The 72089-nt window shown below is 44.8% G+C and overlaps 1 protein-coding gene and 1 pseudogene across 1 annotated transcript; one reads left to right on the top strand and one right to left on the bottom strand.

Annotated features, from left to right (window-relative positions):
* The first annotated feature begins 42913 nt into the window (after window positions 1-42913).
* On the top strand, window positions 42914-43495 carry ANXA2R (annexin A2 receptor). The gene has a single exon (XM_045787135.2). The coding sequence runs from the start codon at window positions 42914-42916 to the stop codon at window positions 43493-43495; it is 582 nt and encodes a 193-aa protein (XP_045643091.2).
* An 11202-nt stretch (window positions 43496-54697) lies between these two features.
* LOC123785419 (tax1-binding protein 1 homolog) lies at window positions 54698-56853 on the bottom strand (annotated as a pseudogene).
* Window positions 56854-72089: the final 15236 nt, after the last annotated feature.

The following is a 72089-nucleotide window of genomic DNA, read 5'->3' as shown; positions in this document are numbered from 1 at the left end:
AGGTAGCCACCAATGACGAATAAATACCAAAAAAGAGTGTTTTAGTGTGCTCTTGCTGTGAAAGGATAATTTGGACTCTGTAAACCAAAACACACCTTGACATTTCTGTACAATTCTTATAGTCAATTCCTGAGCCTCTGTTTTCAAAACATTGGTGGAAACACATACAGTTTTCCTCTATTTAGAATATAGATTGATCATGCCTTTGTTTCTATGCTTAATGGACTAGTTCTGTCCATTAAACAACTAACTCTGTCCATTAAACACAGTCTAATTCAATTAACAGACATTGAGAGTCTGCTTTGTGCTAGGCTCTTGCCTGAATGCTGGGCACACAGAAGATGAATGGATCAGGCCCAGCTCCCAGACTCCTTACACCGTTAGCCGAGTTGGAGAGCCAGACAAGAAACAACAGGACACCCTAAGGTTGACTTGAGTACCAGAAAGATCATGCTGAATGCTCCTAATATCTTCTATAATAGGTCACATTTTATGATGGTGCACTGAGGTGAAATACATAAAGACAATGTCTTAAACCCAAGAATTTAGAAAACAGAGGGAATCAGAGAAGGCAGGTTAGACCTCACAAAATGGCAGCGGCTAGAAGCTTAGGCAACAGGAAGCAGATGGTGGACACTGAGGGACGCATGAACCACAGGCCAGTCACACTGCTGAGTAGAGGCTGAGGATGACAGATTTACACTTGCACAGTTCTGGGCTGGGAGGGGGTCAGGGAGACCCACACACAGAACAATGCAGCCCTAATGACACAGCTACAGACACCCTCTCTCCTGGGTGGGTGTGGGTATGAAAGGACAGGACACATCCCAGTGCTGGTATATTCCTCATCTGAATTCAAGGGAATCAGAAGGGATGACTGTAAACAGGGCAAGGTGACAGCCAATGGTTCAAAGAATACAGAAGAGGAACAAGAAGAGAGAAGATGATGAAGGAGGAGCTTAGAGGGGTCGGCCATTCATGAAAAAGGGAAGACAGGCTCCACCTGGGGGGAAGCATGCCCAGCCCCATCTCTAGCTAGTTCCCAGCTGCCTGCAGACCTTTTCCCTTTTGCCCAGTGTTTATCAAACCTAGCAGAGGTACAGATCACTTCAGGATCTCATTAAAATGCCCATTGTAATTCAGTAGATCTGGGGCTAAAGACTCTGTATTTGGAATGAGCTCCGGTTATGCTGATGCTATTTGTCCTCAACTTTGGCTACACATTAGAACCCGCCGTGGAGCTCTGGAGACACCAGTGCTCAGGCATCACACCAACCAGTGACTGAATCTGTAGGCACGGTGCTCGGGCATCAGTGTTTCTAGAAGCTCCCTCAGAGGACGGTAGCTCCAGCAAGGGCTGAGAACCACCACTCTAGGGAAATATGATTCCCCAAGTCTCGTTATTTCCTGTGTAAATGCTCTGCAACCTCCTTTTTCTTTCTCTGCCACTGCTTTCTCTGCTAGTTCTCCCTGAAGCCCCTCCAACTTCCCTGCGAGATTAGCTTCTCTCCCTCTATTCTCAAGCAATCTAAGATTGGAGATGGCTGGGAGCCAAGACAACACCAGTTCCTTATTGCTTCCCCCACTCCAGCCCCATCCAACTTACCTGGGCTTAATTTAGCCTCCCCTTCCCCCCCCCCCACCTGTCAGGATGACCAGGGATGAGTAACCAGTACTGATCCCAGCTCTCAACTTGCTCTTCCTTCTCAGCTCACTCTCCCACCTGCTCGATGGTGGACAATAAGCCGTCACAGATAAGTTCCTAATCACTTGAACTGCAGACCTAACAACCTAATCTCATTCCAGTTCCTTATGAATTCCTAGGTTCCTTCCAGGACTTGACTTGGTGCTCAAAGAATACAATAATGAGGGATCAGCCAAGTGGCATAGTGTACACCGAGAATCCATAGAACATCATCTTCTGCTATCAATGGAGCCACCAGAAAAAATACATTGAAAAAGCATCCTGGTCTCTCTCCAGAGTCAGATGAATTACAGGGGGTGGTGGTTGACAATTATAGAACCGTATCTGTGTTGTTCTCCACTGTTTCCCACTACATAGCACAGTGCCTGGTATATCATGTGTAAGTATGTGTGTACGAATGGATATATTCATGGATAGAGAACTGAATTTTTAATTTCTGACCCTCAGTTGATTGACAAACAGTAGACAAGTGATGGTGAACATTTGTTTTTGACTTGTTAGCAGAAGTTGTCAGATACAAATGAAGATAATACATATATGAGCTTAGAAAGAGAAATGCCTTGCTTGAGTGGCTTGAGTGGAAAATACACAAAAATAAACTGTATCCCTTCAGTGCTAATATTCACTGGACATGCTGTAGAAATATTACGGTCAGCAGTGAATAAAGTGCTTTCACAAGCATAGAGCAAATTTTGCTAGTTTTCCAAAAGACCCTCTAAACTGTCCTCTCCATTTCTCTACCTCTTCTGCCCACCAGAGTCCTCCAATGCCATCTTTGTGGGATGATGTGGCTTCTGGCCAGCACAGGACACAGTGTGAGGATTGCAGGGAAGAAATTGACTGGGGGTTGCTGGAGAGGGCGGAGGGCTGGGGGTTCCAAAGTGAAGGGCTGGGCTAATTCTCCGTAGAAGGGCGCTATTGGGGAAGGAAGGAAAGCTTTTTTTTTTGTTTTGTTTTTTAATTCTTTAAGATGTTCCTCTAGAGCTTAAGGACAATAGGAAACCAGTCTCCGAAAGCAACAATTGTACCATTTCACTCCTCCAAGACTCCACCACCTTTTTCTGCGTGACTCACTAGATTAACTCTCTGCCTGTTCTGGGGCTCTCCCACTTGCAGTGCCGGGAACTGGAGACCTCCAGACCTTTATCCTTGGTCAGAGCTCTGATTTATCCCTTTCCTGGGGTGCCTCCTAACCCCATCCCCGGACTCCTAGCTGTGGGCAAACAGTATCTGTACTGTGGTGGGAATCTCCTTTTGAAATTCAACCTATTAATGCTTGTTTATGTTATTGACTATTCTTTGGTTGTTAAGAAATTGAGTTGGGGGTGCCTGGGTGGCTCAGTCAGTTGGGAGTTTGCCATCGGCTCCAGTTAAGAGTCTGCTTTCAGCTCAGATCAAGATCTCCGGGTCCTGGGATCCAGCCAGTAGCTCCCTGCTCAGTGGGGAGTCGGCTTCTCCCTCTGCCCCTCCCCCTGTTCCTGTGCTCGCTGAAGCACTCACTTTCTTCCTCCCTCTTTCTCTCTCTCCCTCCCTTGCTCTCAAATAAATAAATAAAATCTTTAAAAAAGAAGAAGAAGAGGAAGAAGAAGAAGAAGAAATTGCATTGAGAAAAGGAGTCACCTGGTAAAGGGTAGACAGAAGATGTACTAGAGGGGTAAATACAGGACCAAGGAAGAGGAATGAGAAAGAGGGAGGAAATGTTCTAGTGAAACTGTGGCCCGACTTTATCTGAGTTCAGGGGAAATGTTTCAAATTTGTCTTGATTATTGCAACACCTCTTGTAGGGCTGACTCTCTCAGCACTGGGAGCCATAAGAGGTGTGGCAGGAGAGCTAAGTGTTAACTGGACTACTGGCCAGCAGTAAAGTCTCTTAAAATTACGAATTCCAGTATTTTTTAAACGCTTCTGTGGTCTAAAGTGACATAATGGTTTGCACTCAGTGATAGTGAGTGACCACAGAAAGCATGACTGGATTGTAAGCATGCATTCATCCTTGCAGACATTCCATTGTTTCATAAAAATGGAAATGGATGAGGCTTTAAACTATCAAAGATTTGTTTTCCTAAGTCAGATAAGTGACAACTATAGGAGCAGTTTTGAAAAATATGGAATATAAATATAGTTTGTAACTAAGTTGTACTATAATTTCACACAACACTTGTCAATGTTTTCATATCCTGGCATAAAAAATGAAAATATTTGACACGTAGGATAAAGTGAAGAGGACTGGGGAGAGGTTTATGGGGCTTGGTTTTAAAAACCTTTACTTTTTAATATTATGATTATGATAAAAACACAGACTATTCAGGAAAACAGTAAATATTTAATTATATAAAATTTTCAGGTACAATACTTTCAAAGTTTTATGATAAATATGAGTTTGTTTCTTTATATCAGTAAAATTACATGGTGATTCATTCTATTTTTTTTAAGACTGTCTATATTTACTTGAGAGAGAGAGAGAGCACAAGCAGGGGGAGCAGCAGAGGCAGAGGGAGAAGCAGACTTCCCACTGAGCAGGGAGCCTGACTGACGTGGGCCTCTATCCCAGGACCCCAAGATCATGACCTGAGCCAAAGGCTGCCACTTAACCAACTGAGCCACCCAGGTGCCCCACAATGTGACTCCTTCTTGTTGGTAGGAAAAAAAACAAAGCTGGAGTTCACTGAAAAAAATAATTTGAATTCACTGTGCAATGATTCTATTCAAGTCACAAAGTATATTACAGGACTATGGTTTTTGATATCTCTTCACAGTATAGATTTAGCCATGTTGACACTCATGGTTCAGAATGTATCCAGCCTTACCATGGCAAGATCTGGGACTGGAGTCTGACCAAATTTTGTTGTTTACCAGGATTGATTGCCTTCATCATTGTCCCTCTAGGAAGCCAGCTTTTTAAAGGAAGAAATAAGGGCGCCTAGGTGGCTCAGTCGGTTAGGTAGCTGCCTTCAGCTCAGGTCATGATCTCAGGGTCAGGAGATCACGCCCCACATCAGGCTCCCTGCTCAGTGGGAAGTCTGCTTCTCCCTCTCCCTTTGCTGCTCCCTCTGCCTGTGGTCTCTCAAATAAATAAATAAAGTCCTAAAAATAAAATAAAGGAAGAAATAACTCTACACTTGCACAAACTTCCAGAGAGTGGAGAAAGGGAATATTCCCAACTCATTTTGTGAGGCCATAATAACTTTGATACAAAACCTGAAAAGGATATTGTAAAAAAGGAAAACCTCTGGCTAATCTGTTATGATCAGTAATACAAATATTCTAAAGAAAATATTAGTGATACAGGCTGTCTGGGTCTAAGGACCAGAGGGGGTCCCACAGGACTAGCCAAGAGGGTCCTTGGCTTCGCACAGGATTGAAATCAAACTCAAGCCAGCAGGAGGTGAGAGCAGAGTTTGTTGAAGGTATAGAGAGAGCGCAGGTACGGACACTCTGAGGAGACTCAGAAAGGAAAGGAGAGAGAGTCCCTCTTTGCTTGGGGTCTGGGTATTTACTGAGGATTATGGACTGGTGTACGTGTCCTATCAGGCATCCAGGAATTAGTGAGAACAAGGACAAGGGTCCAGGTGTCCTCCATAAGTCACTTATTCCTTGGAGCCAGGGGAGCTTGGTTCCAAGATGTCTAGCGCTGGTCGTCTGGAATATGCACGTTGGCTTCATCCAGTCATTCTCACCTGGTCCTTCCTTAGATATTATCTATTGCATTGGAAGGCTCTAAAGAAAACATTAACTTTCCTCCTTACAAAGAGGACATACATGTTTGTATGATAAGACATGTGTAAGATGGGGGTGCCTGTCCTAGCAAGAATACAAGCAGGAAAAGGAGCAAAAAGCAGATTTTTATGGAGTCCCTTCAGCTTCCCTTTCCCTTTAGGAATTTGAAATCAGCAATATGTATAAAGAAAGAAATATACTGAGACAAACTTGGGTGTATCCAAGGGATAGATTGATGAATGCAACTCCATGCATTGAAAGAATAAAAGAAGAAAATTTTATCACCTCAACAGATATAGAAAAATCATTTAATGAAAATTCAATATTCATTCATACTAAAAAGACGTTTTACCCACTCATAAGGATCTTGCCATATGCCTCTGGATTCAACCTCTAGTTCAGTCGGCCCAATGAGAATCAAACAGTTTTAATATGTGTATAAAGTACCGTGGACTAGCAGTCCCACAATAACTCCCAAATAACAGAAAGCAGTCCCACAATAACTCCCAATAACTGTCCTCACATTTATTTTTTTATTTTTTTTTATTTGAGAGAGAGCAAGCAAGAGCACAAGCAGGGTGAAGGGCAGAGGGAGAAGCAGACTCCCTGCTGAGCAAGGAGCCCAATATCGGACTCGATCCCACGACCCCAGGATCAGGACCTGAGCCCAAGGCAGATGCTTAACCGACTGAGCCACCCAGGTGCCCTGTCCTCAGCTTAGAGGGTGGAGGGGAAGGAAGAGGGGGAGGAGGAGAGAGAGGTACTGCGGTCCTTCAGCTGCCTGGGGGTTACCTCCTAGAGATTACCAAGAGGGGATTCTGGCTTTGTCTGGCTTGGAATCACAGGGCCCGGTTGTCAGCTGTTTTGCAGGCGGGAGCCTGACCTCTCCTGGGAACAGTGGTTCTGGGCTGAGCAGCAAGTGTGCCACGTGTGTTCCAAAGCCTGTGACCAAGGATCTGACGACCACATCGGGCCTCTGTGTCCCTCAGACCTCTTACAAGGAGCTGGTTCCCAAACTCCCAGAACCCGATCTCACAGTGTTTCTCAGTTCGAAGGTGAACACCAATCACCTGGCCCCGATGAGATTCAGATTCAGTCGGTCTGGGGTGAAGCCTGGGATACTGCATTTCTAACAAGCTCCCAGGTGATGCTTGCGCTGTCTGCCGACCACACATGCAGCAAGTTAGACTATAAATTCTAGCTCACTTCGGGCCGCGCTGGGAGGGAAGGGTGGGGGAGAGAGTCTTTTCTGCTTTCCATGAGCAATTCAAACCCTCTGGTGGGCGATTACAGCAGCACCAACTTGCCAGCGCAAAGGACAGTAGGAAAGGTCTTTGCTAGGGGAGGTATGAAAATGTGCTGGGAGCCTGGCGGGTTGGGCACGGGGAGGTGGGTGATATCTGAGTGTAAGCAAAGCTCCGCACGGGTTGCTACTGGGAATCAGTCAGAAACACTTGTCCTCAGGACAGTAGTGCGGAGACAGCCGTCAGACAGCAGTCTGAAATTTCTCCATGCACTCCAAGGTTTTAATGATGTTGGAGAATAAGGAGGGGCTTTTTAGGTTGTGAAAACTATTTTTAAATCTCAGTAAAGACCTTGTAGGTTCAGGGGCGCCTGGGTAGCACAGTCGTTAAGCGTCTGCCTTTGGCTCAGGGCATGATCCCAGCGTTCTGGGATCGAGTCCCACATCGAGCTCCTCCGCTGGGAGCCTGCTTCTTCCTCTCCCACTCTGCTGTGTTCCCTCTCTCGCTGGCTGTCTCTCTGTCACATAAATAAATAAAATCTTTTTTTAAAAAAAGACCTTGTAGGTTCAATCATCTGTAAAGTGATTATTAATAAACTATGAATCATCACTACCTTCCACTCTAGCCAGGTTTAAATATTTTTCCCTATTTTCTAAAACATCTTTTCACAAACCTCAAAATAAGGGATGAGATCAAGAGAGTCTTTATCTTTTCAGCTCAAATGGTAGGAAATCGGGAAAGTAGAATCCACTTATCCAAATGCTTTCAATTATTAATCAAGGTTACGTTCCTTCATTCTTGAATGGGAATCCCTTTTCTCCTGTTCCACCCTCTGCCCTCACCCCTCTAATTTTCTCATTCTAAATCAGGAAGACTGGTGGAAGGGAGAAATCTCCATTTTCTATCACAAATTATGTCCTTTACCAACAAGAAAATGTAATGAGAACTTCCTTATGGAATCCTGTAAGATGGGGGAAGGATTGCAGCCAAGGGAGAAGCTGGTGCTGGAAATATACTAAGTGAAGAGAAACAAGGAAATGAATATCGTCAATCTCTCTCTCTCTGTGGATTTGGTTTGGGAAAATTGAATACTTTAAAATTTTGTTTTGATTATATAAAATAATTCTTTTTTAAATTTCATTTATTTTTTTGAGAGAGAGAGAGAGCACAAGCCAGGGGAGGCAGAGGGAGAAGCAGATGCCCCACTGAGTAAGAAGCCCAAGGTGGGGCTGGATCCCAGGACCCCGGATCTTGACCTGGGCCGAAGGCAGTTAACCAACTGAGCCACCCAGGTGCCCCTATATAAAATAATTCTGAAGAATTGAAACCAAAATGAACAACAAAGGTCCTTAATGTGGAACAGATTTCTGTCGTGACCACGCCAGGAGGAACTCTTTCAAGCGACTTTAAAAAAAACAGTGATTTTACTATTTCTCTCTAGTGGAATAGACCAAAGACTTTTAAGTGCCCCCAAATTGTGATTTCTGGTCATCGCATTCTTGGTTTTGGAACTGTTATTCTGATATGGCTGTGGGCGCATTGTGGGGTAATAGATATATTAGCTGTGTTGCTGTAAAGTACTGGGCGATAGGAAGAGAGAGAACAGGGTGGAAACTTGTTTCATCTGGAGGAAGCTTCTCTCTCTGGTTCAAACTTCCTTCTTTTTTTTTTTAAGTTTTTTGAGATGTACAATAGAAGGATTTAATATACTGTGTACAATGCGAAATAACTACCACAATCAAGTTAATTAACATACCCATCACGTCACTTCGTTTCCCGTGCTGAAAACGCTTCGGATCCCCTCTGTTTGTGCTCCCCGTTATTGTGTTTAACTTTGTGTTTTAAGCTTTGTTCTAAATGCCTAGTAGCTGCCTGCTGGTTCTTAATGTGAATGTTTTTTGTTTCTTTTCATTAGCTAATGATGCTCCGTCCTTGAGCCAGTAGGCTTATTTTAAGCAAATTAGATTTGAAACACATGCTAATGATTTTCAAAAACGTGTCAGGGCTTAAGCTGGAGGATAAGAGGCGGGTGCGAAGGACTTGCATTTTCCCGTTCATCTGAAGGGTTTTTTGTTGTGGTAGTGGTGGGTTTTTTTTTTTTTTTTTTTTTTCTCTCTCTCTCGTGCTTCACAGCTGAACGAATAAATTCGTGAAATGACTGCTACTTTAGGCGCCGGGGATTAAAATTTCCTTGAAAAACATTCCCTCGAAATCTCTAAACCCCGTAGAGACAAATCCTGTTACGTTATTATGGACCAAAAGCAGAAAACTTCTTAAATGCGTAGAAAACGAAGGGCACGGAAAGGAAACGGGCTCCGCGCCGAGGCCCTCGGATGGCTGCGCACGCCAGGCTCGGGGGCCCCGCGCTGCGCCCAGCTCCCCACCCACCAGAAGAGAGCTGGGAGCGCAGAGGCCTGCAGCGGGGCGAGGGCGGGCAGTGTGTGTGCTGGGAGCAGGGGGGATGGGTGTCGGAGATAGCAGAAGCTCGAGCAGCCTGAGGAAATCCCTCTGGGTGCACGACCAGCCCCCCCTGCAGGGCCCTACATTCCGCTGGCCGGCCGAGGTGGACCAGGACTTCCCCGGGGCTGCTTCGGGCTCTCGGACTGACGACCGGGGCTTGGGCCCCAACTGGCCTGGCAAAGATCAGGCTTCGTGTCCAGACCTTGCCAGGGTCTTTAACAGTGGGGCCAAGCAGTCCACAGGGAGGCTGGCTGGGGTTCCTGCCTGCTCAGTGCTTTTCAGAGGGCGGTTCCCCAGAGTAAGCTCAAGTTCTGGGGCTGCAAAATCTTGCACCTGCTTCAGGCAGGAGAGGTGAAATGGGCCTTCACTGTCTCAGTATATGTAGCTCCTTTCACAACACCTGGCAAAGGGCAGGCTGTCAATACATGCCCGTTAACTGAATGATTATGCAATGTTGATGACATTGAAGAGGAAACTGATCGTGCAAAATGCTGAACAGAGAATAGGTATGCTGGCTATAATTTTACTGTGGATCCAATACAAGAATGTAAAAATCTACTTAAATAAGAGACATTTCTTAAAAGCCACGTTTTCCATTTGTTCTTCGTCTGGAAAAACAACCATAATAGGGAGTAGGGGACACCTGGGTGGCTCAGTCGGTTAAGCATGGGACTCTTGATTTCAGCTCAGGTCATGATCTCAGGAACATGGGAATCGAGCCCCGCCTGAGCTCAGCATTTAGGGGAGTCTGCTTCTCTCCCTCTCCCCTCCCCCGTGCTCGCTCACACATGCGCTCTCTCTCTCAAATAAATACATCTTAAAAAAGAAAAAAAGCACCATGATAGAACCATGGGCTTTTACCATAATAGCATTAATCTAATAAGAATGATTATACCTTTACAAAGGTTTTTAATTATATTGTGTGTCAAGAACTGTCCCCTCACCTATATTATTTTTTTAACTATTTCAATCCAATTAGTTGACATATAATGTATTATCTGTTTCAGAGGTAAGGGTCTGTGATTCATCAGTTTTATATAATACCCAGTGCTCATTACATCATATGCCCTCCTTAATGTCCATCACCAAGTATTCCCATTCCTCTACCCCCTTCCCCTCCAGCAACCCTCAGTTTGTTTCCTATGATTAAGAGTCTCTTATGGTTTGTCTCCCTCTCTGGTTTCATCTTGTTTTATTTTTTCTTCTCTTCCCCAATGATCCTCTGTTTTGTTTCTTACCTATATGATTTTATTAAATCCTCACAGCTGCTTTTTGAAATTAGTATTTTTTGTCCTCCCTTCACAGATTAAAAAAAAAGAAACTGGCTTAGAGAGTTTAAGTAATAATTACATATATTTAGGAAAAGTTGAAATAAGAATTGCAATCCAAAATATGTAACTTTCTGATATCTAAACCTCCTTTGTCTCTCTTCTCTCAGTTGTAGTTTAGGAGTTCCAAGTAGAGGACCAAAGCAGGAAGTTGAGAGTTCAAGTCAAGACTGAAGAATTGATCAATTACTTTGGTCTCCACCGCCTCTCCAAACCCTCCCCTCTACAGAAGTCTCTCTGGAGACCCAGGTTTTCATCTCGGCTCTAGCAGCCTGTGCTTTGATTTCAGGTGATGAGAACATCAGACATCACACACATAAAGGACACAGAATGCATCTGGTTTTTCACAACCAATAACCCCGTTTGTGGTCTTTCTTGTTTTCAACCTTAATCCAGTTAATCACTGATACCAGTTTAATTTCATAAACTGAGATCAATATGATTACATTTCGACTTAACATCATCGGACTCAGCCTTCTGAAGCAATTTGTCTCAAAAAGTAGTGTCACCACCTCACTTAATGCACTGTAATTTGGGACTGCACAAGAGAGCAAACAGTATAAATTCCCATGCTAAGCTCAGTCCTTTGCCTCTTCTCTCCATCCAGGCACTCCATTTCTCCAGATCTAAGGCGGAAGTCATGGACCAGCCCTTTTGCCACTGTGTGAAACAGGCTTGGGATTCTGCCACCGAGGTGGTGCTGGAACCGCAGCTGCCTTTGTCTCTGAGCTCAAAAGATTTGGGGCCCTGGCCACTCCCTTTCTACCCTAAGCTGGGGGAGCCATGGTGGGACAGTCTATATTTCAACGGTGAACTGCTTTCCAGTCTGTGTGGGCCACTGAGCCAGGCCTGCCCTCAACACAGACACCCGCCTAGAGCCCAGAACACTTTGAAACCAGACTTAGACCTGTCTGCCTAGGAGTCATCACCCATGAGCCAGAAGGAGTCAGTCAGCTCCCCCCACCCACCACCACCCCCCCCTCCTCCCAGAACAGGGCACTGCAGAACACTGGGACAGCTACCTGCCCTGGCTTGCTCTTAGCCAGATCCATCCAACTCCAGACTCACCCCTGGAGACTGAGATCTATGGCAGTGAGGACTTCAGAATGATGCTGTCCTCTCCCGCTCCGGATACCTGCTACTTTTGAACAGTGAGCTGTGACCATGGCATTAGGAAAGCTGAAGGGTCAGGCTGCAAATTTGTATTTTGCTCATCTTCTTCTAGAGAGACTTTTCAGTTATAAATCTCTCTTCCTTTAGTCACTAATAAGACAATAAATGTTGTTTTTATAGGCCTTCATAAAAGTTTTGTGTTCTTTCTCAACAGTAGACAGAATTATAAAAGGGAAGAGAAAAGAGGGAGGGTACCTATGTGAGGAAGTACCTTTTCTCTCCCTTTAGTACTCTGAATAAAAGTATTGAGCTGGAGAAGGGCGAAGGGTAGGGGACAAAGCTCTGATCCTGAGCTACCCTTGGGACCGGCAGGCAATAGGCACTTAGAGTTCTCTCCTTTGGTCCTGGACAGGAGGGTAAAAAGTGTTCAACGAGGCCAGTGGCAAAGAAGTGCCAATTCTAGCCTCACAAAGTCAGCCTTAAAATCTGGGCAAGTCTGGGAGTGGATATACAATGATGCAGGAATCTGGGAATCCGCTTAAGTAGGATATATTTCTGCTTGAACAATTCTTCTGAGTTTAGCCAAAGAAACTTCCTACATCTTCATTTTCTCTGCCCTCTCTACCCCCCAGCCATAGAGTCAGGCCCCAGTGGATCAGCAGACACCCCACCAGGATCAGAGGAGGTCCTGGGAAGCAGCCCTCCTGGCTCCTGCCCCAAGATCCCTGTGTTAATGAAATTAACACATCCAGAAAGGATAAAAATATCTTTATTTAAATAATTTAATTCTTGATGGAAGGGCTTATAAAGAAAGGAAAAGCGTAAAATTTCAAGGTGCGGTAATGAAGGCAATTTGTTTTTTCTTTTATATTTACCTTTTTCTCATCTAAAAATCATGGACAATGGCAAACTAACATTCTTGAAATAGGGGTGCCTGGCTGGCTCAGTCGATAGAGCATGCGACTTTTGATCTCGTGGTTGTAAGCTCAAGCCCCATGCTGGGTGTAGAAATTATTTAAAAATAAACTCTAAAAAATAAAATTCTTGAAATACCCTGAAAATAGAAAATAGAAAAACTGTTTTATGAGGAAAATCTAGATCCATTCTATCAAGTTTGTTAAAAAGAAAAGAGATTGCAATAAGCTAAAGTATGAAGTTGGGATGCCTGGGTGGCTCAGTGGGTAAAGTGTCTATCTTTGGCTCAGGTCATGATCCCAGCGTCCTGGGATCAAGTCCTGCATTGGGCTCCTTGCTCGGCAGGGAGTCTGCTTCTCCCTCTCCCTCTGCATGCCGCTCCCTCTCTCTGACAAATAAATAAAATCTTTAAAAAATAAAAATATAGTATGAAGCTGAATGTGAGGTCACTATCATTTCTTTTTTTTTATTTTTTGTAACAGAAACACTTAATAGTTTAAGCATAAAGGGTTTGAGCAGATAAAGATAACTTCAAATCCAACAGAAAGGTTACCACAGACTTTAGACTGAATATCAGAGAATAGCTCTCAAAAGCACACATACCCAGAGAGACACTGGCAGAAATCGGAACACAGTGAATCAGGCCGACACCACCACAGCTAATCTCTTCAGAACCACGCCACCTCTGTAAGTCTTCCAATGCCGGGTCTCTCCAAGGACTTGTGAGGAATGTGTGCATGGAATAATCCTCATGAATGGTTGGAAAGCAAATGCTGCATTCATGCTCAAAAGCAACCTGGCAGAACTCAGTAAAATTACCTTTATATGTTTCCTATGGGAGAATTCTGCTCATGGGTTCACAGCCTAGAGAAATTCTCTCGCAGGTCTGTAAGGGACTCCTATAGGTGGTGATGGTGACCGAATGGCAATCTGAGTACCCACTGGGGACAGCAGATAGGTAAAGAGTGGCAGAGACTCATCAGAGATGAATATGCCAGACTTGGAAGCAACAGCTCAAATGTCCGTGTAAAGATGTTAGAAATTTACAAATGAGTGCAAAATGATAAATAAAATAACATACAATCTAATAGTTTGTACATGAATTGAAAATAAAAGCACGCACAAAAGATAAATCACATATTACAAGACTGGTTGATAGGAAAATACACATTTAAAGTAAAATAGCATTGGTTTGCTGTGGACAAAGGGACAGCAAATAAGGAAAATAGCTAAGAATGCACATACTTGCATTCAAAAAGAATAGGGTTCAGCAAAAACACTATTGAAAATGTGACTTTAAGTCAACCCATTTGCCTACAGGGTATGAAAATCATAGCAATTTTGAATGTCCCTTTCAGGTAATTTAGTGTGAACAAAAATAAAACAATTACAATTCTAAGCAGGTATGAGACTCTCCTTTTCCCTACCCAACCTCATTATTCCTCTGCTCATTCCCTTACCTGAGACACATGCTTAAGGACCTAGATTTTCAGTCCAGTGCTCACATGAACTAGCTTTGTGATCTTGGATTATGATCCAACTTCAACAGAGTCTCATCTCCACTACCAGGCAACACTCTCTGATACACGAGAAGAGAATTAGATACAGTAAGTGTAACTTGTCTAGGCTTGTCTGGAACATAGGTCTTTCTATAGCCAATGGAAGCTGTCAGTAACTGGACCCTTCCCCCACCCGACAATCCTTCCTCTGCCTGATTCAATCGTCAAAACCCTTCGAATTTCAACAGCACCTCCCAGAATGATGCGATTTTCTCCTTAATCCTATCAGGCTCTGAGGCAATTTGCAAGGCAAATAAAGATCAACTCCAAGTGTTTGGATTGTCTGTTCCTACCTCCTAGACCCGCCAGAGCAGTATAAAAGGGCGCACTCGCCGGATTCCAGCATTGGCCTCTTCTCCTGGACCCCCTGTGCTCCCCGCCTGGCCAGGAGGCCGAAGCTATGGATCCGCATCTTAGGACGCTCCAAGAGCTGTCTTGCTGGCGGGCACGTCCAGAGCCCCACGTGCCACCGGGCCTGAACCGAGAACAGGCCTGGGCCTGGGCGCTGAACAACTTCCCCGCGCTGAGCCGCCGCTCCTGCCAGCACCCCCAGTTCTGCGCGGACGGGAGCTACCGTGCGTGCGGGTCGCTGTGCCGCGCTTGCACCGGGCCCGGAGCTGGTCCCCCACTTGAGAGGGGCCACAAGCGCTGCCAGGACCCAGGGGTCCAGACTGAAACCGCGGTGGAGCTACAGTCACCGCCGCAAGAGGCAGACGCGACAGACAGCGCTGCCCACTGGGGCCTGAAGCAGCCAGGAGATGCCCGCGCCAGCGGAGGGGGACAGACCCACGGCCAGATTGCCGCCAGGAGCCCAGGCCGCCCCCGGAAGCTGCTGAAAACCGGGCCTTAAAACTGGGTGGAACCCGGACAGGAAAAGAATTTCAGCGTTGTTGTGGCCCCCAGCACCCCTTCAACCGATGCCCTGGAAGACTGCAACACCTCCCGTAGAAGTTCTTACACTGCAGTAGCGAGCATTCCTTATTTTTCCTCTCCTGAATGCCTTATTAGACATTTTTTAAGTTAGAAAAAAACGCTCTTAATGTCATCCATAATATGGAACTTTTAGATTTACTTGTAATTGTCATGGTCTCTTACTGAATGTGTAGACAACAAGTAAACCCTTTTCCTATGCTCCAGTGAGGACTGACTTCTCAGACCCGGCGGCATCAGGATGGGAAGGGATCCGGGTGGCCTTGGAGCAGGAAGTGCTGGCGGTGAACTAGAACGCTCTTTCCAAAGTCCCAGGTGTTGCTGGGGAGGGAAGGAACAGCGGAGGACACTCGGTGGGGGGTTGTCTCTTGAAGCTGAGTGTGGCCCTCCAGCTGAGTGCGGAGAGCAGACGTCAGTCTGTCAGTCCTGTTCCTTGAATATTTTGAAGGATGCATGAGCAAGGGGAAGGTACAGGTCAAGGTTAGGGGGGCCAAGAGGAAGATCTTGAGCTTTGTGCTGACTTGACAGCCATGGGGTTCCAGGGCATCAGTCCAGGTTAGACAATCCGGGCAGCTACTGAATCCACCTCTCCCGCCTTCTCTCGGGGTCTGCCTTGTACCAACAACCACATGGATGCTGCTTCAAGACCCAGCAGAAGCGAAGCCTGCTAGGTGCAGCCACGTGACACAGGGAGGCTGTAATTGTTAAATCAGACTGGTGTATTTACTGTTCCTCTGCTGCTTCCACTGAGTTTCCACCACTCCAAACTCATCTACCCAACTACGCAGCCCCGGGGCCCAGAGCAGCTATCTTCCTTAGGCGCTGAGGAAACCCCAACAAGTGTCCCTTCGGCCTCCACCTCTTCAGAACCCCAAATCCCAGTGGGGACAACCAGGGTGACCTGCTGTCAGAACACTGAAGTAAGGTGGAAGGTCGTCATGGCCTGGACACAGGAAAACCAGTCAACAAGCCTGGAAAATGTGGACTTCATGGGCTTGGATTCCAGAGTTGGCATGCTTGCTTACAATCCCTGTTTCCAATCTGGTGACGTTTCAAAGGTGCCTACTTCTCAATAGTACAGGGACTGAATCATACCCTCTGCTGTGACAACAGTGAAAGGGAGCGACTTAAAATAATGTCCAGTTCTGTGTAAATGTTCCTGGGATAGCCAGGATTTCCACTGGAATGCTTTGCAGTTTCTGCAAGTCGCTGCACTGGTGCCCACCCAGGAACATTGGTGGAGGGCCCAGAACACCAGAAGACAGGGTGGACATGCCAAAGCCAGACGGGTGACCACAAATCCCATGGAACTCAAATCACTACCTGGAGAGTTGGCAAAGCACACAAATCAGACAGGCTCCTTCCCAGATAGGCTTCCCTGGCCACACTCATGTCTACAGACAGCTCAAGACAGAGTCCTCACAACCGGGACCTCTTGAGCACCTCCTTCCTCCAGGTCCAGCTGGCAGGAGACACTGCCGAGATTCCCCCATCTGCTTGGAGTGGGTTGACTCCTTGTTTTTCTTGTTGTGGGCAGCTGCCTCCTGTCATTTGACAAACAAGAACTTTGAGATCTCAGCTTGGAAATCTTTATTGTCTTCTTTAAAAATATTCTCAATAAAAAAACCTATTATTCTTATTAGATCTTCCTCTTTAAAAAAAATTATGGCTCAAGGGCCCCTGGGTGGCTCAGTCCCTTAAGCCTCTGCCTTTGGCTCAGGTCATGATCCCAAGGTCGTGGAATCCCGCCCTGAGTCAGGCTCACTGCTCAGCAGGAAGTCTGCTTCTCCTTCTCCCTCTACCCCTCCCCACCATTCATGCTCTCTAGCTCCCCCTCACTCAAATAAATAAATAAATATCTTTTAAAAAATGAATTTGAGGGGCGCCTGGGTGGCACAGCGGTTAAGCATCTGCCTTCGGCTCAGGGCATGATCCCAGCATTATGGGATCGAGCCCCACATCAGGCTCCTCCGCTATGAGCCTGCTTCTTCCTCTCCCACTCCCCCTGCTTGTGTTCCCTCTCTCGCTGGCTGTCTCTATCTCTGTAGAATAAATAAATAAAATCTTTAAAAAAAAATGAATTTGAGCCTCTCATCATATATACATCAGCCATTCTATCTTAATCTTCTGTTGAGTGTCATTTATCACTTTTTTATGTATCCTTTAATGAATGGAAGTTTTTCTTGTTTCCATATCCTATTCCTCTTCCCAGGCATTGTCCATAGTGAAACATGTCAGGATTCCACATTACACTAGCAACCTTCTCCTCATCCTTTCGTCTTTGTTGTAGGCAGTTCTTATACTAAAGCTTATACTGAAGCACGGTTCTCACCTTGGAGCTTCTCTAACAATTTCCAAATCTCACTAACAGTGGGACCCATGAACAGGGAGATAGAACACAGGCTATGTGGCCCCTAATTAAAAGGAAACACAACATCACCTATGAAGTATTCTTGTCCCTAAACATTCAGTCTAAGTCTAATCACTCCTCTAAATCTAACAGCATACAAGAGTTATGAGGGACAAAAGAATAAGCAACACATAGCAATCAATCAGCCAAATCCAGAATGTGGGGAATTCTACAGGCTATATTACCCTGCTTTTTCAGAAGTGAAAGGCAAGAATAAAAAGGTGAACTGGGAATCATAAATCAACAGTTTTAAGAGACCTATTAACCACATGCAATGCATGGTACTTCTTTGAATCCTCATGTAAAGAATTCAAGTATAAAATGGTACTTTTGCCATAACCAGGGAGAATGTAACAAGTACTGACTTCTAGAAGGTATTAAACAATTCTTGTTAAAATTATAAGACATGATGATGGCATTATGAACAAGGTCTGATCTGTTCTGCATAGATGCTATAGGATTGACAGGTGCAATCATATGATGTCTCTGATCTGCTTTAACACATTCTACCTAAAATCTGGGACACATAAATCAAACGGATTACCAAAGGTTGATGATGGTTAAAGACTGTAGCAGCTGTTTGGGGCAAGACCTGTACCCAGTACCTCACTGCCTTTCCTGGAAACCATGGCTCAGAGAGTTGCATCATCTATTTTTACAAAACTGCCCAGAAAGGAACAAATGGTGAGAAAAAATACAACACTCAGATACCTGTGATGCTTATATGCTTGCTCTGAATTAATACATTGTATTATGCCAAGCGCATAATTGCCAAATTCTTTAAGCCCTCCATTCTGTTACTTTTTCCCATCCATAAATGTTCCACCCCCAGTGTTCGAGGCTTACAACCAGGGGTATTAGTTCAGCACTGTACATGGCTAAGTGGTCCTCCACGGTTTCAGGAAAAGCAGAACGCCCGTCACCACCCATATTTGACGGGATATGTTAACACAGATAGAACTCTCCAGCACAACTTTTCTGAAATCAGGTGGTCCCTAGGTTCAAAGACTGGAATAAATCTTCCACTCTGGTGAATGAGGTAGACAGTGGGGTAGTGATTCTAGTGTGAAGGGAGGAATACATGGGCACTCTCCCTCTTCTCTGCTCAATTTTGCTGGGCTCTAAAACTATTTGAAAGAAGAAAGTCTATTAAAGCAAACAAACAAATACACAAGTTCTTCAGGAAAGAGTTGGGGAAAATTATATACAACTGAAAACCCAAAACTCTGCAGCCCTTAGGAATAAAAAAGTACAGTATTCTGAAAAGCTACCCTACAGGACCACGGACTCAGCACTGGGTGGGCTGGCAGCTGCAACATCACGGCTTGGAAGGAGTGGACCAACCCAAGTCAGAGAGGAAAGCACTGTGGCTAAACCGCCAGGTGAAGGTTAGAGGGGACAGAGTTCTGGGACCTCTGCCTGAACGGATACCAGGGCACAGGTCTCTCAGCTTCCACCAGCAAAGCATGTGCCAGCTTTTCTGGGTCCCACTCAGCCCCGTGGTCTATAGGACTCACCTCCGCTGGATCTGCTATGGCACAGTCAGAATCTCAGTATCAACTCCCAGGAAAGCCCATCTAAGCAGCTTTTCAAACTGCTGGTGGCACAGAGAAAGTCTCCAGATCTCCTTTATTCCCGGCAGTTCTGGCGCATTTGACCAAGCCTCCTCTCAGTATCTGCACGCTGCCCAGACCCAGGCTTCTGCCATGTGCAGTGGGGGCAGCGGCCAGGGTTCCTGCTTCTTGTAGGCAGACAACCAAACCCTGGCAGCAAAACAGACTAAGCTCCAATCCATCAGGCTCCTAGATGGTCAAACAGTGTCTGGGCCAAGAGAGAGAAGGAAGCAGCAGTCTTCCAGCCTAGGACTTTGAGTTAGCAGAAACCAGATGCTGAAAACGGGATGCTGATATTTACTTGCAGTACAGATTGCTTCAGAAAGCCTGGCCTGGTGAGAGGAAGCACATAAATCTGCTCCTTCTGCATGACATTAATCAACGCAAGTTCAGGATAGCTTTACAGGTCTAGTTCACTGGGTCAGGCTAGCATTAGACGGTGGAGGCAAGTTTACTTGCGTTCTGAGAAGCACAATGAAATAAACAAACAAAGGCTCCCAAGGAAGATATTTACACCTGCCTTTCCCCTGTTGTGCTGATGGCTGCAAAATATTTTGTACACATTCATTCCTTCTTCTGTCATGAATGCCTACTAAGTGTCTATATTATCTTACATGGTGATCAAGGTCCTGGAGATACAGCAATCGACAAGGTAGACATGAATTCTGTGTAATGTGCCTGACACGTTCATGGGAAGAAACAAGCAGGAAACATGCTTGCAAATTAAAAAAAAAAAAAAAGATGTGTGTATAGTAAGTGCTATCCAGAATGTTATGTAAGTTATTTGGAAAGGATGTAGCTGGGAAGGTGCAATCTTACTTAGGGTAGTCAGGAAGGAATTGCCAGAGCTGTGACGACATCCTTTCAACTGAAATCTGAATAATGCAATGGAGGAAGACATGCAAAGTCTGGGAGGGGTGTTATCATCAAGAGAGAATATAAAGTAAAAGGAACCCTGAGTCTAGAACAAGTTTAATCCAATCATGGACAGATAGAAGGCAACTGGTGACCCAAGTGGGAGGTATCTGGACTGGATCAATCCTGTCCAAGAGGGCCAGCTGGCCTCCACGCAGGCATAAGACACAATTTAGATGAAAAATGGAAGTTTGGTTCAGTTTCAATTGATTACTGACAATAAGACTCCTCACATATATGATATTGACCCAATAAATTATGAGCTTGGCCAGAGATGTACCTGAGAGATTGGCAAGGGAAAGCCAACCAATTGTGTGTGAAGCTGTGTTTCTACATTTTCCTCCTAAGTGTGTCAGGTTATAGTACCCCATATCACTTGGGCTGCTTAGTGTCTAGAATGACACACTCACGTTTTCCAGGTTAGAATAGAAAAGAAAAAAATGTGTAAGAACAAAATGTTATAAGTGATCCTTCAAGGAAACTTCCACAGTCACTGGAGACCAGTAACATTTTGATTTAAGAATAAGAGTGTAATTTTAGATTGTGCAAATCAAGAGTCCCTGATAAGCCTCCCCTGTCACAATGAGTAGTTTCTGTTTTGGGGAGTTCAACGAATCTAAGGCTGCTCGGCGGGTATCTGCCTGGGTAATGTGGGTCCCCACTGGGAAACCCCACTGCTCTGGGTATTACAGGCCCCCAGGCACTGCCCACTTTCTACGACGCAAGTGTCCACTCACTGTTCACACCTGGGAGACATATCCTTGCTCCTTGGCCCAGGAAATGCTGAGGCCACCTTCCTGGGCTCACCACTGGAATCCTCAGTGATCACTTGCCAGTTGGGCCTACACCTTGCTCTCATGGTCCATCCTCCAGACACCTAGAGACCACCTTCAGGAATTCACATTTCTCAAGAGAGTTCCCATTCCTATTTTTAAAGAAGGCTTCACATCAGCTAATGTAAATATTTTTTTGCCTCTTCTTTCTCTAGATGTGACATGGCAGTTGAAAGTGAAGGCTCACTTCTCTGGATTTAGCACTGGAGGGGGGCCTCTTTTGTATGTGTTTTTGTTCTTTGTTTATTGATTTTTGGGGGGGTTTTTTTTGGTGCAAAAATGTGGTTTTATTAAAGCACAGGAGCAGGACCCGTGGGCAGGAAGAGCTGCTGCTGGGGGCACCCTTTTGAAGACACATTCTTTTTCCCCATATCTTACTAAGAATCTACATCATTTTTTTATCTTCCTTAAAAACAAACTGAAGAGGTTATGTGTCCACTCTGTAGCCACATGACTTTGGATGAGACTCTCCAAGTGGAAAGTGATGTGAATACTTGGTCCTGGTGACTATAACACACAGAGGTATGGAGTCTCCCAGTGGGGAGCCACCTTACCAGACTAAACACTTGCCAAGCAGCCCCTCATGCAAACGAATTACTCAGATTCTGCAAAGCTACATTTCCTTACCTGTAGAATGGACATAATAATAGCTAAATAATCAACATACACAAAGATAAATAAGATAATGAAAATAAGACGCATACTGCCTACCTTATAGTAAATTCTTCACAAATCAGTAGAATTTTTATTTATTTATTTATCTGGAAAGAGAGAAAGACAGAGAGAGCATGCACAAGCAGGGGGAGCAGCAGGCAGAGGAAGAAGCAGGCTCCCCGTGGAGCAGGGAGCCTCCCGAGGGACTCTATCCCAGGACCCTAAGATCATGACCTGAGCCAAAGGCAGACACTCAACCCACTTAGCCACCCACGTGCCCCATCAGCAGATTTTTTAAAGTGAATAACAACAGAATTATTTTCTTATTTTTTATCCCTAAATATTTTACCATCAAAATAATACATATTTCTTTCCAAATGAAATCAAACAGTAAGATATAAAGTGAAAGCAGAAGTTACACCCTCACTTTCCCGACCTCCCAAATGGTAAGTTACACAATTGACAAATTTTGGAGTATTTCCATTATTTTAGGCAAATGCAAACATACTAATTTTATGTCCCTCCAAAGAAATCCTGTTATATACAGGAATCAACAACCTGTCACAATATTTTGGATATCTTTCCTTCCTTATTCAAAAATAGTGTCTTCTACTTAAAGCAGCATGGTAACCCAATTTATAGACTACACTCTAAATGAAGTTCCTAGATGTAAACTTATCTAGAGAAAATAAACCTCTCTAGAATTAGACTACTTATAGGGCACAATAATTGTTTAAATTAGAACCACAATATGTACAGGAGATTTGCTATATGCTCCACCTCCCACTTCCTGTACAGCAGGTGCACCCACAGCTGCCACTTCCTTGGGCAATTAGGGTGAGAAAAACAACTGTGGTTTTCCTCTTATGAAGCCTGCATTTTATCTGATTTATGTCTCAAAATCAAAAAGAGCAGCAACAAGAAAGAAGGCAGTCGCCCAGCAAGACCTTCTCACCAAAGCTGTCATCCTGGGATCCAGGAGTCAGGACAACATGATGGGGAGCAGCTGGGGTAAAAAATATAATTAAGAAACAAATGCTCTCCTCATAGGCCTACCTAGGACATTTTCCCTCAGAGTCTATCTTGAGGTACCTCCTAGTATATTCAGATTCCTTGTCATTTGCAGCAGTGTTTCTTGAACTTCCCCTCTCCCACCAAAAACACATCCAAGATGAAGGCTTGTTTGGTGTCATCTTGGGAACTCAGTGGAAGTCCAGGGAAGAGGCATCTCTGTTGTCCGTGTTCTCAGGGTGGGTCAGAGGGCAGGTGGGAGGGTGTCCAGTGACCTTGGTAGTCCAGACATGGTGAAATCAGACACCTGGCCTATGTAGGATGATGGGTTCAGCGTTAGAAATTTGCCATGGTCATTCCTTTGTTCAAATTTGTCACCTCTTGACTTTCAAAAGTTAGTTTATCCCTTCTGCCACATTTTCCTCATTAAGGAAAACAGGGTTTAATTATAGTTCCTACCATGGGTGCCTGAGTGGCTCAGTGGATTAAGCATCTGCCTTTGGCTCAGGTCATGATCCTGGGGTCCTGGGATCAAGTTCCACATGGGGCTCCCTGCACAGTGGGGAGTCTGCTTCTCCCCTGCGCTTGCTCTCTCTCTCTTCCTCTCTCTCTCCCAAAACTAAATACATAAAATCTTTTAAAAAATTATTATTATAGTTCCCACCATATCAATCAATGTGTTGATTGGGTGCACTCCCTTAGGCATACATCCAGCACCACTGAAATCAATAAATGTTAACTGGGATTTTATACCAGTTGCTCTTTTCCAGCTATTTTGGAAGGGCAAGGTTTTCAACAGTGCTAGCTCTGTGGTGCTTGAACGCTCCAGGCTTTCTTTCCCAAGACCTATTTCCCAAGCCCCTTTCCCTCCTTTGTTTTCTGGGATATTTCCATCTTTCCCTGTCACCAAGACATCACCCTCACTGGTCTTGAGGCTGTAGCTTTCCCGGTAAGTAAGCATTGGCCTTGCTTGGAGAATTGGAAAGCATTGTTCACGTCCACCTGTTTAGCTACAGGATGATAGTCCTGTTACTTCAGATTCTATTCTGATTTCTCCAGTCACAATGAGCTTGTGAAACGTACATTCTACCACCTGAGGAATCGAACACATTGCTGTATGTTGGAGGAGCCAGTGTGCCTTTATTTAAATACACTCGCTTGGAGCCAAAAAAGTACTGTATGTAAGAAAAGAGACAATCGTTGAAGATAAAAGTTTGCCAGAAATTACACTGTTTCCTTTTTCTCTACCTGTTCTGTTCTTCTTTCCAAAGCAATAACTCATCAAAAGGGGTAGGGGAAAGGCATAACTAGCTCCTGTATTGACTGAGAAATGAAAGTACTCTACAATCCTCTTGCCAGTAACCACTGACAGAGTGTGGAGTACAGTTCTCTAATGCCTTCCTACATATTCTAAAGTCCAAAACTTCTTCAATGCTGAATTCCACACCCCCCCCACACACACAATTGGTCCCAAATGTATTTTGCATCAAAGCAGACCTGAAGTGAAGTGAAGGTACATTATGCTCTTTATTTCTCCCAATTAACAAAAATCGTGATACTTTCCACAGTGGAAATATCACAGTACAGAGTGGTACCCCAGGCAAAGATGCTCAGGCTTATATCAGGATGGGCACACACTTGCCTGTCTAAAATTTTCTACATTCTGAATTTAAACCAAACATGCCCTAAGTATTTCTTAAAAGCTATCATGCTTCCTGTATTTTTCTAGTTATATATAAATATGTAATCATGATATAGATACCATTGTGACTCCCTTTTACCTCTTAACATCCTTAACATCCAACCTACCTTTATAATGGCTAGATAGTGAAACTGTTCTCTTTCTTTCACCAACAGTATATGTCATTTTAAGGGGAGCCAGAAATGTTTATTTCTAATTTCCTATTATTAGACATTTCCCAGTTTCTACTTCTTGGCTCAAGTTATTGTTATCCTAGGGGATGGTGGAATACACTGCTAGAAGTTAAATTTATATGTTGTATAAAGTTCTGTGTGTTATAAATTCAGTTTGTAGTTTTATTTTTCTTCAAAATACAGTAGCAACAAATTCAACTTGGATTATATGAGAGTGTCTACTGCCCTACACTCTTTTTTCTTTAAAGATCTTATTTATGTATTTGAGGCAGAAAGTGAGAGACAGGGCATGACTGAGGGGGAAGGGCAAAGGGAGAGGAGAAGCAGACTCCCTGATGAGCAGGGAGCCCAAAGTGGGGCTTGATCCCAGAATCCTGGGATCATGACCTGAGACAAAGGCAGGCACTTAACCGGCTGAGCCACCAGATGCCCCTGCACTACACTCTTATAACATTGGGTATCATCAACTTAAAATACTTATGATAGGTAAAATAACATATCTCAATTTTAAACTTTCATTTCTTTAAAATTGGGAGAGTTAGGGCATGATTTTATACTGTTTGTAGGAACTTTGGCTGCATTAATGATATTATCGCCCTTGAAAATTATTTCATAATTACATTTTCTTCATGTGGACTAAACTTTACAGTAATGAGATGGCCAGCCTCCAAGATGGCCAGAAATGGTCCTGGCGTTCACACGTTTATCTAGTGCCCCTCTCCCATTGTTCTGGGATTGATCTGTGTGACCCAGAAATATGCAAGTGGGGACATGTCACTTCTAAGTTAGGCTATAGAAGATGCTGCAGGTAAAATTTGGTCGCTCCATCATCATCTGTCCTCCCTCTTGGATCATTCCCTCTGGGGCAGCCAGTTGCCATATTATGAACAGCTCTAGGAGAGGCCCTTGTGGTAAAGAACTGAAACCTCTCGTTAACAAAGAGATGAGCGAGCTTGGAAAGTGATCCCCCAGCTCCAGGCAGTGCCTCAGATGACTGCACCCTCCTGAGACCCTCGGCAAGACCACCCAGCTAAGCTCTTCCCTGATCTCCACAAACTGTGTGAGATGATACATGTTCGCTGAGAATTTTTTTATCTTCTCATTTTTTAAATTGTGGTAAAACACACATAACATGAAATTTACCATCTTACCCATTTTCCAGGCACAGGTCAGTGCTGTTCAATGCACTCATATTGCCAACCATCATCCCCATCCATCTCTAGAACTCTTTTCATCTTGAAATGTCTGCTGTTGTAAGCTGCTTACATTTGAGTTAGTTTGTTACACAGGAAGAGATAACTCACCTGCATGGATCTTACATGTAATTATGTATGTATCCTATAGAACTTGTAGCTTTTGGTGTGTGAACTTTCTTCACATACATAAATGTTATTCTGGTACATATCTCTATTTGATCATTCACTCCTCATTAGGATTTTTTTTAAGATTTTATTTATTTGAGAACTGAGGGCTACAGAGGGGAGGGGGTGGGGGAATGGGATAGACTGGTGATGTGTAGTAAGGAGGGCACATATTGCATGGTGCACTGGGTGTTATACACAACTAATGAATCATCGAGCCTTACATCGAAAACCGGGGATGTACTGTATGGTGACTAACATAATATAATAAAAAATCATTATGAAAAAAAAAAAAGATTTTATTTATTTGAGAAAGTGAGAGTGAGAGAGAGAGCACAAGCAGGCAAGGGGAGGGGCAGAGGGAGAGAGAGAAGCAGGCTCCCCACTGAGCAGGGAGCCTGTCACAGTGCTCCATACCAGGATCCTGAGCGAAGGAAGATGCTTCACTGACTGAGCTACCGAGGTGCCCCCTCATTAGGATTTTAAGATGATCTATTTAGCTATATGTACAACTTGTTTATCTAACTGAAACAGAATGTTTTATAGAATGAATATAGGACATTTCACAGAAACATCACAATTGCCTCCAGCTTCTCTCTCCATCACAAACAATATTGTGATAAACATCATCTTGTATGAATCCCTAGGGACCCGGATGAGCTATTATCTGTGATGTGGGTCTTGGAGTGGTGTTTAGAGGAACGAAGGACACAACCTTCCACAAATACTTCCATAATGCTTTTCAGAATTAACAGTAATACCAGCCTTTTCAGAGGTCTATTCACTTCAAGTCCTTACCACCAAAGCCATGAGTTACCCACATTTCTAACTTTATGACACTTGCATAGTTTTAATTAGTGTGTTTCCTTTTCGAGAATCATTTTGAGCCTCTCTTCATATACATATACACTTCAGCCATTCTACCTTAATCTTCTATTGAGTGTCATCTATCACTTTTTATGTATCCTTCAATGAATGGACGTTTTTCTTGTTTCCATACCCTATCCCTCCTCCCAGCCATTGTCCACCGTGAAGCATGTCAGGATTCCATATTTCTCTAGCAACCTCCTCCTCATCCTTTCGTCTTAGTTGTAGACAGTTCTTATACTGAAGCTGATACTGAAGCACGGTTCTCACCCTGGAGCTTCTCTAATCATTTCTGAATCTCACTAACAGTGGGACCCATGAACAGGGAGATAGAACACAGGCTATGTGGCCCCTAATTAAAAGGAAACCTAGCATTACCTATGAAGTAATCTTGTCCCTAAACATGCAGTCTAAGTCTAATCACACCTCTAAATTTAACAGCATACGAGAGTTATGAATAAAAGAATAAGCAACACATAGCAATCAATCAGCCAAATCCAGAATGTGGGGAATTCTACAGGCTATATTACCCTGCTTTTTCAGAAGTGAAAGGCAAGAATAAAAAGGTGAACTGGGAATCATAAATCAAGAGTTTTAAGAGACATATTAACTATACAGTGTATAGACCTTCTTTGAATCCTCATATAAAGAACTCAAATATAAATAGGGTGTCTGGCTGGGTCAGTAGAGCATAGGACTCTTACTCTCAGGGTTGTGAGTTTGAGCCTCACATTGGGTGTAGAGTACTTAAAAATAAAATATTTTTTTTAAAGGGTACCGGGGCACCTGGGTGATGCAGTCAGTTAAGCACCCAACTCTTGGTTTCTGCTTGGGTTATGATCTCAGGGTTGTGGGATCGAACGCTGTGTCAGGCTCTGTGCTCAGCACAGACTCTGCTTGGGACTCTCTCCGACTTCCTCTGCCCCTCCCCCCAGTGCTTGCTCACTCTCATGTGTGCTTGATCTAGCTCTCTCTCTCTAAAATAAATAAATAAATCTCTTTTTTTAAAAGGTACTTTTAAGGCAACTGGAAGGGGTTGTAATGGGTACTGACTTCCAAATGGTATTAAAGAATTCTTGTTAAAATTCTAAGACTTGATGATGGCATTATAAACAAGGTCTGATCTGTTCTACATCAATGCTATAGTATTGACAGGTACAATGATAGGATATTTCTGATCTGTTTTAAAACATTCTACCTGAGGGGTGCCTGGGTTGCTCAGTCTGTTAAACATCTGCCTTCAGCTCAGGTCATGATCTCGGGCTCAGTTATAATCTCTGGGTCCTGGGTTCCACCCCTGCATGACATCAGGCTCCCTACTAAGCAGGGAGTCTGCTTTTCTGGCTCCCTCTGTCCCTCCCCCAGCTCCTGTGCACAGTCACATGCACACTCTCCGTCTCTTTCTCTCTCTCTCTCTCTCTCAAATGAATGGAATCTTTAAAAAATAAATAAATAAAACATTTTACCTGAAATCTGGGACACATAGATCAAACAAGATTGCCAAAGTTTGATAATGATTAAAGATGGGGTAATAGACACACAAGGCTTCCTTGTACTTTTTTCTCTATTTGTGCATGGAGTGTGTATGTGAATCCTTTCAAATAAAATTTTGAAATAAAAAAGGATGATGTCAAAAGGTATCTGACACATACCAACATAAATTCATTCAGACTTGAGCATTCAGACAGCATGTTTATGATGTGTAAGTGTGTGCAAAATAGATACATATGCAAAATGTATTTAAAAATCTGTTTGAGCTGCCAATGTCAAATTCAGTAAATATTTACCATAAATATTTGGGATTCCCTTGGGATTACATGGGATTACCTTGCATCAGGATTCTCCCAGAACTTTAGAGCTGAAGGAGACATTCTGTCAATATTTACACTCAAGTCTGTTGCCTCTTTAGTTCCGGTCTGCTATTCCTGTTATATACCTTTACTAAAGCGCTTTGTTCGTACTTGATGCTGATCATCCTTTTTTGCTGTTTCCTTATTTCTCATTTATTGTTTTACAAGTGTATATTTTTCTCAGTCCAAGAAAAAAACAAACACATAGCTTTGAAAGGAGGCATCGAATTCAGTATCATTCTTTCTAGTCTCTAAGCAGATACCCCGATGCACATGGAGTTGGCTGTATTCTGCACGGTCTCTTGACTATAGCTTTGCACTCTCACTAGATTGTAAGGTCTATGAAGGCTGAAGCCACTTTTTCATCTTTGTGTGTGTGGCTCCCATCACAGCATCTGTAACATGGAAGGATATGCCAACTTGCTTGTTAAATGTTGAGAATAATCAAACTTCATTGCGTAAAGAATAATACCTGAACAAGAAATTCTATTTTTATCCCTTGATGCTGTGGTAAACTGACTCAGATGAAGAATGTATTATAATATAACCTCACCACGGTGAAGAGAAGGAAAAACAACCCACTTACAGAATGAGTACATCGAAAAAGTTGCCATTCTACATTTGTTCCCATTAAGGTCATCTTTCTATGCATGGTAAAATCAATAATAATGATAGTAGGAACAACTGAGGAAATCATTTTTTGCCAAACACTGTCTAAACATTAACTTGTACTACCGAATGTATTCATGAAAGCTACCTTGTAAAACAAGAAAAAATTTGGCTTCCTTTTCAGAGATTATAAAATAAGGTCTAGAGAAATTAGAAAACTTGCTGAGGATCACTTGTTTAGAAAGACACAGAATGCCTCTTAAATCAGGCATTGTCTGGAGCCTGAGATCTTGGCTTCTGGCTGTTACACACATACACACATTCTGAAATCCTTTCCATTTAGCAACTCAGACATAGAAGTCAAAACTAGAAGCGTGAAAGACCATGCTAAGAATTGGGCAACTAGCCTTTCCCTGCTCCTCACTGACATCTCAAATCATCCCTGAGATGCTCCCAGCCAGCACTCCTCTGCTGGCCAAACAGGGTTCAAGTCTCTGCTCCAGGATTACCAGTATGATTGGGAGCAGTAATAACTTCTGTACAAACCAGGGTCCCCTAAAATGGCCCTCTTCCCCCAAGCCCAAAATACTTCTTATTTTCCTACACCAATCTATTAGCCACAGAGTCTGACTCAGGATAATTTCATCCAACATGATAGGATTTTACGCTAATATCTCTGATCTATCTTCTGTTGCAGTTTGCTCCTAAGCTTCCAGTCACCATCCAGCTTTCCCCTATCCATTTAGAACCAAACACTCAGTCTCCTTTTGTGAGCTGTACACAACATTGCAGCCCTTTCCCGACTGTGAGCAGGGGGCCTGGAATTCCACAGTCCAGGCTCCAGGGCCCTAGACACCACCAGCCCTGAGCTCTCCGCAGCCTCGGAGCCCTGGCCACTCCCCTTCTCTCCCGCCCTGGGTGGGCTCTCTTGGGACTGCCAAGACATCAACTGGGAAAGGCTTTCCAGTCACTGCGGGCTTCTGCGCTGGTGCTACTCGAGTAATCAACACTTTTAAGCCTGGAAAACCTGATGCTGGGCACAGAGCCTGCTGCCTGGATTGGACACGCACATTCATGAGGAACCAGAGATGTCCCCAGGCAACCCAGGCACCACTGAGGAGCCTGCAGCAACCCCACCCCATTCCAGCAAGATGGAGTCACTCATGTCAAGCAGTGACTTATGTCAAGCAGTGACACAAGCAGCCAAGGGCGTTGCAGCTAAGACCAGATACCCCCAAAACCAGCACCAGCTGATGACACACTCAGAATTGATGACCAGCGGAAACAGAGGAGGTCTGCAAAGACCCAATTGATCAAATCCCTTTAAAAGGGAGGATTTTTGCAGCAAACTGTCAGACTTTCTAGACACTGACCCTTTCACATCTGACCGGATAAAAAAGGCGGCTGCCTCCTAAGGTTCGGTCGGACTGATCTCTGAACAGAACAGATTCTCCACCACTTGAACATAGTAAGCTGCATGTGTTGAGAGCTGCCACCGACAGACCAAGGCTTCATCTCTACTGACCACTCACAGACTGACTTCCCCTTTGGTTCATTAACTTCCTACCCCTATTGTATCTTGTTGTGTGACTTTGTACCATGATTTGCTTTGTGTGGTGTGTAAGAAGCCAAGTTAAGCACCTAGTGAAATATCCTTGAGTTTGGAATCCTGTCAAGGGTTATTTTTTGTTATGTTAACCTGCTTCATGATTGAATGAAGCTGACATTGTGGAAAGATGCAACTCATGCATTTGTCTTCACAACATGCTGGAGACACCCCTGCAGCCTCCCTGGATGCAGTCATCTCCCTCTGGGACCCACAAGAGGAGCCCTAGGCCAATGACATAGGGGACCCTTTGGAGCAGAGTCCTGGACCCGGGAACCACCCCCGCATGTCCCAAGGCAATGGATTTGGAGGGCTGTGGTCCCAGGGACCCTGACCACCAAGGTTTCTGCTGAGATTCCCACTGAGACCCTTCTCCATTCACCATTCACCCCAAATAAATGATGTTACAGTAACCTCTCTATTTGCTCAAACTCGATGGAGAAATTTTTCCTTAAGACTGCTTTGTACATTCTCCTCTCCCTTTCTCAATTGCCACAGAAGAAAAATTCTTCCTCCTGTATGTTCCTGGTTTGTCTGTTAGAGAAGGACCAGGTTTAGGGTGACAATGGGGGTGCTGTTCCCAGGCAGGACCCTTGGTCACCTGGCTTTGCTGGTGGCAGGGTGCACACCAGAGTGACAGAGGTCAGGGTAACCGGTGGTCAAACTTGCTCACAAACACTGGGCCTCCAAGAGGTCCAGCAGCCAAACAGCCAGCAGCCCTGAGGACTCCATTTAGCCAGGGAACATTCCTACTCCGTTGTGCTGGCCCTTCTCTCCAATTTCATCCCAGGGGCCTGCCTGTCCCTTCAAGTTGCTCTGCTCCATCTACAGCATCTCTCCCTTTCCAAAGCCCCACGCAAGTTTTTGCTTTTCAGGGCCAGGGTTCTGTCTCTCTCAGCTGCAGACAAAAATCTCAAGAAGTGTCTCTTCTGTCTCACACTCTCCAGATCTGGATTTGTAGTGTGTGCATTGGAGCTCACATGCCGGAAGACTGCTGGGGTGCTGTGGAAAGGCAGACGTGGCCTGGGCGCCGGAAAATAAAAAACAAGGCACCACCCTTGACAGCATGGCCTTTACACCCTGAGGTAAAGAGTGGGTGTGCTGGCTTCAGATCCCTACTCTGACGTGGTGGTGTTCCAAGGCATTTCCCCTCTTAATAGGAAAGGGAGTGGAATTAGCTTATCCACACCACCCTGGGGTTCAAAGGGAGCAGTGAGCTAACAATGCCCAGCGCAGTCATCAGTGGTAAGGGAAAGCTTACGTACAGTAATTCTTGAAATCCTTCTCCTTCTGCTGTTTCTCTGGAGCAAGAAAATTCACTGAGATTTTGTGCCCTGTGGTATGAAAGTCTGGGCTTTCTTCCCCTGAGCTAATTCTCTGCTCCTTTTACTTCACCTCTTCAGTTCCAGGATCCCACCCTGTGCCCCACCCTTTCCCTCCTCTCCGTCAGGATTTTTCCTAGGCCACCCCTGCTGATGTGGGTGCTGTTGCTAGGCCACTGTGAACATCACGTCTGCAGTGCATTCCAAAGTACTTGCTCATCCATGTCTTGGACCACAGGGTGACAGTTTGGCCTTTTATCATTCAGGAGAAAAAAATTTTAATGTGAAAACTTCACAATTTGCCTCTTTTGGAGCAGAATGGGATTGGGATCAGGACAGGAAACTTAAGGCTGGGCGATTATTGAATCCTTTGCCTTATCACTCTCCATCCAGGAGCTGTGCGGGAGCTGCGGTGGGGCTGGCCTCTGGGACTTGCCTTTCTGCAGTAGGGGTGAAGCCCCAAAGTGGCCAGCACCAAGTAGGATGGACCCTCTACTCCCCCAACCTGTGGCAGCTGGGGAATAGCTGGAGCAGGGCTGGGCAGGATACAAAGTCCCTGGGCACTGGGGCACTGGGGCACTGGGAGTGAAGAGGGCAAAGACGGAGCCAAGCCAGGAGGAGGCCCCAACCCCTGCCTGGACCTGCTAGGATTCAAGTCCAGGAGGGGTTGGAGCCTGAGGCCAGGCCAGGGGATTGCTGGTTCTGTCCCTGCAGGCTGTGAGGATCACAGATCCCACTGTGTGCAGCCTGCACAGCCTGGCGGCCCCAGCTCTCTCCCAAGAGCATGCGCCAGCTGACCCAGCTCGCTGCAGTGGGTGATGGGACTCTAGCCAGGGGATCTGCCAGGGCCTCCCACAGCCAAGGACACTGAGGTCTCTCAAACCCAGCCTGCCTTCTGGACCTTTCTTTTCCTACTTATTTTTTAATTTTATTTTATTTAAATTCAATTAATTAACATATAGTGCATTATTAGTTTCAGAGGTAGAGGTCTGTGATTCATCAGTTGCATATAACACCCAGCGCTTATATCACATGCCCCCCTTAATGCTCATCACCCAGTTACCCCATCCCCCCACCCCCCTCCTCTCCAGCAATCTTCAATTTGTCCCTATAGTTAAAAGTCTCTTATGGTTTGTCTCCCTCTCTGATTTCATCTTATTTTATTTTTCCCTTCCTTCCACACGAAATCACCTTTGATTGCAGTAAGAGAATTTTACAGAATTCATCTTTACAATTAATTGGCGTTCAGGGAACTGAGTAACTGTTTCTGGATTCTTTTTGCAAAATATCAAACACCTAAAAATTATTCTTACCGGGGCACCTGGGTGCTCAGTCCATTAAGCGTCCGCCTTCCGGGCAGGTCACCGTCTCTGGTCCTGGGACCGAGCCCCATATAGGGTTCCCTGCTGAGCGGGGAGTCTGCTTCTCCCTCTGCCTCTCCCCTCTGTGCTCTCGCTCTCTATCGCTCTCAGATAAATAAATAAAATCTTAAAAAAATATACTCTTACCAACATAAATGCGAGTTTGCTCACAGGGGGACAGCGGCTCCTGACTGACGGAGACCAGGAAGAGGGGAAGGCGGGAAGGCGCCACAGAGCTGGTCTCCAGGCGCGGGAGAGACAGAGCCGGCAGGCGAGGGGGAGGGGAGGGAGGTGGGGAGGAAGGTGGGGAGGGGAGGGGGAGGGTCCCTAGGCGTCGCGGCCTCCACGTGGGACGCGCTCGGGACTCGGCTGAGGGGCTGCGCCCGGCAGGGCTGGAGAGGGATCTGGCAGGTGTGGGAATCATAAATGATCCCTCAATGGTCTAGAATTTTAACCGGGGGAAAACCCCAGAAAACAGGTTATCTGATTCGGGCGAAACTGGCCAGCTTGTGCGCCCTTTGCGCCCTCCGTGCACCTGAGCCCGGCGCCCAGCTAGTGCGCCGGGAGCCGCCTCACCTCACAGCCCGCCTCGCCATCTTCCGACTTCCAGAGCGCTAGAGCTTGTTGTGTTTTGTTTTAGTCACACACAGTCCCTGGGCGGCATCAGAGGCCAGAGGCGCCTCTTCCACGAAAGGAGCCCTTTTCTCCACCTGGCAGAGCCGGGCAGGAGGCACGAGCAGCGGTTCTAGCAGTTTCCTGTGGAAGAGTGAGGTGAGTTGTTTATTCCCCCGGCTCGCCCCAGCCGCTGCACCAGGTAAATTACCTCATCTAAAGGCAAAACTGTGGTGAGGTGAGCCTCTCTGCCAGCACTTTCTTTGTACAACTCCCTCATTCTCCTGTCCGTTGTGATGTAGGGAGCTAATGCTCTGGTCGGGCGCCGGCCTGGGAGTGCTCCCGCATCCACGGCTGTCTTCCTTCAACCTGTCCACACCCGCTGTCAAACACGCCTCAGTTACCGAGCTGGAGGGTGCATTTGTTGTGTATGGCAACGCAGCGATCCTTACAGGCCCCGCCTACAAGTACACAACCTCTCCAAAGTATTTAGTGAACCAAAACATTTAGTCCTGGGGCGTTTCAGAAGCAGGGCATAGAAAGAGGTTCCAGCAGAGCCCACTGAGAATGAGTGTCCGCTGCAGTAAAAGGAAAACGAGGAGAGTGGGATACGGTGGAAGCCAAGGAAATAGGCTCCCCAGGAGTCTGGTGAGGATGGAAAAGTCTGGCTGTGGAAATGAAAGTCTCATCGTAGAGGTTTAGGAGAGGCTGGGAAATGAAAAATGGAGATGGTGAACATATGCAGCTCAGGTGACTTTAAAAAAAATATATTCTATTTCTGGGGCTCCTGGGCGGCTCAGTCGTTGAGTATCTGCCTTCAGCTCAGGTCATGATCCCAAGGTCCTGGGATAGAGCCCCACATTGGGCTCCCTGCTCAGTGGGGAGACTGCTTCTCGCCCTCCCTCTGATGCTGTCCCTGCTTGTGCTTTCTCTTGCTCTCTCTCCCTCTCTCTGTCAAATAAATAAATAAAATCTTTTAAAAAGAAAGAGAATTTGAGATAATGCAAATATTCTGCTTCTCATTAAAGTCCCTCTCCATATTTAGTATCCATTGGCAACTCCTGTCCAAATAAACGTTTAATGTATTGGTTGCAAAATGATTTTCCAATGCTAGCTCTCTATACATTTTTCCATTGGAATGCTGCTTTAAGAAAGAATCTTCCATTCTTCTCTTTCTAATTGTTTATTTTAAAATTAGTATAGATGAATGAATTTCTGTCTTTACAAGTATAATCCATTCTCTCCCTATTTTGATTTTTAAATTCTTTTTTTTTAAAGATTTTATTTATTTATTAGAGAGAGAGAGAGCATGAGCTGGGGGAGAGGCAGATGAAGAGGGGGAGGCAGACTCCTCACTGAGCAGGGAGCCTGGTGCAGAGCTCAATCCCAGGACCCTGAGATCAGGACCTGAACCAAAGGCAGCTGCTTAACCACCTGAGCCACCTAGGCACTAGATCTTCAAATTCTTAAGTGCTTTTGCGGTGAAGCAGAGAAATGAGGTAGCTGAAGATAAATGAAGGATTTTCTAGATTTTTTTAAAAAATGTGTTCTATAAATATAGTTTGTGTCCCAAAGGGAATGAATCTATAGTTAAGGAGAAATTCTTGATGAAGGACAGTGGCTATATTTTCCCTTTAAGTAGGTGAAAGGAGATGTAATACAAAGAGAATTCGGCCTTAAATAGAACACCTTTAAAGAAAAACATTCTGGGGCGCCTGGGTGGTGCAGTCGTTAAGCCTCTGCTCAGGGCGTGATCCCGGTGTTCTGGGAGCGAGCCCCACATCGGGAGCCTGCTTCTCCCTCTCCCACTCCTCCTTGCTTGTGTTCCCTCTCTCGCTGGCTGTCTCTCTCTGTCTAATAAATAAATAAATAAATAAATAAATAAATCTTTTTTTAAAAAAAAAAGAAAAACATTCTTTGAAATTCACCATCGACAGCTCATCTTTATTCTTCCTCTACATTATACATAGTGTGAAAGGCAATCTCCTTATTCCACAGTGGGGTGGAAATTTAGTTTGATCACATTGCTGCACTGTCAGCCCTGTCCGCAGAGTTCATTTCAGCCATCTTTTAGCTGTGACATTTATCTGGCCAAAGAGCAGGCAAAAGGTCTACAGCCTCCCTTAGGGTGCCATACAACAGTGGTCATTCTGAGGTAATTCTGTCCTTTTCTGCCAAACAGGCAGCATCCAGTCAAGCAGCAAAATGTCTTACGTTCTTACAAGTGCTTCCTAAATGTTCTGAAAATTATTTCTAGGACTGTACAACATCATTTGCTTTCTGAGAGATACATCTTGGTTCCCTTCTGGATGGGATGTGGATGTGAATGCCACAAATTTCTCTGCTCCTAGGAATTCTGTCTATGACTTTTCTCCAATTTGTTGATTTCGTGTATATTGTCTGTAGAGGATAATGATCACAGGGCATATCAAATTACTTCTTGTTAATTCCATGGGGTTATTTCTAGAATCTATAGTGCCTGTTACACATTGATCTCATTTTGAGAGTTTCTCTCATAATAAGAAAAGTCAATTCCATGGAATTTAAACTCTCCTAGAACTTAACAAGGACAGAAACTTGAGCAGAGGGAATAGTAACTTGTTGAAGATAACATTTGCTAGGAAATTTTTTTTTATGATTTTATTTGTTTATTTGCCAGAGAGAGAGAGAGAGCACAAGCAGAGGGAATGGCAGGCAGAAGGAAAAGCAGGCAGAGAGAGAAGCAGGCTCCCCGCTGAGCAAGAGCCTGACAGTCCCAGGACCCTGGGATCATAAGAGCCAAAGGCAGACGCTCAACCAACTGAGCCACTCAGGTGCCCCAACCAATGAGTTTAAATACATAATGTATATTCCACAAAGAATAAAAATATTACTCTTGAAATCTAGGGGAAAGGTCAAGATAAAAACAAATTCCCGGCAATGCCTCCACTTCAACTTAATGTCTTTCCTTTCTTACATGCTTTCATTTGAAATAAAGGCCAATCAGAAAGATCAAACTACTTAAAGAACCACTAACGTCCTTGGTGTATATTGATTTCATTAATTCCTTAATGTCAACGTGTTACAGGCAAAGACCACCAGGAATATACTTTCAGTCAAATAAGTTGGTTTATTACTAATGACACAAGATGAATTTATGCAATGGGGAACCATGAGGTGTCTCAATATGAGGGTTTAGACATATCGTAGGATGTGTTTGGGCTTGTTTACTGACCCTGTGGAGGGTTTCAGCAAGCAACTTTTGCTCTGCATTAGATACTGTGAGGAGTCAGAGGTAATTTTATGATTCAATATATTTTTAAAAGATTTATTTATTTATTTGAGAGAAAGAGTATGCGTAAGCAGGGGGAAGGGCAGAGGGAGACAGAATCCTCAAGCAGATTCCCCACTGAGCAGCGAGGCTGATGTGGGGCACTATCCCAGGACCCTGAGATCATGACCTGAGCAGAAATCAAGAATCCAATGTTCAATCAGCTGAGCCATACAGGTGCCGAGACTCAGTATCTTGATAAATCTCTCTGGAAGAATGGAAGTCTGGACAGAGAGCTTAGCTAAAATGGGTAAAAAAAAAAAAAAAAAAAAAAAAGGCAGCAGTCCACTGATATCATCGAGGACAGGCATGTTTGCTTATTTTTGTGGTTAGGGTAAAATTCATGTTTTTGTCTCTGATCAGATATGATTACGGGGTGGTCTTGTTTCTGTCTTGATGCTTTATTGGCACTGGATGGCCTTGTATGATGGTGATGTTCTAGGAAACTGTTTATATTCAACTGAAGAACATCAGTGCCTACCTATGAGTCCCAGCTAGCTCATGGCAACACAGACATAGTACATAGCATCATCCTGCTCTTGGATGTCAGGGCTGATTTTGTCTTTAGAGAGTAGATTTGAAAATCTCCCAAGCATACATAACAATTAACCATATAAGCAAATTAAATCAACTGATGTCATGAACATAACTGAAACTTAGGTTATTTCTTATAAATGCCTCTGGTTTTCATAAATGAAGCATACCTTCCCAAGATGGTATAAGAGTTACTTTTAACCAATCAATGCCCAACCACCTGGAAACCCCCATTGTAATAACCAATCATGGTAAAGGTCAGATTCCTCACTATCATTTTATAAGCTACCCTGTAACATCAAAGCCCTGAACTTCAGACCACTTTTGCACTTGTATTCTCCTTCTTTGTGAACAGTTTGCTTCTTACTCACTGAAGTATTTATATTGATTTTTGGTATATTTTTTTTGTAAAGTTACTGGCATCAGAAGTGGAATTTGAAAAAGACCCTCGAAGAACCCCCAGTCCGGTGAGTAACTGAGAGCTGTACCCATTGAGTCCATTCTGCTCCCTGCTTTCTTGCTGATCATGGAGTTCCAGGTAATCTCTCCCAAATCCAAGCTTCACTCCCATATGTTGACCTCTCCAACTGATTGAGCAACTTCGTTGAAGCTTCTGGGTAAGTCACACTCCTATCTGTAAGGAGAGAATGCCCAGGCTTCCCTGGGTTTTGGAACAGTGGCAAATTCCTTGGCTCCCAATAGATTTGTTGTCTTAGGAAATCTAAAGGCAGAGATGAGTTCCACCTGATCCAACACTTGGAACAGGATCTTGTGCCTTTTTGGAAAACTGGTAAAAACTTGTGGATAATCTGAAGTTGCAGTGGCCACTTTAGGGAACCTTTAACTTCAATAAAAAAGTCTATTTCAGGGGTGCCCTTCAAAAGAGAGAACCCCTGACCTCTCCAAGACAAGGGAATGCACTCTCTTATTGGTATGCAGAAGTTTCTAAAAAAGAAAAACTCCAAAAATAGGTTCTCTGAAAAATTTATACCAGTAAATTAAAAAACTTTATTGAAAACCTGTACCCATCCCAGCAGGTAAGCTTAATTTTACGGCATCTACCAAAAACACAGTTTGGACTCAGCTATTCTTTTGAGCTTTGAATTATTATACCTGACACATTGGCTAAGATTTTAAAATGATTGCTGTAATATTTGCATTTGGGTGTTTATGTATATCTATGTATGGATATATATTATTGTGCACTAAAACTGCAGTAGAGGACTGATGTTAGCCTTCAGTGGGCCATTTCAAGTGAAACTCAAGGAGATATCAAAAATAGGAACAACTGGAAAACCAGTTAAGTAGAGGCAGGCAAGCAATATTTTTGAACAATCAGATATGCTAGAAACAATATATTAAAATGACCTAAGGGTCTTTCACATGTCTGTGTGGAAATCAGTAAACAAATTAAACCTTGTGATGTGCAAGTCCTTGGAGAACTGCTTGCAAGTACCAATACCCCCTTATCCTCTCTGTATGTATAATCTCCAATAGCTAACAAGCTTCAGAGCAGTTCTTCAGAACATCTAAAATACTGTCTCCTGGGCTATAATCCTCAGTAAGAAAATGAATATAGCATTTACTAAGCTACTTTGAGGTTTGCTTTCGGTTCACATTAGGTATACGTGTTATTTTTCTAAAGAGCTCTAATTAATAATCAAAAAGTGGGACGGCATCTGCATAAATTATATCTGAAACTCTCAGAAATATAGAAACAAACCCACATGTTTTCCAGGTATACAAAAACTGGAATAATCTTCAGTAAATTCAAGCCGCGATTTCTCTCTTTATCACATATGCTGGGAGCACCTGGTCCAGCGGCGGGTTGGTGGCGGCACAGCTCCCTTCCCTGAGCCCGACGCCTCACGGCTCTGCGCTCCCTGCGGCCCCTTGCTGGTCCCAGCTCCGTTTGGTGCCCTGTGTTGGCCTGTGTCAGCCTCGGCTCCACGACTTGCACGGGCGGACCGTGCGCCCTCCCACTTCCTGGCAAGCAGAGCCTGGCTGGCGCTCTCCCGGTGGCAGTGGCACTGGAGGCGCAGAGCTGGGTGTGTTTCCTTGGCGTCGCCCCTCTTTCGCTCAGCGGGCGGTTCCGTTGGCGGTCCTAGTGGAGCCCGGAAGCCGGGGATCCGGGGGCCGGGGCAGCACCTGAGCCACAGTGCGGTCCTGCACCCCGAGGCCTGTTCCTCATCAACACGTTCACTAGCAGCGCCCACCAGGCAGTTCTGGATCTCGGTGCCACTAACTGGCCGAGAGCAAAGTTCAGGGTCGCGGGGTGCCATCCCTTCCACTGTCCCAGGACGGCTAGCGCCGGGCCTTCCCCTTAGCACTTTGGCCAGTAGCTCCGAGCCGCCGACCTGTCACCGCCCGGATTTGTGCCCGTGTCCGCCACAGCGCCGCGCATTTGTCACAGCCGGACTGTTCTCAGCGACGGCACCGTTGAATTCGTAACGCGGCTGTTTCTCGGGGGCAACACCGCTAGTTTCGCCCACTTTGCATTTCTCTAGTCACGCCCATCTGGCCATTTCCAAGGTGCAGTTCCCCTACTTTCTCCGACCATAAGGTGTCTTGGTGGCGGCGCGTCGGCCAGGGACCAGCCCCGCCACCTCTGCTGGTCCCTTTGCTGTAGAGACTGGCCGCCCTCTCTCTTTCCCAGCGACCACAGCGACGGTAGATCGCCTCCCTCCTGACATTAGAACAATTATTCTCTGTCTCCGAAGCTCGAGATTCCGCGGTCACCATCCATTTCTTGCTTTTTAGCAGATTTTGACTTAGCGGTGCGGAGATTTCTTTGTGGTAGCAAGTCCGGTGTAGTCCGCCCAAGACTTTCACAGCTTGTACCAGTCCCGGAACCGCGGCAAGGACATTTCCCAGCCGCACCAGACCAGGCTTTAGGCGATCAAGGGTTTAGCCCTGCGGGGACTGCTTACTAAGAGGAAGTCCACGTGGACTCCTGGCAAATCAGTATTTAATCCTGCCTTGGAGATTTCTTACTGCGACCAAATCCCGGTTTAGCGATTTCTTAGCGCAACGTGAGGCGCTTTCGTTGAGCCAAAGTTTTCCAGTCCTCCTAAGTCCAAATAAACCCATGCCTGGGATATCTAAGATCCGGTGAATTCAATTCCAGACCGAACATGTCCAGATTTTCCAGGAAACTGTACCTGTTTATCAGGCCTGTCATTTCTCAACGGTAGCAAACTGTGGTTTGGAAACAAATATGCTTGTTATTAGGTCCGATGGAAGTAGGAGTCTATTGGCAAAACGGACTTTTTTTGGTGGCATTTAGTTGTTTTCCCCTTTGTGTTTTGTTTTGTTCTGTTTTGTTTCCAATAAGAAGTCCGCCTGAGCTATGCTTTTTATTACTAAGTCCAAGAAAAGTCCACTTCAACAGACTACAGAAATTTCCTATTCTTGGGAATTTTAGGAAATTCAGAGTTAACTGCTATTGATTGTCAGCCTCATAGAAGTCGATGTATGTTTGCTAAAGCCATTTTTGACTTGGAGTAACTCTGGGTATTCTCCCTGAGCTATGGTTGCATCAAGTCCTTAGAAGTCGATGCGTACCGGCAAAAGCGATTTTTCAGTCATACCGATGATGGATTCGCCTCTTCAAAGTCGGTATAAACTGGGGAAAATAATAATGTCTTCATCATAGCAACTTCTGTAAATCTAGATTTAGCTGCGTTTCTGTTTGTTATGGCACCAAAGTCGGTGTACATAGGCAAAAATGATTTCTTAATCATAGTGAGTTAGGCCTTAGGAAACATGAGGTCAGCCAATCATTTGTTAATATGAAAGTCTGTAAAATCGGTATATACTGCTGAAAACAGTTTCTTCATCATCGGAAGTTTTGGTTCTTCAAGAGACAGTCTGCCTTAGCTGGTCATTCCTAGCAGTACCAGGTTATGTTTTGTCAATGGGAAGTTCGAACTTAATTGTACTTTTTAATACAGAGTCCAGGAGAAGTCAGCGTCCGCTAGCTGAAAAGATTTCTTGTGCACAGCGAGTTCAAGGCAGTCCTGATTTCGCTATGTTTTTGTTTAATGACCCTGTAGAAGTCAAGTTCTTAATCATGGCAATGCTGTGTTCACAAGTGAGGGTGGCTGTGGAGTCCACGCAGACAGGCTGATGAGATTTTTTTAGGTGTAACAAATACCAGTCTGGTCGAGTCAGCCATTTCTTAGTCCTCCTTCCTCTCGGTCTGTGTGTACCGAATACCGGATTCCGCGGACAGGAATATCATAATCACAGGACAGCACCATTTAGAATGTTTGCAATTTCTTTCTTTGGGTGAGTTCTGTAGATGTATTTGCTCCGTTAGTTTCTTATTTTCCTGCGGCGTATTTTCTTCTGAAATCTACGCATTTTGATTTCCTTTTCTGTTAACAAGGGTTACCACTGATGTCTCTAGATTTCTATGTACATTCTGGCAGTTTATCGAACGCTTATTTTATTCGTTACTTACTGAATTTCACCCTGAATTCCACCCATATTCTACTTATTTCCTGGAGCATTTCACCACTCAGCTGCATGCTGACCTGTGTTCACCTACAAGCCAGAGAGCAAAGCTCGGTCTCGGCCCAGCAGGTGCTGGGTCTCTGGGCTTCTTGCAGGCTGCACCAGTCCTTCTGCCAGACAGAAGGAGCACTGTGTCTGCTTTATGGCCTGTAGCTCCACTCCGACCATTCTTGGTTTGGGCACATTTCCTAGTGCCTACTGAACAGTTTCTCCTACGCAGGACCCAGGGTTCTCTGTGCCATCTCTTTCTCAGTCCCAGCACCACTGGTTTCCCTGGGCTGGCCTGTCCATCATTAAGCGACGACATGTGAGGTCAGCTGGTTTAGAACTCGAGCTCGAAAGCTATCCTCTTCATGCCCTTATTATCCTATGTTTTCTTTGTTGGGTTAGTTTCTGTACGGTATGCTTATTTTTCCCGTTTCATTTCGGTTTGTTTTCTTTCTGCTTTGTTTTGGTAATGGAACTACCACCTCCTGCTTGAGTTCTGGGTGTGCTCTACAATGTTAGCCTGTTTTGTTTTTTCTACTGATTTGTTGCCACCGAGTCTCATGACTTCTACCGTGCCTCCGCCCACAAGCCCAGGAGAGCACAAATACCCAGACTGTGTGTGGTACTGCCACAGGCTTTGCCAACTTATTCTGTGCAAAGCTTGAGTCCTCCGGACCAGAGGCCTCCTCTGCGATGGAGCGGCGTTTTCTGGGCTGTGCGAAAGGGGCTTGGGATTCCACCGAGGTGGCTCCAGAGCCCCAGCTTCCATCTATGCTGTGCTCAGAAGGTTCTGGGCCTCACCTGCTCCCTTTCTATCCTGTGCTGGGAGAGTTCCCAGGTCAGGGCAGTGTTTTGGATTCGGGACTGCTTTCCAGTCCTTGTTGGCGGCTTCGCTGGGTCTACCTGCAAAACGAAGTCTGTCCCAGAGCCCAGAGCACCTTGGAACCAACACCTGCTCTGCCCACTGCGGGCCTCTGGCCCGGGACACAGATGAAGCCAGAGGCAGCTGCAGGAGAGGTGGACCCTGCAGAGGAACCCGAGCCACTCACCCACCAGCAGCTTTCCTCCACCAGGACGCCCCACCTGGCGACACGAGGCTGGACAGGGAGACCTGACAGTGGGCATCCTTCAGAGCAGGGGCACAGCAGGCCTCCCCTCCTCGCCTGGCGGAGCCACATCCGGGTGTTCTCGGGCTGCCTGGAGTGGATTGGTCGCACCATGTACACCATGAGTTGCAGCTGCTGCCCCTGCATCTTTGGGTCTAAGGATCCCTGAGATTGGGGCAGGAGCCCTTTTCTAGCTTCCCTCAGGAAGGGATTCTCATTTGTGAAGCTTGCAAAATAAAAAAGTATTAAGATGTGGCTTTAGGTTTCAATGTCTAGTTCTGCTTCTCTGGCTCTGAAGTTCTTCTTTTCCTTACAGGTCGCTGACCACTCAGATTCCTTACATAGTCCACATCAAAAAGTAGGACTTAGCTTTGTTCCTGTTTCTTCACTTCCTAGAAGTCGGTGTATACAGAGGCAATCCCAGGAAATCCCAGTTGAGCTTTATTTATATTTGCCACCTCAGTGGAAGTCATTGTATGATGGTGAACAAGATATCTTTCTGCTAGCAATATGATAAAAACTACCACATGGACTTGTTCGTTTTTCTTCATGTTCAAGAAGTCGGTATACAGTGGGGAAAAACGATTTCTTTCTCCTCACAAGTTCTGGGACATTAGGATTTAACTTTGTTTCTGTGTACCACCTCAGTGGAAGTCGTTTTATGATCATGAACACGATATCGTTCTGCTTACAGTATCATACAAATTACCACAGGGACTTGTTCGTTTTTCTTCATGTTCAAGAAGTCGGTATACAGTGGGGAAAAACGATTTCTTTCTCCTCACAAGCTCTGGGATATTACGATTTAACTTTGTTTCTATGTGCCACCTCAGTGGAAGTTGTTTTATGATCGTGAACACGGTATCTTCTTGCTAGCAATATGATAAAAATTACCACATGGACTTGTTTTCTTCACGATCAAAAAGTAGGTGTACGGTGGGGAAATCGTTTTCTTTCTCCTCACAAGTTCTGGGACATTACGATTTAACTTTGTTTGCATTTGCCACTCAGTGGAAGTCGTTTTATGATCATGAACACAATATCGTTCTGCTTGCAGTATCATACAAATTACCACATGGACTGGTTCATTTTTCTTCACATTCAGGAAGTCGGTATACAGTGGGGAAAAACGATTTCTTTCTCCTCAGAAGTTCTGGGATATCACGATTTAACTTTGTATGTGCCACCTCAGGGGAAGTCGTTTTATGATCCTGAACACGATATTTTCTTGCTAGCAGTATGACAAAAATTACCACATGGACTTGTTTTCTTCCCACTCAGAAAGTTGGTGTAGAGTGGGGGGAAATGATTTCTTTCTCCACACAAGTTCTGGGATATTACGATTTAACTCTATTTGCCACCTCAGTGGAAGTCGTTTTATGATTGTGAACACGATATCTTTCTGCTTGCAGTATCATACAAATTACCACATGGGCTGGTTCATTATCTTCACATTAGAAGTCGGTATACAGTGGGGAAAAATGATTTCTTTCTCCTCACAAGTTCTGGGACATTACGATTTAACTTTGTTTCTGTGTGCCACCTCAGTGGAAGTCGTTTTATGATCATGAACACGATATCGTTCTGCTTACAGTATCATACAAATTACCACATGGACTTGTTCGTTTTTCTTCATGTTCAAGAAGTCGGTATACAGTGGGGAAAAACGATTTCTTTCTCCTCACAAGCTCTGGGATATTACGATTTAACTTTGTTTCTATGTGCCACCTCAGTGGAAGTTGTTTTATGATCGTGAACACGGTATCTTCTTGCTAGCAATATGATAAAAATTACCACATGGACTTGTTTTCTTCACGATCAAAAAGTAGGTGTACGGTGGGGAAATCGTTTTCTTTCTCCTCACAAGTTCTGGGACATTACGATTTAACTTTGTTTGCATTTGCCACTCAGTGGAAGTCGTTTTATGATCATGAACACAATATCGTTCTGCTTGCAGTATCATACAAATTACCACATGGACTGGTTCATTTTTCTTCACATTCAGGAAGTCGGTATACAGTGGGGAAAAACGATTTCTTTCTTCTCACAAGTTGTGGGATATTACGATTTAACTTTGTATGTGCCACCTCAGGGGAAGTCGTTTTATGATCCTGAACACGATATTTTCTTGCTAGCAGTATGACAAAAATTACCACATGGACTTGTTTTCTTCCCACTCAGAAAGTTGGTGTAGAGTGGGGGGAAATGATTTCTTTCTCCACACAAGTTCTGGGATATTACGATTTAACTCTATTTGCCACCTCAGTGGAAGTCGTTTTATGATTGTGAACACGATATCGTTCTGCTTACAGTATCATATGAATTACCACAGGGACTTGTTCATTTTTCTTCACATTCAGGAAGTCGGTATACAGTAGGGAAAAATGATTTCTTTCTCCTCACAAGCTCTGGAATATTACGATTTAACTTTGTTTCTATGTGCCACCTCAGTGGAAGTTGTTTTATGATCGTGAACACGGTATCTTCTTGCTAGCAATATGATAAAAATTACCACATGGACTTGTTTTCTTCATGATCAAAAAGTAGGTGTACAGTGGGGAAATCGTTTTCTTTCTCCTCACAAGTTCTGGGATATTACGATTTAACTTTGTTTCTGTGTGCCACCTCAGTGGAAGTCATTTTATGATCATGAACAGGATATCTTCTTGCTAGCAACAGGACAAAAATTACCACATGGACTTGCTTATTTTTCTTCACACTGAAGAAGTCGGTATACAGTGGGGAAAAACGATTTCTTTCTCCTCAGAAGTTCTGGGATATCACGATTTAATTCTGTTTATTTTGCCATCTCTGTAGAAGTCGTTGTATGCTGGTGAACACTGTATCGTCCTGCTAGCAATATCACACAAATTACCACATGGACTGGCTCATTTTTCTTCACATTCAAGAAGTCAGTGTGCAGTGGGGAAAAACGATTTCTTTCTCCTCAGAAGATTTAGGATATCACGATTTAACTCTTTATTTTACCATCTCTGTAGAAGTCGTTGCATACTGGTGAAAACGATTTCTTGGTCCCAGCACATTGCTGAAAAACAGAACGCAGCTCTGTTTGCTTGCTTACCCTCAGAAGTCCTTGTATACTGGTGAAGACAGTATCTTCCTCCTCGCCATGACAAAAACATAGGACTTTGCTTTGTGTTTTTTGTCTTCCTAGAAGTCGGTGTACACTAGGGAAACTTCCTCCAAGCCAGTTCTGTGCAGGACTTGGGTTTGTTCGTGTTTGCTAACCCCGGGGAAGTCCTCAGATAAACTGGGGAAATCCATTTCTTGTTTAAAATGTGTTTGTTCCATTTATTATTTTACCTCTTCCTTTTTCACCTTTCCAACGGCGTGAGTCATTCAGGTCTCCGCTGTGTGCGAGCTGAGCGGGTGGGCTGCCGGAGCCTGCGGTTCCTGGCGGCTCCTCCCCTCCCCTCCCCTCCCCACCCGGGTTTCCTGCAGGACTTTGTCACCAGCTTAGAGGCGCTTCCTCGTTTTCTGTGGCACTGCTCCAGGCCAGGAGCAGATGGTTTCCACTTCTCTTAGATGGTAGGTGCTCCCTTTGGTCGTGGTGTGGGTCCTTGGGCAGTTTTGGTCGCCTCAGCTGGTTCACGCGCGGGCAGCAGGGCATTGGAACAGTGCAAGCCTTTTGTTAGCACCTTCGCTAGCAGCACGGCGCCACTTTTTGTGTCACTGAGCCCAATTGCACCAAGTTGGCCTTTTCTTGGCACCACCATTCCTCCAAGGCAAAAGTTTCTGGGTGACAGCACTGCTAATTCCTGGGATGGGCTGTTTCTTGGTCGCTGCTCTATCTTTTCCTCCAAGCCGGATGGGTCTTGCTAGCAACACGCTTGGGACGTCGCGTGTGCAGTTTTTCTTTAGCACTGTCACTAGCAGAGCGAGTCTGGGCTTTTTGGATCCCAGCACCGCTAGAGGAGGGCAGGACCTATGCCCACCCAGGCTGCTTTCCTTGGCCCGCCCCGGAGCAAAAAGTGCAGACCTGAGCCAGAGAGATCCTGGCAGATAGGACCTTCGGCAGCTGCGCCCTTCGCAGTCCCCGGATGCCGCAGCAGGCTTTCCCCTCCCACCTAGCCCCCAGTGCTCGCTTTACAGTCACCGCAACTTTGTCTGGGGTTTTCCGGGTCTAGGAGCCTTGAGATTTCCGCTCATGGCTTCCACTGTATCTTCCTCTTTGAAATGAATATCGTTTACAGTAACATCTCTCCGTTTCCTAACGAAAAAAGTTTGCTTTCATGTTCCTTTGCAAAATGCTCCTTGTCTTTCTCAGTATAATTACAGAGAAATATCAAAGGCGGGGAGGGGTGTTTGGGGAGGTAGTGTTTCTTTGGGGGGGAGGGTTGTTTGTCTTTGCTCCAGCTTTAAGTACCACCCAGGTGGCTGTGGGTGGGAGTGTGGAATGTGTAAGGAGAAAGCAAGGATCCCCTAACACCTGAGAGCCTAGCCTGACTAGGCTTGAAGAAGTGTGTTCCCTGGCTTTTTCTTTTCTATTAAAGATTTTATTTATTTTATTTTAGAGGGGGAGGGAGGGGCAGAGAGAGAGAGTGAAAGGATCTCAAGCTGACTCCTTGCTGACCACTGAGCAGATGGCCGGGCTGGCTCTCCGGACCCTGAGATCAGGACCTGAGCCAAACCAAGAACCCGGTGCTTGACCCACTGAGCAACCCAGTCGCCCCCTCCCCTGGCATTCTGAAGGTTCCCTAAGGAGGGGAAGGTTTAGGGGGTGAGCATAACTATTAACAAAAGTTGCTGCCACACTGTAAGCCTCAAAAAAAAAAAAAGTTAGCCTTAACATCTGAGTAGATTGAGTAGAATGCAAGTGGTGGAGAGATCTTAACCTGCAGAAGGACCCCACTTGATATTCCCTAGTCCTTTCCCAGCACAGGATAGAAAGGGAGCAGGTGAGGCCCAGAACCTTCTGAGCACAGCATAGATGGAAGCTGGGGCTCTGGAGCCACCTCGGTGGAATCCCAAGCCCCTTTCGCACAGCCCAGAAAACGCCGCTCCATCGCAGAGGAGGCCTCTGGTCCGGAGGACTCAAGCTTTGCACAGAATAAGTTGGCAAAGCCTGTGGCAGTACCACACACAGTCTGGGTATTTGTGCTCTCCTGGGCTTGTGGGCGGAGGCACGGTAGAAGTCATGAGACTCGGTGGCAACAAATCAGTAGAAAAAACAAAACAGGCTAACATTGTAGAGCACACCCAGAACTCAAGCAGGAGGTGGTAGTTCCATTACCAAAACAAAGCAGAAAGAAAACAAACCGAAATGAAACGGGAAAAATAAGCATACCGTACAGAAACTAACCCAACAAAGAAAACATAGGATAATAAGGGCATGAAGAGGATAGCTTTCGAGCTCGAGTTCTAAACCAGCTGACCTCACATGTCGTCGCTTAATGATGGACAGGCCAGCCCAGGGAAACCAGTGGTGCTGGGACTGAGAAAGAGATGGCACAGAGAACCCTGGGTCCTGCGTAGGAGAAACTGTTCAGTAGGCACTAGGAAATGTGCCCAAACCAAGAATGGTCGGAGTGGAGCTACAGGCCATAAAGCAGACACAGTGCTCCTTCTGTCTGGCAGAAGGACTGGTGCAGCCTGCAAGAAGCCCAGAGACCCAGCACCTGCTGGGCCGAGACCGAGCTTTGCTCTCTGGCTTGTAGGTGAACACAGGTCAGCATGCAGCTGAGTGGTGAAATGCTCCAGGAAATAAGTAGAATATGGGTGGAATTCAGGGTGAAATTCAGTAAGTAACGAATAAAATAAGCGTTCGATAAACTGCCAGAATGTACATAGAAATCTAGAGACATCAGTGGTAACCCTTGTTAACAGAAAAGGAAATCAAAATGCGTAGATTTCAGAAGAAAATACGCCGCAGGAAAATAAGAAACTAACGGAGCAAATACATCTACAGAACTCACCCAAAGAAAGAAATTGCAAACATTCTAAATGGTGCTGTCCTGTGATTATGATATTCCTGTCCGCGGAATCCGGTATTCGGTACACACAGACCGAGAGGAAGGAGGACTAAGAAATGGCTGACTCGACCAGACTGGTATTTGTTACACCTAAAAAAATCTCATCAGCCTGTCTGCGTGGACTCCACAGCCACCCTCACTTGTGAACACAGCATTGCCATGATTAAGAACTTGACTTCTACAGGGTCATTAAACAAAAACATAGCGAAATCAGGACTGCCTTGAACTCGCTGTGCACAAGAAATCTTTTCAGCTAGCGGACGCTGACTTCTCCTGGACTCTGTATTAAAAAGTACAATTAAGTTCGAACTTCCCATTGACAAAACATAACCTGGTACTGCTAGGAATGACCAGCTAAGGCAGACTGTCTCTTGAAGAACCAAAACTTCCGATGATGAAGAAACTGTTTTCAGCAGTATATACCGATTTTACAGACTTTCATATTAACAAATGATTGGCTGACCTCATGTTTCCTAAGGCCTAACTCACTATGATTAAGAAATCATTTTTGCCTATGTACACCGACTTTGGTGCCATAACAAACAGAAACGCAGCTAAATCTAGATTTACAGAAGTTGCTATGATGAAGACATTATTATTTTCCCCAGTTTATACCGACTTTGAAGAGGCGAATCCATCATCGGTATGACTGAAAAATCGCTTTTGCCGGTACGCATCGACTTCTAAGGACTTGATGCAACCATAGCTCAGGGAGAATACCCAGAGTTACTCCAAGTCAAAAATGGCTTTAGCAAACATACATCGACTTCTATGAGGCTGACAATCAATAGCAGTTAACTCTGAATTTCCTAAAATTCCCAAGAATAGGAAATTTCTGTAGTCTGTTGAAGTGGACTTTTCTTGGACTTAGTAATAAAAAGCATAGCTCAGGCGGACTTCTTATTGGAAACAAAACAGAACAAAACAAAACACAAAGGGGAAAACAACTAAATGCCACCAAAAAAAGTCCGTTTTGCCAATAGACTCCTACTTCCATCGGACCTAATAACAAGCATATTTGTTTCCAAACCACAGTTTGCTACCGTTGAGAAATGACAGGCCTGATAAACAGGTACAGTTTCCTGGAAAATCTGGACATGTTCGGTCTGGAATTGAATTCACCGGATCTTAGATATCCCAGGCATGGGTTTATTTGGACTTAGGAGGACTGGAAAACTTTGGCTCAACGAAAGCGCCTCACGTTGCGCTAAGAAATCGCTAAACCGGGATTTGGTCGCAGTAAGAAATCTCCAAGGCAGGATTAAATACTGATTTGCCAGGAGTCCACGTGGACTTCCTCTTAGTAAGCAGTCCCCGCAGGGCTAAACCCTTGATCGCCTAAAGCCTGGTCTGGTGCGGCTGGGAAATGTCCTTGCCGCGGTTCCGGGACTGGTACAAGCTGTGAAAGTCTTGGGCGGACTACACCGGACTTGCTACCACAAAGAAATCTCCGCACCGCTAAGTCAAAATCTGCTAAAAAGCAAGAAATGGATGGTGACCGCGGAATCTCGAGCTTCGGAGACAGAGAATAATTGTTCTAATGTCAGGAGGGAGGCGATCTACCGTCGCTGTGGTCGCTGGGAAAGAGAGAGGGCGGCCAGTCTCTACAGCAAAGGGACCAGCAGAGGTGGCGGGGCTGGTCCCTGGCCGACGCGCCGCCACCAAGACACCTTATGGTCGGAGAAAGTAGGGGAACTGCACCTTGGAAATGGCCAGATGGGCGTGACTAGAGAAATGCAAAGTGGGCGAAACTAGCGGTGTTGCCCCCGAGAAACAGCCGCGTTACGAATTCAACGGTGCCGTCGCTGAGAACAGTCCGGCTGTGACAAATGCGCGGCGCTGTGGCGGACACGGGCACAAATCCGGGCGGTGACAGGTCGGCGGCTCGGAGCTACTGGCCAAAGTGCTAAGGGGAAGGCCCGGCGCTAGCCGTCCTGGGACAGTGGAAGGGATGGCACCCCGCGACCCTGAACTTTGCTCTCGGCCAGTTAGTGGCACCGAGATCCAGAACTGCCTGGTGGGCGCTGCTAGTGAACGTGTTGATGAGGAACAGGCCTCGGGGTGCAGGACCGCACTGTGGCTCAGGTGCTGCCCCGGCCCCCGGATCCCCGGCTTCCGGGCTCCACTAGGACCGCCAACGGAACCGCCCGCTGAGCGAAAGAGGGGCGACGCCAAGGAAACACACCCAGCTCTGCGCCTCCAGTGCCACTGCCACCGGGAGAGCGCCAGCCAGGCTCTGCTTGCCAGGAAGTGGGAGGGCGCACGGTCCGCCCGTGCAAGTCGTGGAGCCGAGGCTGACACAGGCCAACACAGGGCACCAAACGGAGCTGGGACCAGCAAGGGGCCGCAGGGAGCGCAGAGCGGTGCAAGTGCGGAAGGCGTCGGGCTCAGGGAAGGGAGCTGTGCCGCCACCAACCCGCCGCTGGACCCGCTGCTCCCAGCATTTTTGATAAAGAGAAATCGCAGCTTGGATCCCACAAGGAGCTGCGGGAGGGACCCGTGGCCCCCTTGAAGGAATGGCTCTGGGACACGCCCTGCGCCCGCCCAGCAAATGGCAGCGGTGGAGCCAAAGACCAACATCCCCTTTCCGGATCAACTGTGCTGCCCGCGGTAATCACGGGCACTCACAAGAAGTTGCGCTGTCAGTGGGAATCCCTTAGTTCTGAACTGGTTGTCCTGCAGCCCATAAACCGCCTGAAAGCTCCCACTCTCCCTCCCCTAATCAATCCCGTTGGGTATAAGGAAAACTTTTTTTTTTTTTTTTGAGGCCAAGCCAGGAGGTTCTCCTTGGAACAAATTTTCCTCAAGGGAGAGAGTTCCCTACTCCCTTCTCAGTACCATTGGGCTCATCTAACTTTTCCCTTTATGGGAATACATAGGCAAACCCCTACTGGGAGTTGTGAAGACTCAGGGTTCCTGGCCACTTCATCTCTCGACAACCAGTTTCTAAACTCCAGGTTCTGAACTAGCATTCTGCCAGCCACAGCCCCCTTCTGCTGGCCATCCCTGGACATGTAATAGCCCTCTAACTCCTCTGACCTCCCCTTAGCCTGATTCCACTACTCCCTCTGCCCCCTTCCCTAACCACATGGACTGGCAGCCACTCAAGCCCCTAACCAAGGAATTGGCGGCTCCCTGGAACTTGTCCCACCTTTCTAGGACAATCATTCCTATGCCATTCTCATAGTCCATTGGGACAATAAAAGTTCAGTCTTTTATCCCCTATTAGATAGCAGGGCCCAAGTCACTGTCATTCCAGGAAATCCCTTTCAAATCCGAAACGGAAAGTCCTTCTACTTATAGGGCATTGCTGACAAAACAATCAAAGTTGTACAGACCCATTGGGATGTAACTATTGGAACCACTCACTTACATGGCCTCCTCTGGTGGTGTTCCCCCCCCTTCTTTCCTTACTATAGTCATGGATGCATTGACAGGATGCCAGTGCCCCACGGAATAAGCCCCAGCTCTTGTACTTCCTAGTGGGACTGCCAAAGGGATGCTTGTGACTACCCCTCTCCAGTAAGGATGGTGAACACTCCCTAATATGGCTTAAACAGAGCACTGAAGGCCTATGCCCTGTCACTAAAGATATGCTTCAGACAAGAGTCATTAGCCCAAAAGCTCCCTTGTCAATAGCCCCATTTGGCCAGTATTTAAGCCAGTCACTAACGCGTGGCATCTCACCATTGACTATCTATTCAGACCTCACTGCTCAGGTTCCCAGATTAAGGCTCCAGTTCCTGATATTATAGAACCGATTGAGGACATACGACAGGCCCAAAGAACATCCTCCACAGTCACTGACCTAGCTAATATGTTCTATTTTGTTCCCACTGTGTAGGAATCCCAGGCCCAATTTTCTTTCACTTTTGAAGGAACTCAATATACATTTACTCAGTTCCCAATGGGATATTTAAACAGTCCTGCAAATGCACATAATCTCTGCTACCAGGCTTTATAGGATTTAAATACTTTACAGTTGGAAAGGTGCCATTTTGGCTTTATATTGATGACATTCTGTTGAGGGACATTATGACATTATTCCCTCTGAGGAGCCAGTATAGGCAGATTTGCACACCCTCACAGTCACATTTACACCTCACATTTATGCAGGCCCAGTTTTATCTGTCAAGTTTCTAGGCATCATCTGGTCCTCTCATTGCAGAAACACTAAAAGATATTGGCTGTGTTGCTCCTCTGTAGGAAAACTGAAAAAGGCATATGCTTCTAGAAATTATGAAATGTAGAGGTGCCTGGGTGGCTCAGTCAGTTAAGCGTCTGACTTTTGATCTCAGCTCAGGTCATGATCTCAGGGTCTTGAGGCTCTGTGCTGGGCATGGAGCCTGCTTAAGATTCTTTCTCTCCCTCTCCCTCTTCCCCTCCCCACCTCTCTCTCTCTAAAAAAAAAAGTAAAACAAAGAAATTATGTAATGTATTTATAAATTTGCAGATTTAAAGAATGCTGGTATAACACTCAGTTCACACTTACTTCTTAGTTTTCCCTAGAAGTTAAGGTTTCTATGGGTTAGGAATCCTTAATAATATATATAATCAAAGCTACTGGAAATAATAAGGGAAGCATCTTCATATGCCAGAAATGTAGTAGGTGTTTTCAGTAAGACAAGGTGTGAAGAATGGAGGTGTGTTTTTTCTTAAGGGAAAAGAAAGTAATTTTGTCTTAAAGTGAGGCTGATTGTTTAAAGAAGAAAAACAGGACAAAATTGGAATGTAGAAAAGAAAGTTGTAGAAGGATTATAGAAAAGGAATGTATGAAAAGGAATTTTAATGTGTGGTCAAACTGGCTAAGATTAAAATTCATTCACTTAAAAATGAATTTTAATTTCAAAAGTAACCTGGTGCACAATTAGAATTTGGATTTTTCTCTGTTAAAAGGACAGTTTTCTTGGATTTGGGGTATGTTTTTGATAACAGATTGTGTAAAGTTTCTTTACTTTTTTATAATAAACTTTTTTTATTACATAATATTTAGTAGTCCTACTCAAGAAGGTCAACAGAAACTTGTAAATATTCTGCAAAATAACAACACTCTACATACATATATTTTCAATGTGGTAACATTGAAATAAGCCATTTCCTTTATTCACATAGTTTTGCAAACTGGGGGATAAATAAGGATACAAACACAGAAAAACTTCTTTTCTTAAACTGGTAAGATTAATGGAGATTACAATTCTATTTAGTGATAAGCCAATGATTCACCCTGACCCTAGGAACACAAAACTCAAAAGCAGCTCTTGTTCAGAAAAGTGTGGTAAGGGTGCATGGAAGTGATACCTTGTAGTCTCCATAGTGGTCTATTTGAGGTGATTTTTTTAAATTGCTAAGCTGTATTACTAACTCATAATAAAAAGTAATTAGTCAAAATTTAAAGCATTCTGATCAAAATGGGTCTGCATATGCCTTTCAGAGCGAGCCCTGCTGGTCATAGGAGAGAACTGCTGCCTGCACATCGGGTGCACCTTCCAGTGACCTTCAACATGTTCTTCAAAGTCGTTCTGATCGTAGTTGAGAGGGAACATTAATTCACAGAGAGGCCACTTCTTGTGAACGTCAAAGCTGGGATCAAAGCACAAGCCTGTTCTGTGCCCACGTCAATGCAATGCCGACTTGGAGGATCGGGAGCAGGGGGCACATTCTCATCTTCTTTACTATCCTCAGGGTCTTCTAAACCATCGGGCCCACTAAGGTTTCCAGCAGGCTGGCTGCAGCCAACATGATCTTCCAGTCCCCAAGAAGGTACTCTCACAGGTGACCTTTGGATTTCATCTGGGTAAAAAGCACCATCTGCTCTGTGTCTGGTTTTCTGTGTTGCATACAGATGACCATACTGCAGCACTGGCTGTCTATTTCCACACCGCAGCGACATGACCATTTTGCTCTGAGCAGGTGTTGAGACACCGTGAGATCTTCTGAGGACTCTGGGAATTCTGACCTTCCATTTTCCTTACTGCTTGATTTTCTAGACTCCTTGTAGGTTCCTTCTCTCTGGAGAAGTTTTCCAATTGTGAAGTTAGACCATTTATCTTTGTCTTTCTCTGCCAGTTGAAGTTTGTAATTGTCCTCTACCTCAGCTAGTGCTGGTGTTGCATTTCCAGCCGTCTTCACTTGCTCTTTCCATTTCAGCTCCATGTTTGCAAGTTCATCAGCATATTTGTTGACTTTTGTTTTCTCATCCTGCAAGAGTTGTTTACCTTTATTATATTTTTCTGTTTTGTCAGCAATTTCTTTGCTCACTTCACAGACTTGCCCCTTTGTTACAATGTCAGAATTGTCTGCAGATGGTGGTGGCTGTATATGGATAGTAGAGCCAGCGGTAGTTGGGTCTGTGTTTATCGAGACATCATTCACTTTTTTGCTGATTCCCAGTTTTCCTTGTGAAGACACTGTTGCTATTGGCTGATTGGTCTAAAAGTTTATTTTTTTGTTTTTGGAGCCTCTGGCATTCCTTTTCTTTATAGTGATCCTGCTGCCATCTGAAGACAAAGTTTCAAATCTTCAACTTGTCTTCTCAGTTCACGTTCCCATATATCAGTCTTTTCCTGGCCTTTTTCCCCCCACAGCATTTAGTTTAAGTTCTGCCACTGCATCAGCTTTTTTCCAAGAGTGCGTATGCAGATCTGCCATTGTTTTGTCTTGCATATTTACAGCATCACTAAGTTCTTTGGCCAGAAAAACAACTTCTTGCCGAGTTGCCTGAACCTGTTCCTCTGCTTATGAAGTTGCTCCTTCAAAAAAAAAAAAAAAAGTATCTTCCTTACTTGAGGTTGTAAACAAGAAAGCCCTTTGCAGATTTTCCTTTTCAGCCAAACAGAAATACAGCCTGCCAATCTCTTCTTTGAAATGAGTAATCATGCTTTCTTTTCTTCTTCTTTTTTTTAAGTTTATTTAGGGAACAGCTACACTCAGCATGGGGCTTGAACTCACAACCCCAAGATCAAGAGGCATATGCTCCCCGACTGAGCCAGTCTGGTACCCCTGAGTAATCGTGTTATCTTTAGATTCTTTAAAGTCTGGACCTCTGACACAAGCTTGGTATTTTCTATTTCAGTGTTCTTCAGATGTACCTTATGAACTTCTTTCTCATCCTTTTCCATTTTCCACTGACATTCCAGTTGTTCTCTTTCATATTGTGCCTGAGTTTGTCCTTCAAACTGTCTAATTCAGTTTCTTTTTCATTTGCTTTATATGTCACTGACACGATACCTCCCTCAAACTGGAGAGCTTTGGATGTAGCATCATTGCATCTCTTCTTAAATTCTTCATTTTCCATTTTTCATTTTGTGATACTTCAACAACACCCTTTTGCTCTGCTTGCAGTTGGTCATATCTTTCTTTCTGATGGTTAAGTTCTCTTTCCATTCTCCCACCTTTAATAGTTCTTTTTCTTTCATGGTTTTCTCAATTATCAACTCAAGAAGGCCAGCTTTTTGGTTACCAACATGTCAGAATTTCCTTCATCTTCCATAGTAAGTAACTCTTCAACTGGAGAAGCTTGAAACTGGAAAGGTGTATTTGTTCCATGAATTTCACCCTTATGGGTAACATAAGAGAACTGATAAAATTCTCCATCATCATTTGGAAGGTGATATCCTTGAAAGGCTAATACACAATTAACTGTTGATCCTTCTATGATGTGCTCAGGCATAGGAGACCATAAAATTGTGTAAAAATCACAAGCAGTACTCCATCCAACCTTGAGTATACCAACCCAATCTTTTGAATGTGGATGGTTATATGGAGTTAAGGTGTAATGACATTCCAGGTGTGCATTAGGAAGATAATTCTCGGCCACATTTTGAAAGATGACATGGGCAAAGTTGGAAGCCTGTAAGGGGACTTCTTGAAGGGATGTCACTATGAAACCTTCGAAGGACTCCGGGACAGAGGGAGCCTTAGAGAGGCTTCTGAGCCTATACCACCATCAACCGCCAAACCTCTCCCACCACCACTGCCTCCCTCCACTGACTGGCTACACTTCCCAAGTTTATTTACCTTTTAAGTTTTAAGTTTCATCATAATCTGTGGTCCTATTTAGACAAGTTCTTTGAAACCTTTTTAAAAATATTTTTTACAAACTTCCTAAAGTCAAATTGTGAAGTCTTTTTGACATGCAATATTTCAAAGTACTTGTTAAACTAGGCTTATCTGAAATGTAAACAAATGTAAAGTTTTTGTTAAGTTACGCTTATTTGATATGTAGATTTCATGGAATCTATAGTCAAATAAGTAATACGAAGCCTTCTTTATATTGTATTTTAAGATTGTGGCACATGTGGATGAAGTCCATTCTCCTTCTGCAAGAAATGGTCCCTCATTGCTGGGCTTTTGCCATCTTGATGTCTTTGTAAAATGGCAGCACTCTGCTCCTGAATCAGAGATATTAAGATGGGTAAACAATGGTTGTAAATGAAATGGTCAGGTCAATGGGAAACCCAAGACACCTGCTTGGTTCTTCCCAGCTTCCTGGCAAACCCCATTTTTTGGTTTTGCATTCTTTCACCCACCCTAATACATTTAAAATGACTCAAATTATGAATAGACATTGGTGAAAAAACTTCCATAGCACTGAAAAAATAGCCTACCACAACAATCCTGGAACATAGGTCATAATCCTGTAAAACTGGTTTTGGTCCCAGAAGCTTCAGACCTCCTTCTGGACCTTTTGAACACCTGCAGCTGGACTTCATTCAACTACCACTTATTATGGGTTATGAATATATTCTTGTTATTATATGTGGTTTTCCAGATGGGTTGAAGGTTTCCCCTGCTGCAAGGCTGATGTCCTCTTGGTAGCAAAGAAATTGATAGAAAATGTGTTTCCCACTTGGTATATCTTTCCCAGTCTCCAGTGATTTAAGAACCCTCCTTCACCAGGCAAATAATATGAACCTTAATGAAAACCTTGCAAACTTCTTGAAATTATCATTGTCCCTATCACCCTCAATCTTCAGGCAAGGTTGAGAGAACTAATGGGATCCTCAAACTTAAAACCTCTAAACTTGCCAAAACAACTGGACTTCCCTGACCTAAGGTATGCTTTTGATATTGCTGACTGCTCATGGTATCCTTTTGGGAAACATAAACTCATTCTACATTATATAATCACCAACAGACCAATGTCTATTGGTATACAACTTTCTGCTGATCCTTTATTATCTCATGCTAATAAGACTGGCTATTGTCTTTAATGTCTTATGCTAAAGCCTGTCATCAACAGGTTAAAGAAGCCTCCCCAGATTCCAATTCAGAGGATCTTGCTGGTCACAATGTGGAGGCTGGTGATTGGTTATCCTGGAAATGTCATTAGAGAAAAACAGCCCTTGAGCCTCATTGGAAAGGACATTATCAAGTGCTCCTGACCACAGACACTGCTGCAAAATTAGAAGGCATTGTGCCTTGGATACACATCTTACAACTGAAGAAGGCTCCACCTGATATCTGGTCCTGTATAGACACTGGAGACCTCTGAAACAAATTGACAAGGAAGAGAAGTAGCTGACGTTGAGGTAAACTGCTTCTGCCTAAGACAGTGGATCAAGACATCATACTTTAAACGTGAAATACTTTCTCCCTCTTTTCCTTTCCTTTCCTTTGGCATTGGCCTGGAAAGAACACCCTCATTCATATCACCAGGCCATTGCTAAATGGCATAACTTTTCAGATTGTTGGATTGGTCATCAAAGATTTTGATCTATCCATGATGCTAGAGATCCATCCTCTCATCCTCCCTGTGACCAATTTCTCTTCTTCTCCTAATGTCACTGCAAAATACAATCAATCACCCTTAGAAGTCTCTTACTAAGTTCAATTTTTATGGCCAGAACCTCCATTGCCTTGTTTTTACCTTTCTCCAGTAATAACTGTATTTACCCACTGTGTGAACTAGACTAACACTATCTTGGACAAATCCACTTATTATGACCATTCCATGACCTGAAGCCCTCTTGAGCATAACACCCTCCCCATTTTTTCTTTCTGTTTAACCACACTTTTAAGTACAGTCTGGGACATAACATCCTTGATCTCTTCTGGAGATATGACTGTGATTCTCAAACGTTTCCCCCTGGGTGGTCCCCCAGCACATACTCCCCAACCGTGAGGACTACATTTAGCATGCCTGCACTCTCTATACCATCTGGTAAAAAAGGGAGTGAATTAGCATTGGATAGAAGAACATCAAGCTACCTTTGACCAAGCTAAGATTTTAGTTGCTCAAGCACAGGCTTCAGGTCATGGAATGATCCTTTACCTTGTATCCCTGGACCATAGCTGTGGCTGTTACACAAGATTAGATGAATTGGGCATTATGGCAGGAACAGCATGGGAAGTTAACTCCATTGGGCTTTTGGTCACAACAATGGCAGGGAGCAAAGATCTGATATTCTCCTACTGAAAAAGTGTTGAGTCTATAAGGTCCTTTAATAAGTGGAGCTCTTAATGACCACTCTTCTGGTAAATGTCTGGACTGGTTTGCCTATAAAGGGGAGGATAGATGGGATGTTTGCAAGACTGGCATCTGCCATAGCACAAGCCTCTACAATACCTATTTACAACAATGGAGTGTTCTCTCCACTAGTCCATTGGGAGCTGAATTACATGCTATCTTTGGGCCGGTAAAATATGACCTTTAATGTCCCCCCCCCTCCTATGGAGACCTCCTCATAAGTAAAGAAGGCACATACCCTATTTCTAAAAATGCTTGGTATATAGATGGCTCTAGTAGGGAAAGTCCTAGTCACTGGACTGCAATAGCAATCCAACCCCAGACTGATACTATCTGGTTTGAGACTGGGGATAATAAAAGCAACAAAGGGGCTGAACTGAAGGCTTCCTGGATGGTATAAGTACATATGAACCTTGGCTCTTTACCCTCTGCAAAGACAGTTGGGCTGTCTATAAGGGTTTGACAACCTGGGAGGCCAATGGGCTAGGGACAACTAGAAAGTTTTACAGAAACCATTATAGGGAGCAGAATTATTGAAAAATATATGGGAAAGGATGCAGGACCCCACTGCCTTGCTTACTGTTTTCCGTGTTTCAGAGCGCAGGCCACCCTCACCCCCTGACAATATTGAGATGGACACCTTAGCAAAGATCAGAGCCCTCACCCCCGTACAAAGTTCAGAATTGGTTGCATGGGTTCATAAGCACAGTGGGCAATGCAATGCTCAGGTGGGTTGAACATAGTGAAGGGAGCTGGCATGCTCCTTTGCTGTACTGACGTCCTAGCAGCCATCAGCAACTGCCTGATCTCCTAGCATCTGAGACCTAGGAAGTGTCCACACAGCATACCTTCACCTTGGGATCCAGCCAGTTTTAGACCGGCAAATTGATTATATGGGTCCTCTACCCATGAGTCAAGAAAAAACGTACATCCTAACTTGTGTTGATATAGCCACAAGCCTTCCTCTGTAAAAGGGCTAATCAAAATGCCAACATCAATGGCCTAGAACAACTTAGTGTCATGTATGGATAACCTTGAAGGATAGATAGTGATAGGAAGTACATTTCACTGCACATCATGTGAAGGACTGGGCTTATGAGCAGGACATACATTTACCCTATAATCCACAAGCTGCTGGACTCACTGAAAGGAAGAAAGACATTCTTAAAGCTCAACTCAGAGCCCTCTTAACAGACATCACAGTTGCACATCTTGCCAGAGGCCATACACTTGTTAACTTTGACAGCCTGTAGCCACACCCCATACACACGGTTAGGTACCAAGACCAGCATGCCGAGCATGCCTATGACTATTGCTGTCTGGAAAATGAGGCCTGAGGCCCTGGTTCCTGAGCTCAGAGCAGGCCAGAAGCAACTGTGGTTCTGTGCTCCTCAGCCCATTCTCCACGGGGGAGGGGACACTTGAGTGGGGGTTGTAACGGCAACTTCCCCCAGGTTGGATAGGCTATTTCTTGCCAGAGTGTGAGAAGTATCCTGGACAGCTAAAGTGGTCCCCGTTGATCCTGCTGGAGTTGGGGCCAAAACAGTCAACATATATGTTCCAGACAGGCACCTCTACCACAAGGCACTATATAGCTGGTTACCTAACGTGGTTGTTTGCGCCACCTTTAATTTTACATGTACAGGCTGATTCTTTGGCCCCTGGGCAACATGTTCAGTGTGTCCCTCCTGCTCAGGCAGCTCAGACTGCCTCAGTCCTCATGACAGGAGTGAAGCCACTAGCATTATTATTATTTTTTTTTAGATTTTTATTTATTTATTTGAGAGAGACAGAAGGAGAGCACAGAGGGAGAGGGAGAGGGAGAATCAGACTCCCCGCTGAGCAGAGAGCCCAATGTGAGGCTTGATCCCAGGATCCCGAGATCACAACCTGAGCTGAAGGCAGATGCTTAACCGACTGAGCCACCTAGGCACCCCAGCCACTAGCATTATCTTAATTTGGGGAGAGGATTTTCCCAGACAAGTACCTGCTAAGCATTTATTCTTTTGTCCTTAGGCTGCTGGCTTCTCCTGTCTTATTCTGGTAAAGGAAACCCTTTTCTGCAATGGGCACAGACCTACAGCAATGGTTTACAGTGGTATTCATGCTGGATATGTGGTTTTTGCTCCCTTTCTCAGAGGTCTCTTTTACTGTTGCTGTCTGTACTGCTGCTATGGTTTACGTCCTCAACTGTAACACTGTCTGGCAAAAACCTACCCCCAGGACCCCTCCATGATGGCTCAGGGAATATTGCGGAAGAGATGGGCGCGTGAGATTGTAAGAGCTGGATCTGAGAGGTGGAGTGTGTGAACCAGACTAACACCATCTTGGACGAATCTGCCATGATGATCGTCCTGTGACCTGAAGACTTCTTGAGCACAACACCCTCTTCATTTTTAATTTTTGTTTAACTGCACATTTAAATTTTGCTTAACCACAGTGTGAAGTGCGCTCTTTGGGTATAATGTTCTTAACCTGTTCTGGAGATATGAATGTTACCCTAAAACATTTCCTCCTGGGTGGTCCCCCAGTACATATACCCCAGCCTCTAGGGTTATAAAAGAAGGTCCTATGGGAGGTGGGGTTGTGGGGATCTATTCATCTTGTGGCCGCAGACAAACACACTTCTGCCTGTAAGTCCATTTAATAAACCATTTCTTGTCAAGCTGGACTTGTTAGACTTTTTTCTTCAGTCTTTGGAGTCTTCTTTCTGCCTTTGGAGGTTGTTGTCCCTTTCATGGAATACCCAACTAGATAGAAATACCTATGTAAATCTTAGTACATTGGCACCCCCACATTCCCATGATTATCTAGATCAGATCTGCCCCCACTCATCAAAAGAACTTACTGGCAGCACCTGTGTCTTCAAGACATTTAGAATGACTTCTTCTTTCAGGCTTGGGGATTCTTTCCACTTGTTCTGAAAATCTGACTGACTGCTGGCTTGAACAAGTAAAATGCAGTAATCCCTGTAAATGAACCCATTAATAGTACCATCCTAATGGGAATGGTCTGTCCTCAACAGGGTTTGTCTTTGTCATTCTCCTTGGGCTTATGACACATAGATGGCTCGTGCACAGCGAGGCAAGGCCTTGTAGGTTACTAATTGTGCCTGTAACTTTCCACAGACAAACTAAGACACTTCATTGGTTAAATCCCCTGGTAGAAAGGGCCTACCAGGAGGCATTCATGACTCATGATTTGCTTCCTTTGGCTTGGCTGGTTAGGAGTAAATGTAAATGAGGAGTGAGGAGTAATAGGAGTAAATGTAAATGAGAATATGATCTGGAGCCTCTCTTTAACTCTCGAAGATACTGCAGACTCCGTTGCTAAGACAATAGCTGCCCAACGAAGACCCTTAGACTCTCTGTCCAAGGTAGTTCTTAATAATAGGATAATTCTTGATTCTCTTTTGGCTGAGCAAGGAGGTGTCTGTGCTGTGACTAATACCACCTGCTGTACCTGGATTAGCCCATGTGGAGAAGTTGAAATTCCATTACATAAAATCATAGAACAAGCCACCTGGTCTAAAAAGGTGGCTCCTTCATCAAGGTCTTTCCTTATTTGGATTGGTTTAAGTTAGAAAGTGAAGAATGCTCACTTTTGCCTTTTGTGGCAATAGAAGACTCCACCATGTCACTAGATCGATTCCCCAAAAATGGACTATTTATGGTATTCTTGATTGAAGTTTCACTGTACCCTTTTCCCATCTAGTCTTAGTTTTGTATCCATTCTTCAACTCTGAGGGGTTTCTTTTCAGACATGCTGCACAAAAGACTGATAGCTTACAAACCCCAGGATCTTCTAGTCCTACAGTGGACAGAAGGGCTCTGTGGCTGTCATCTTCAGTGTGCCTCCAGATAATTTCTACTTCTTGGTTTCTTTATTCCTGATACAATTGCTTCTAGTAATGTAGGGCTGTTTTTTTTTTTCAATGACTTATTCTAAGAGTGCATCCTATTGTATTTAATTTTTTAAAGATTTTATTTATTTGACAGAGAGAGAGAGAGAGGGAGATCTCAAGCAGGGGGAACAGCAGGCAGAGGGAGAGGCAGACAGAGGCAGAGGGAGAAACAGGCTCCCTGCTGAGCAGGGAGCCCAATGTGGGGCTCAATCCCAGGACCCTGGGATCATGACCTGAGCCAAAGGCAGATGCTTAACCGACTGAGCCACCCAGGCACCCCACAAAATAAAAATTTAAGTATCAGTCCAAAGCTACAAAGTAACTGTCAGGAAACAATGTAAAAATGAGAATTTAGAATTGGTTTTCAGACCTAGAAATAAACATAACCCTAGATGATGAGTGCTGGTAAATTTGCTAAACTTGAACACGATGATTGCTTCATTTCTACTGAAACATGGTTGACAGGTTATAACTTTTTGTCTGTAGTGAAGAATCTACTGAAGTCAAAATAGTGAATGTCTAATTGGTTGTCTCTACAGGCCATTTTGATGGGATTGAGGGCTACAATGACTGTAGGGTGTGATGGCTACCTCCACTGAATTGCAGGATTTACAAAAACAAAAGATTCATGGATTTAAATTTTTTGAACCAAAAATTTCAGTAATGCCCCTAAAAGAAGTCTTATTTCTTACAGGTACAGTGATGAGAGAGCCAAAAATCGGATCCCAACTTTGATCCTTTTAGAGGCAGAATTAAAATATAAGCTGAATTCACACCTTCACCACACCTCTCATGTGCAAGCAGTGGGATTGATTAGCAAATAATAGGACTCTGTGGATTCAAATGGGTTAATTTGGGAGTATCTTTGTAAATATAAGAACCTTGCATCCCCACATCTGAGCTTCCTTTAAAGAAATAAACCTCTGTTTGAGGAGGCTAGCCCTTTCTTGATTAAAGACACTGAGATATCACCTGAGAAAGTTAACTTCTGGAAGAATGCCAATTAGCCTCAAGTCATAACCATTGTAACTCATTTCAAACCCCATAACTAGATGGAGATACTAGAATGCCTCAAAGGGACAACGGTGAAGTCTAAATTTGTACTTATTGTTCATATATCAAAGCAATTGCAACAGGTAGATAATTTATATTGGCAGAAACCTTTGGAATGTGTATGGAAATGAATAATAAAGGTACTATATCAAGAAGGTCAGAACATAACATGAAACATAAAAAATTTATTTATATGGGTGCAGATAGAAATTCCAGATTTCATGTATGTAAGAGGAGAAACTAAAAAACATTTGAAGCTTGGGGCACCTGGGTGGCTCAATTAAGCCATCTGACTGGCTCAGGTCAGGATCTCAGAGTCCTGGGATCAAGCTCCTAGTCGACTCCCAGTTCAGAGGAGAGTGTCCCATCTCCCCCTCCCTCTGTTCTCTCTCTCTCTCAAATAAATAAAATCTTAAAAAAAAAAAAAGATTGAAGCCTAAGATCAAATAATAAGGAATCTGGTGACATTTTCATTACAAAATACAAATTTTGTGCAAGATTTCATAGAAATTTCTTATAAACTGAAAGATAATATTCAAGATAATCCTTACAGTTTGAATTTTCTATTTTCATCTGAAAATACATATTTTCTTCTTTTTAAGATTTTGAGAGAGAGAAGAGAGCAAGCGAGCAGAGCAGAGGGAGGGACAAAGGGAGAGGAAGAGGCAGAATCTCAAGCAGACTCCGCACTGAGCAGGAAGCCCAAGGTGGGGCTGGATCTCTTCACCCTAGGATCATTACCTGAGCCAAACCAAAAGTCAGAAGCTTAACCAACTGAGCTACTGACTCAGCCACCCAGGTACCCTGAAAATACATATTTCCTATATATATACTTATACATACCCATATTTTTACACAAAAATTTAATGTATCTCTGTTACCATATTTTTAAAAAGATTTTATTTATTTTTTTGAGAGAGAGAGACAGCACGAGTGGTGGGGGAGGGAGGTATAGAGAGGGAGAAGCAGACTCCTTGCTGAGCGTGAAACCCAACACTGCTGGTGCTGCTCTCAGTGGGGCTCAATCCCAGGACCCCAGGATCATGACCTGAGCTGAAGTCAGATGCTTAACCAACTGAGCCACCCAGGCCCCCTCCATTAACTTATATGTTAGTACAAAACTTATTTTCCTATAAGCATTCAGATTAACCATGCTGTATTATTTTATTCGATCCGTCACAATGGCTCCGGGAAAATATGCTATAGAAAGAAAGATGGGAAAGCCTCCTCTGCAACTTATAAGGCTTTAGGTGCGGGGCATTCCCTCCTAACTCCCCACTACCCCCTCTGCCCCACTCCAAGCCGTGCACGGGCGCGGGCACATTCAGGAGCTGTTGTGGGAAAGCTGCTGAATAACTTTTCTCCCACTTTTGGCTCCAAATCAGTACCACAAAAATGGAAGCAATTTTTCTACTTCCTTTCTCCATATGAGGATCCCCACCGGGCTGCAGTGACCTAACACCGCCAGGCGAGGGTAGGGTGAGCAGAAGTTAACATGAGAAAGGATTAGAAGAGCAGGGCAATGGAAAACACTTGGGGTGGCTCGCTAGAAAGAAAGCAGAAAAGAGCCCGCCACACTCCTTAAAGTGCGCAGGAAACCAGCCTAACAACGGACGGGGTGGGGGGCTGCTTAATGCCAAGCCAAGCCTCCTAGCTCTCCAAGCACTCATAGTTTAGTCTCTTACTACCCTCCTCCAAAAACCCCTCCCATTCTTTTTTTTTTCTTTCCTTTTCTTCCTTCCTTCCTCCCTCTCCCCCTCTCCTTCCATTTCTCTCTCACAGACCTGACGTTCTGTGAGCCTGAGTGTAAACGGTAACCCAAACACAATTACACGCTCAAGTTTCCCAGGAGAATCGTGCCTCCCCCCGCCCCCCGACTCCATCCTAGAAATTTTGGAGCTGTCCATTGCGAGGAAGGAAAACTGCATAGCCTGGAGGAAGGGAGACTTTTTGCTTTTCCCCAAATCTACTCCTCCGCAATTGGCCTCTTGGTGACTGCTCCGCCCGGCCTTCCAGGTTCCTCCTCCGGGGTCATCCTCCCGAGTCCGCGTGGACCAGGGGCCTAACTCGAGGCCCGCAGTTTCCTCCAACGCCCCAACGGAATGCCAGTCTAGACGCGGATTGGGAGGATGCCGAGATTCGCTCGGCGTCTGAGGTCCTAACAACGCCAGATGGCTCCCGAGGCCTCCGCAGTCCCCGCGCTGCCGGCGCCCCCAGCCCGCCCTCAGCCCCTCTGCCTGCGCCCCTGACCTGGCGGCTCCGGGTCGCCTAGGTTCGGAAAGGGGCCTCCCCGCGTCCCCACTTCCGCGGTAACTGCCAGCTCTGCTGCCTCACGCCCACCCACTCGCTCGGAGCGACCCTCCTTCCGCCTCAGCGGCCAGACTCGGAATCAACCACATCTGTAAAACGTAAGAGAAAAGCTTTGGTACACGGTAAAATGTCATTACGAAATAATGTTCTCAAAACCAATGAAATCTTTAGCCAGTTAATTTTATAGATGACTTTGGCATCGGCTCAGGCGCAGTTCTCACCCCGGCCGTGCGGTGTTCCGCACGCTCTGCTGACTCAGACCAAGGCTTCCGGCCCCGCACGTGTGCACCGCGTCAGGAGTCGCAGCGGTTCCCAGCCTGGGTTGGAACAGCGTCGCCGCCCGTCCCGTGACTATATTATCATCTTCGTGAACGCTAGGCACACTTTTGCCTTCGTTGGCCCCTTGATCCATAAAAGAAAAAAACATGTATTTTATATGTGCATTGGTTTTAAGACAATATATTAATATTAAATATTATACATTTTCTTTGACCTAGAATTTAATTTTTCTCTTCTGGGTTTAAAAGAAACTAAAACAGGGGCCACTGGGTGGCTCAGTCGGTTAAGCCTGTGCCTTTGGCTCAGGTCATGATCCCAGAGTCCGGGGATGGAGCCCCACATCAGCCTTCCCTGCTCAACGGGAGTCTGATTCTCTCACCCTCTCTCTCTCACTCACTCAAATAAATAAATAATCTTTTTTTAAAATAAAAAAATAAAAGAAATTAAAACAATTTTGTGGGCCCATGAAGGTATTGTGGGGTCCCAGGCATTTTGCCTAGTGGAAAAGTCAGGCCTGCTTGTTCTTCTTTTTTTTTTTTTTAATTAAGATATTTATTTATTTATTTATTTATTTATTTATTTATTTATTTATTTATTTATTTATCAGAGAGAGAGAGGGAGAGGGAGAGAGCATAAGCAGGGGGAGTGGCAGGCAGAGGGAGAAGCAGGCTCCCCGCTGAGAAAGGAGCCCTGATTTGGGACCAGATCCCAGCACCCTGGGAACACGACCTGAGCCAAAGGCAGACGCTTAACCCACCAGGTGACCCGGGTATCCCAGGCCTGCTTGTTCTGCTATTGATTCCTCTAGGGGGCAGTTGGGGCTCCATCTCAAGAGGTGGTGAATTCTAAGTCTGCTCCAAATGAGACTTTCCTTCCCCCACCACAGCCTCCACGTTGTTGTGCTGAGAAATAAGGCAAAGGATTCAACAACTGCCCAGCTACAGGGTTTTATGCTGCCTTCTAGGAGTCTATATTTTTGTGTAAATAAGCAAATCTCCCAATGATGAAAATTATTCCTCCTCAGGTCATCCTGCTAACATTAGAACAGTAAAAACAAAGCTTCTTTCATGCAAGCGAGTTATACAAATAAAAGAAAAACAAGTCTACTTGTTTTACTCTACTCAAAACTCTTCTGACACCAGATGTGTGGGTTTTCCCCCACCAAGCAATTCTCAAACTCTCAGGACATTGTCATACAATTCAATTCAGTTTTAACCACGTATATCTGGAGTAGGTATCCAATCTCACAAATTAAGGGCTCAGTCCCACTAAACTGCCCCTACTTTAGAAGCCAATCTCAAGTCCTTGTCTTCCATACTTCTGAGCTATAAATTGGGGGTTTCACCATCCAACCTCGAGTTCAATAATTTGCAGTAACAGCTCCCGTAACTCGGTAAAGGATTTTACTTGTGAATACTGGTTTATTACAAGGAATACAACTCAGGACCAAACAAATGCAAAGGATGCATAGGGCAAGATATGGGGAGGGGACAGAGAACTGCTTTGGGTTGCCAACCTCAGGGCATGTGGATGGGTTCATCAATCCAGAAGCTCACTGAAACCTGGGTTTATGGATTTTCGTGGAATCTTCATCACATAGGCATGATTGATTGTTAAATCAGTCCCCAGACCCTATCCCTTTCCTGGAGGATGTGGGGTGGGTGGGGCTCTAAGTTCCAAGCTGCTGCTGCTGCTTCTTCTTCTTCTTCTTCTTCTTCTTCTTCTTCTTCTTCTTTTTAAGATTTTATTTATTTATTTGACAGAGAGAAAGACAGCCAGCGAGAGAGGGAACACAAGCAGGGAGAGTAAGAAGCAGGCTCCCAGCAGAGGAGCCTGATGTGGGGCTCGATCCCAGAATGCCAGGATCACGCCCTTAGCCGAAGGCAGACAGTTAACAAGTGAGCCACCCAGGAGCCCCTCTAAGTTCCAAGCTTCTAATCGTGGCTTGAACTTTCTGGTAACAAGACCCCCATTCAGGAACCCACCAGTCATTGCCTTCTTAGAATGAAAGATGCTCCTATCACCCAGGAAGTTCCAAGGGATTCAGGAGCTCTGTGTAAGACCCTCCTACCACCCCACCACTCAGAAAAGTGCAAGGGTTTAGTAGCTCTGTATCAGGAACGTGGAGCAGAGACCAATACATATATCTCTTATTATTTCACAACAAAGGTTTCTTCACCATTCAGTTACAATTCAAGGTTATCAGGCTCTTGAGTACACTAATATGAAAACACCTTCCCAAAAGATATGCCTCACTTATTTTGAAATTCATTTCTACATATGAAAATTATTGAGGAACAGTTTTCCTTGATTTGAAAAGAAAAAAATCACCCGAGAGTTTCTAGAGAAGAGTAAGTTTTTTTTTTTTCAAGATTAACTGATGATTAACTTCACAAATATCTCATACCGTGACTGTCTTAATTGCAACCCAAGTTGCAAGGCCAGGGAGTTCACTGTTAAAGTAGGACATTGATTGGGAACCAGTGGAATCTTATAACGTGGGATAGAATATATAGGAAGACCCTCATGAAGCTGGGGAAGTTGAGCCTTCAAATTTTGATGAATCTTCTTTGCTAGTTGAAGTATACTCCCACCCTCAGTGGAATTGGTCACTTCTCCATCTGAGGGGGAAAACTGTATTGCCTGAGGAAAATATAATGGCTTCCCCTAAGGCAGTTTGCATGAGAGACAATGATGAGTCTCCTCAGATCCATACCTGCCACCCCTCTTTGCTTCTAGACCTATAACTAAATTCAAGTCCCAGCAGGCCCATACTCACCCTTACTGAGAGGGTTCAGAAGACATACCTTTCACCAATACTGTGAGATAAAACATTTTAAGGCATCTCCAGTACCCCCAAAGGGTCTGTAATCGCTCTTGTCTGTAGCCCAGACCTTACTGTGGGTGATACAGTCACTTAATTAGGAAACCTAAATGCAATGGGAGTGATTGGATCCTGGGGTGACAAGTGATGGTACTCAACTACCAAAGGCAAGATGGGGGTATTAGGGGCGCCTGGGTGGCTCAGTCTGCCTTCGGCTCAGGGTGTGATCCCGGAGTCCTGGGATCGAGCCCCACATCAGGCTCCTCCGCTGGAGCCTGCTTCTTCCTCTCCCACGCCCCCTGCCTGTGTTCCCTCTCTCGCTGGCTGTCTCTCCCTCTGTCAAATAAATAAACAAAATCTTTAAAAAAAAAAAAAAGATGGGGGTGTTAAACCTCAAGGAAGAGCAGAGTCAAAAGAGCAATCAGAATAGTCTGATTCTTGCACCCCTATGGCTATGGCTAGATGATTATGGTGTTCCTAGAGGTAAATAGATAGGAAGCCTATTAAATTCTTACTTGATCTGTAAAGCAGAAAAGTTCTAGCTTAAGGGAACAAAAGTCTAACCTGAATCATAAAAACAGAGAGTCATGGCATTTAAATCCATTGAGCCAGTTTGCAGACCCCTTGAATGAATGGGAGGCCAGGTCCCCTTGAGGAAGGTCCCCAGTACACTTGTAAAAATGTATACTGTTTATTTTCCTTCCAGCCTTCCCCAAAGGGATCTTTGGCCTTTTACCAGGGTAACTGTGCATTCAGGAAAACTTCTGTGGACTACTGGGCACTGACTCTGAAGTGCCACTAATTCTGGGAGACCCAAAATGTCTCTGTGGTCCACAAGTCAGAGTAGGGAGTTATGGAAGTCAGATGATCAATGGACTTTTTTTTTTTAAAGATTTTATTTATTTATTTGTCAGAGAGAGAGAGCGCGCGCGCGCGCACAAGCAGGGGGAGTGGCAGGCAGAGGGAGAAGCAAGCTCCCTGCTGAGCAAGAAGCCTAATGCAGGGACTCGATCCCAGAACCCTGGGATCATGACCTGAGCCGAAGGTAGATGCTCAGCGAACTGAGGCACTCAGGTGTCCTGATCAATGGAGCGTTATCTCAGGTCTGTCTCACAGTGGGCCCAGTGGGTCCCCAAACCCATCCTGTGCTTATTTCCCCAGTTCAGAGTTCATAATAGTACTGACATAGTTAGCAGCTGGCAGAAGCCCCACGTTGGTTTTCTGACCTATGAAGTGGTGTTATTGCAGTGTGAAAGACCAAGTAGAAGCCACTAAGAAGCCACTAAGGCTGCCTCTACCTAGGAAAATAGTAAACCAAAAGCAGTGCTGAGGTCCTGGAGGGATTACAGAGATTAGTTCCACGGTCAAGGACTTGAAGAGTGCAGAGGTGGTGATTCCCACCACATCCCCATTCAACTTGCCTATTTGACCTCGGGGATGGATGGATCTGGAGGAAAGACTGTGGATTACTGTAAGGCTAACCAGGTGGTGACTCTAATGCAGCCGCTGCCCCAGATGTGGCATCATTGCTTAAGCAAGCAAACGCGGCTCCTGTTATCTGATATGCAGCTATTCATCTGGCAAAGGCTTTTTTTCTCAATACTCTTTAGACTCAACCACCAAAAGTAGTTTGCTTCCAGCTGACGAGGCGAGCAATATACCTCAGGGGTGTAGGAGCTCTCCAGGGCTATGTCATAATTTGGTTCACAGGAATCTATTTCCTTTTCCTTCTACAAAATAGCTTAATGGTTCATTACGCTGATTATGTTAGGCTCATCAGACCTAATAAATAGGAGGTGGCAACTATTCTAGACTTACAGGTAAGACATTTGCATGTCAGAGTGTGGAAAACCAATCTCTGACAAAGATTTAGGGGCTGCCTACCTCAGTGAAATTTCTAGGGGTCCAGTGTTGTAGGGCATGTCAAATAGT

This window comes from Ursus americanus, chromosome 15 (assembly GCF_024610735.1).
Source record: "Ursus americanus isolate L20-20 chromosome 15, mUrsAme1.1.p, whole genome shotgun sequence".
In the NCBI taxonomy this organism is placed as follows: Eukaryota; Metazoa; Chordata; class Mammalia; order Carnivora; family Ursidae; genus Ursus; species Ursus americanus.
Note: the sequence above shows the minus strand (reverse complement) of the source record. Positions and strands in the feature narration are given on the sequence as shown.

Bases quoted from the DNA above. Each gene is read 5' to 3' on its own strand.
- ANXA2R (XM_045787135.2), top strand. From the start codon at position 42,914: ATGGAGCGGCGTTTTCTGGGCTGTGCGAAAGGGGCTTGGGATTCCACC.